At 39.2% G+C, this 69,728-nt stretch overlaps 5 protein-coding genes across 8 annotated transcripts; 2 read left to right on the top strand and 3 right to left on the bottom strand.

Moving 5' to 3' along the window:
- Positions 1-7,746: 7,746 nt before the first annotated feature.
- On the bottom strand, positions 7,747-8,724 carry LOC146607253 (chemokine XC receptor 1-like). Its single transcript, XM_085348196.1, has one exon. It carries the CDS (start codon positions 8,722-8,724, stop codon positions 7,747-7,749), a length of 978 nt encoding a protein of 325 aa, XP_085204322.1.
- Positions 8,725-21,564: 12,840 nt separating this feature from the next.
- On the bottom strand, positions 21,565-22,590 carry xcr1a.1 (chemokine (C motif) receptor 1a, duplicate 1). The gene has a single exon (XM_085348004.1). It carries the CDS (start codon positions 22,588-22,590, stop codon positions 21,565-21,567), a length of 1,026 nt encoding a protein of 341 aa, XP_085204130.1.
- A 6,369-nt stretch (positions 22,591-28,959) lies between these two features.
- Positions 28,960-46,639, top strand: fyco1a (FYVE and coiled-coil domain autophagy adaptor 1a). 4 transcript variants are annotated; one of them, XM_085347904.1, is made up of 19 exons: positions 28,960-29,025; positions 29,744-29,791; positions 30,714-30,825; positions 31,522-31,628; positions 33,634-33,759; positions 34,837-34,943; positions 35,596-35,739; positions 35,880-35,973; positions 36,087-38,540; positions 39,049-39,141; positions 39,763-39,881; positions 39,963-40,130; positions 40,764-40,916; positions 41,098-41,327; positions 41,698-41,845; positions 43,370-43,456; positions 43,677-43,887; positions 44,520-44,629; positions 44,777-46,639. In XM_085347904.1, the coding sequence occupies exons 3-19, from the start codon at positions 30,765-30,767 to the stop codon at positions 44,850-44,852; spliced, it is 4,488 nt and encodes a 1,495-aa protein (XP_085204030.1). In that variant the 5' UTR covers positions 28,960-29,025; positions 29,744-29,791; positions 30,714-30,764; the 3' UTR covers positions 44,853-46,639. The 4 variants fall into 4 exon arrangements, with proteins under 4 accessions (XP_085204030.1, XP_085204029.1, XP_085204032.1 ...); XM_085347903.1 differs by having other exon boundaries at positions 30,711-30,825; XM_085347906.1 differs by lacking the exon at positions 29,744-29,791.
- Positions 46,640-53,556: 6,917 nt separating this feature from the next.
- On the top strand, positions 53,557-56,370 carry LOC146607250 (uncharacterized). The gene is made up of 6 exons (XM_085347831.1): positions 53,557-53,827; positions 54,013-54,211; positions 54,460-54,505; positions 54,581-54,672; positions 55,861-55,971; positions 56,088-56,370. The coding sequence occupies exons 1-6, from the start codon at positions 53,557-53,559 to the stop codon at positions 56,368-56,370; spliced, it is 1,002 nt and encodes a 333-aa protein (XP_085203957.1).
- Positions 56,371-57,379: 1,009 nt separating this feature from the next.
- On the bottom strand, positions 57,380-58,432 carry LOC146607249 (syncytin-A-like). The gene has a single exon (XM_085347519.1). It carries the CDS (start codon positions 58,430-58,432, stop codon positions 57,380-57,382), a length of 1,053 nt encoding a protein of 350 aa, XP_085203645.1.
- Positions 58,433-69,728: the final 11,296 nt, after the last annotated feature.

The following is a 69,728-nucleotide window of genomic DNA, read 5'->3' as shown; positions in this document are numbered from 1 at the left end:
ACACAGACTGACAAAAACAACTGAGTAAGAACAGTTTCTTACCTTAAAGTAAATGTTTGCACACCACATCTAATAATGTGAATCAGAAAGCTAAGAGAATCAAAATAAACCTGAACATCTGAGTTGACAAAGAAAAATATCTCCTCTTTGAAAGTCCCTCTAAGAGAAATAGAAGAAACCCTGCAAATGTCTCAGAAGAAATGAGTCCACCCTCCAGGACAGTTACAGTTGTTGCAATGTGTGTTAGTGGGCGGTGCTACAGCTGTAATTGAGGAAGCTGGAACATTGTGATAAACAAAACACATTTCCCTTCACTTGTGAAATGAAAGACATATCCTGGATTATTTTCCTAGTCTCTTACTTCCTCTGTGTGTGTCACCATCCATATCACTAGTTCAATTAATCTGGCTCAGTGAGCAGATATACTGTGATGTGTAAGGCTTTGGATTGACGTTATTCAGTCCCATTGTCTTTAGTGGACCCTACTGGTCTAGGGTCCATATATATTGTGCTATTGTACTACAACCAATCAGAAAATTATGAAGGATCTGAGCTATGTAAATGTTGTCATTGTAGATGTGAGTCAGCCAGATTATGATTATCAGTGTGACTCATAGTTAATCATGAACAAAGACAGGACCATACAGGTTTCAATCTGAGGTACATGAAGCTTCTTGATCCACACCTCAGATCAAGCAGCCGTCCAGTTTAAAGTTAATCCACAAGAAGAAAGAACAAACAAAAAGAAACATCAAAAAATGTTTGGCATGAAATTTCCTTTATAACAACCCAAACATACACCGAAGCATTTTCAGGAATACAGCAGTGCTTTAAATCATAACCAATCTAAAGCAGCGGTCTCCAACCTTTTTTGCGCCACGGACCGGTTTATGCCCGACAATATTTTCACGGACCGGCCTTTAAGGTGTCGCGGATAAATACAACAAAATAAAGCTAGTACCGGTACCGAAAAAAAGAAAATTTATTCATAACACACGTGAAAAGACCCAGGAAAACCGAGTTAACGATAAAAACGATAACAAAATAACGCTGAAAACCGATAAAAACCCTGAAAACTATACATTTCACACCTGAGCCTCAACTCTCGCGGCCCGGTACCAAACGACTCACGGACCGGTACCGGTCCGAGGCCCGGGGGTTAGGGACCGCTGCTCTAAAGGTATTTTTCATGATGTGGTAAAACATGAACAAAGGGCAGAAAAACACACAGACTGCATTTTGTTTGTGATGTGGAAGCATAATAGTGGTCAATCAAAAGTGATTATTGTGCAGTCGAATTTCTTTGGAAAGGGTGTGTCGAGATCATAATGAACACTGAGCTGTGACTTGAGATGGTGCCTTCAAATGCTACAACATGCCTCGGTGTTCGCCTCGGTGTTTGGGGGTGACATCCCTTGGCATTGCTGACTGTGGATATGACATCCTCGACATTTTGTGGGTGATGCCTGTGGAGGTCATGCCGCTGCATTTGTAGATGATACCACGGGTGTTTAAAATGGTGCCATTATGTTTGGGGATGATCCCATTGCTCTTTAGGGTGATGCCACAACCTTCGAGGTGAAGCTATGAGCTGCGTCTTTAACGTGATGACACAACATACCATTGTTGTTGGTGCTGTGACTTTCCATGTCTGTTTGAGTTGATGTCACAATCTGCAGTTCTCTTACAAACAGAAGTGACCTCGTTTTCTCATATATGCTACAAATACTGCTAAATACTGTCACAGAGTGTCACAATCAAACCTCTGCCTGAAAAAGCCATTAATATTTTTTCTCTAAATAATTTAGTTGCAATGAATATTTAATTTTCAAGACAGCCAGATGCAGTGCCATGATTTGTGTTATTCCTGGCAATACTTTTATGCAGTTATAGTGTCTTTTAAACAGAAATCTAGATCCACTAGAGAACCTTTGTGAAGGTAAAAATGTTGTAAATGGTAAATGGCCTGTATTTATATAGCACTTTACTAGTCCCTAAGGACCCCAAAGCGCTTTACATATCCAGTCATCCACCCATTCACACACTGATGATGGCAGCTACATTGTAGCCACAGCCACCCTGGGGCGCACTGACAGAGGCGAGGCTGCCGGACACTGGCGCCACCGGGCCCTCTGACCACCACCAGTAGGCAACGGGTGAAGTGTCTTGCCCAAGGACACAACGACCAAGGCTGTCCAAGCCGGGGCTCGAACCGGCAACCTTCCGATTACAAGGTGAACTCCCAACTCTTGAGCCACGATCGCTGTAAATGTGAGAATTTATTTTTAAAATTTCACTTTCAATTTTCATCTTCACACACTTGTGTTTTAAATTTACAGTTACAGAAAAACATTCACAAATGTTTAGATTGATATCTAAATATACTCAGAGCTGCAAACTTGTAATTCAAATTTTACTCATTTATTTTTTGGGGGATGTGATGAAATGGGAGATTTAGATCACGACAAATGTGTAGCAACTGCGTGAGGCTATGATGTTAATATGAACCAAAGTCTCTGTTACACGCACCTTGTTCAGTCTGTTTCACAAAGAATTAAGACAGCAAGGAGTCTAATAAAGCATCCACTGGGTGTAACCTGTCCTTCTGTTTACTAAAAATTAAAGTCTCCAGCTGTGAAACGAGGACTTGACATCTATTCAGCACATAAGAAGTCAATCATTTACTAAGCAGGAGTTACGACTCACTTCTTAAGAAACCTGACAGTTCAAAAGTCCATTTCAAGATTATGTTTACAGACACTGTTTTGTATCAATAACATTAAAATTAGGTTTGACACCAAGTATGAATATTTCTTTACTTTTATTTAAATGTGTCCAAATGAAGATATACATTGTAGCTGCTAGAAGAGCATTAGTACGGCTCTAAAAACAGGAAGTTACAGCAAGTTTAATCATTTTCTAGGCAGTTGATAAATGCATCTCTGTAGCTTGGCAGAGTTTAACTGAGTTTCAGTTTGCAGCACATGCTGTAGTTTCATGTGGATGAAACTTGTGAGTGAGTGCTCCACTTCCTGTTTACACCATTTATTAATACTTGAGTTATAAGTGTTTGTCTAACCACACCGTGACTTTCAGAACATAGAGATGGGCTGGCTGTTATAGCTAGAAACTCCTTAAACATGTCATCTAGTGAAGACCCCTTCTTTTAACTAATTTGATATTCAGATGAAGAAGACTAATAGCACTAACCTTTTCTATCTGATATTAATCTATAGACCACTTGGATTAGCTAGGATTTTCTTTGTGGAGTTTGGGGACTTTTTATTGTCCACCATCAAGCTGGAAAGAATCCTGCTGCTAGGGGATTTTAATTTCCATATTATTAAATTTAATTTAGTGACAGAATCAGATTCACAGAATCATCTGATTATGTCACCGGCTCTGGATATCAGACCAGTCTGTCGTGAGGACATTTTTATAAGCGATCATAAACGTCTTTTATTTGATCTCTACTTTATCTGTGATCTGAAGAGAAAGAAGGAAAATAAAAATATATTTCTATTTCCTGTGTGCCCTTTGTTCATGTGAAGCATTTACAACTAATTACTGACTCTGTGGTGAAAGAATTTGGAATTATTTGATAATAATCTACCTGAAACTGATGATATGGAACAGCATGTGGCCTCCTTCAGTTCACAATGTCTAAAAATTCTTGAAATCAGGAAAGGTGGCACTGTTAAATCCCCACCCTGGTTCACAGAAACTATCCCCAGCTTTAGGTTAATTTGCTGTAAAACTGAGCACCAGTGGAAAGCCACAAAACTTGAGGTTTATAAGCTCCACTTGAAAGAACTATTATCTACCTTTAACGACATAGTGAAAGATGCAAGAGCCACTTATTTCTCTAAATAACCTGCAGTAGGAAAAAGAAACCCTAAGGTTCTCTTCGATACAGTGAAAAACATCATCTCTTCTCCAACTCGCAATGACTTTTTAAGCTTTTTTCAAGATAAGATCAGTAGCCTGACAGGACATTTTACTCCCTTAGATAGCCCCTTCAACTGTGATCTCCCAAACCCCACAATTATGGAATCTTTTCACCCAGTTTCTTTAAAGCATCTATTGAGTACTTACTCAAATGAAACTTTCAACGAGTCTGAAGAAGATGCTGAAACATTTTTCTAATTTTTAACCTTAGAGAGCTTTGTATCACATCTTGTGAGCATCTTAACAACGGAAAATGATGAAAACCAAAAATCCCACTGTTGACATTTAATCCTGATATTATATACTTTTCTTTTTCATTTTAGTTGTTAAGGGTTTGTGTTTTCCTTATAATCTCTCCCAAGTATTAGTTCATCAGTCTGTGGTTGTGGTTTCCACATCAATGGAAAATTGTCTTCTGTTCACCAAGCCATACACAAATCAGTCAAATCATATCAACCCGGATTCATACATATACACATTCAAAACAACAACAATAAAACCCATCACAGCATCTCATTATTCAGTATGTGGGGAAATGAAAGCTAAGTTAGGACTAAATAAACATGAAACCGATACTGATCTGCTGTTCATATTTTTAAAACTATATTAAAGCATTCCAGGGTCTCGACTATAACCTTTAAGGCTACTGTGAATATTTGAAATGAACTTTGACTGTACTGTTAGACTTTAGTGCAACCACTGCTTGAATTGTAAATGATGAGTCAGTCTTACTCGAATCAGGCAAAAATTCCTTTTAGACCAAAGTTCTGTGAGAAGGTTCTCATTGTCCTTCATGATCACCATCCCAGTTCTGTAGGCCCTTCAGAGTTTGTCCCTCTTTGTGATAGCATAACAAGATGTTGGTAATTTCCCCATTAAAACAGTTATTTTAGCGACAGCCACGCACACAAAATTTCCTATTATTTTGACTTACTATCTAATATTTAATATATAACAAGTTGTAACAAATCTCCTGTCAGAGCTCCAACAGTATATTCAAACTTCATGTGTCCCTTGAGTGCAACAAAGCTTTCATGTTTTCTATATTATCCTTTTTTACATTTCTGTATGTTTAACATGTTCTTTCACTTTGGCATTATTAATAATTAATTATACTTTACATGCAAGACATGCTTCTTGCAAAATAATCACTTAAAAAAAATCATGTAAGCTAGCCTCAAGGGTTACCATTTTATTTTAAAATGTCTTGTTTCTGCTCAACTTCCACCAGGTGTCACCTTTGAGCACGACAAATGAGCTCTGCAGCAACAACAACATTGCAGGTGTTGTGCGTGTCATTTTAACAATAAAAGTGAATATTTTTTTCATCAAAAGAGGTTATTTTTTTGTGTTGCAGAGAAAACATTAGTGTTTTTAGTGGGAGAAATGTTTTGTCACTCATTCAAGAGACTTATTCACTCTCAGCAGACTGCAGGTTTCCCCAACTTTATAAGCTTCAACTGTGGCTTCTTCCCAGAGTCTGAGACATGCGTGGGATTAGGTTAATTGATGATACTAATTTAAGGATGAATAGTTAAATTGGTGTCTAAGTCTAAACAGGAAAAGAAATAGTTTTTGAATCGTTTCTGATTTCTAAGAGAAGTCCAATGATCAGGCTCAGATGTGGGTTTAAAAAGTTTGTTATTTACAGTTTTCAGTTTTAAACAAGTTTTTTTGCTACAGATTTCTAAAATATTTGTGTTTTCTTGTTTTTATGACTGGTAGTCTATTGCATTAGTTAAACACGCTACTAAACTCTGTGTTTTTTGTGTTTATCAATGAATATTTCTGGAAAGTTAGATATCATTTGAGGGAAATCTGTGTAATTTTATTTATTATTCTAAAGTCATAGATATAATTGACTGACCTACACAGGATTTCAGGACTAACTCTAACCCCCGGCTTCATCACACTCATTTTAATTTACCTTTTGACTTTTTGATGAGCTGCCTCAGCGATGTACACTTGTAATAAAATTATGTCTGTAAAAACAAACAAAAGAACAAACTAAGGTATATGTAAACATTTGATGGTTACATTCACGTGTTCCTACATTTCTAGAGTCTGAACCGACACACGTATTGTCTGTCTCACACAAAAATATGTAGAATCACTTTATTTCTTCCATGTGTCACCAATAGGTTGGATGCCAGTTTATTTTCAGGGACAAGAAGTAAATGTGCTGAATGCTTTACCTCTCTATGGTGAAAATGAAAAGTATTTTTCGGATATCAAAAAATGTTCTGTGTGATGATGTGGCAAATGTATTTATTTTTTCTGTGGATGAAAATACAGTAAAATAACTGCAGTGCTACAACAACAACAGTCTTTTTAAGACTCTTTTTTTTCCCACACTCTTTCGAACAGGAAGTCTGCAAATCTTGAGATGCATCACCTTTCAAAGGTTAACTGTATACCACAGACTTCCTGGACCTGAGAAAGGGATGCGTACTTGACTCCACAAAGTGCTGAGATCACTTCCACTTCAGTGCTATTATATTGACTTTTCCTAGACTCTGAGATTCAGCTCATCAAGCTAAAGGATATTTTGGCCATGGTCTTACAATTTTGTAATACTGAGAAAATACAGATATTTGTGGATAGTGGTTTAGCAGATATAATAACAGAATATATTATGTATATATATATGATAAAAACAAATATATGATTAAAATAAAGAATTATATTGGTTAAACATGAAATAACGTAAACTGTTTCATGGTAAATTAGTATGAGATCACAAATTATAACAATACCAAATGAAAAGCTAATGTTGACTCAACCTAACTTTGTGTCATGGTCCTGAGTCTGTTGAATCAGTGTTTTTGTTTGGATTAAGAGTGTCTTATGTTATGGATAAATTCTTATTCGGAATTGCTATTACTTAGGTTCTGGTTTCTGTGCTCCCTCTGTTTAGTGTCTGTGTCTCTGTGCCTGCACTGAAGTTATCCCTGTCCTTGTGTTCCCTGTGTACTGTGTCAGTATCGGGTCTCTGAGTCTGTAAGTTCTGTTGGTGTGCTTCCTGTTTTACTTTGAAGGTACGTGTCTGTATTCTGTGTTGCTTCCCTTGTCTCATCCTGTGCAATTAGTCCCAGCTGTGTTTCCTTTCTGTGTCCTGTTTGATCACCCCACTGTGTATTTTAGTCCCGTCATGGCCTGAGATTCAGTTTCAAAGCTGCTACTACATCCCTTGAGTTTTTGCAGCCTCAATAAAGCTGCCTTCTTTAGTTCACTCCTTCATTGTCCATGAGTCCAGCATTTGGGTCCAATCTCCTGCCTGTCACACAGCGATTCATGTCCCTTTCTGTCCAATTGTTGTGTGCTTTTCATTGTATTCCAGCAGATTATTGTTTTTCACTTTATATAATGTCTATTCAAACGGTTTTTGTTTTTTGTTTTTTACAGAAAAGATGTTTCTACATGACCATCGGTCATATAAAAAGTTTCTGGGCAACTGCACCTCATTGTCTTAACTGGGGAGATATGAGTCGGAAATTTCACTAAGAAACAAAACACAAGGATACAAAATGCAATAACTAAGTTTACTAATAAACCCCACATCATAAAAACAACACAGGGTCAAATAATTACTTCACACTGTGTGACACACGCACACACACACACGATAAAAGCCTTGAAATTGATTGCCGGGTGCAACATATGACACATGGAGCAGTTCCTATTTTTTTTTGTAATTAGATAAATTTGATATGAGATATGCAATTTTACTAAAGGCACACTGGGAGAGAAAAACAATTAACAGGGCAAATAACATATGCAAGAAAATCAACTGAGTAGCTAGTACATTGTTCTACGTGATATGAGGTTTTCCATTCTAACCTGCAATAACTTTAAATGACTCCTAAACTTCACATCAACAAATGCATAACAGATGGGATTCAGGCAACAGTGGGAGAAAGCAATGAGCCTGCAAGCATAGAATGCATAGTCAAGCTGGGTGCTTGCTTCACATTCAACTAATGACGGGACCACATGAGCAGGCAAGACCCTCAAAAAGATTACAACATTGTACGGCACCCAGGCACTGAAGAATAGAGCAACTCTGCAGAAGACTAATTTGACTGCTTTGTTGCTCGTGAGAGATCTTGTTCTTGTGATTCTCACAATTATTATGAAGCAAAAAGTCATGACTGCAAAAGCAACTAGGAAGAAACCATTCTGTTGGATGACACCAATGGTTTCCCACAGTGGATCAATATATTCACAGCCCTGTGACTCTTTATCTTTGTGGTGGACCTTGGTGATTGAGCTGAAGAGGAGGGAGGGCATGGCTGCTCCAGTGCTGATTATCCAAATCAGGACAGACAGAAACACCCCGATGGAGTGTTTCGGTGTGCTGAGGTCAGACAGAGGATGGACCACAGCCAGGTATCTGTAGATGGTCATGATGGTCAGGAAGAGAATGCTGCTGTAAAACCCAGTGAAGAAGATAAAAGTCACAACTTTGCAGAGAATTTCAGAAAACACCCATCCCTGGATGTGGTAAATGGCCCAGAAAGGAAGACCGACGGTGAAGACGAGGTCAGAGATGGCCAAGTTGAGGATGAAAATGTTGGTCAGAGATTTAAGTTTTTCATACAAAGCCAGGATTATGAGGACAAGAATGTTTCCGACCAGGCTCAGTGTGATCACAACAGAGAAAATCGGAATGGCAAAGGATCCAAATATCACCACTCCACTCTTATCACAGATTTCATCCTCGTAGTAATAGTCATAGCTGAAGTTACCATAGGTTAAATTGGCTGGATTTGCCATTTCTGTCACACAGGAATCTAGGAGACAAGGGTATGACTTTAATGACACGTTGCAATGGATTTCTCTTTATAAATACAAAAGAGTATTGTAAAGACAATAAATAAATAACGTACCTCTTGCTTGATGAAATGCCAAACGTCTGTTGGTTGAAACGACTTCTGCGGTTATTTTATTATGTATTTATTTATTTTTTGCAGTAGTACGTTGGGATGAGACACTCGATGCTGACGTTTCTGCAGTGTGTCGAGCTACTTAAGCGCCGATGTTTCTAAACACTACTTCCAAGTGTGAGTCAAACACCCGCATCACGTGACCGTGTGGCGACGTGGTGCTAAACGCAGATTTTGGTGCGTTTAGCCAGGCTTTCAGCAGATGACTTACCTTGACATGAATGACTGAATTCACCTTTTAATACCATCTCAACTGTTTGCACACGCGCATGCATAAGGGTAAATAACTGTGTCGTTATCATTTTTGCCGTGTTGTGAAAACTAGTGTGGACTTTCCGCCCACTTAATTACACAAATTAGTACAAATGAGAAAAAGAGGCGAACTGCTGGGTGAGCGGAACGAATTCAGATCAGCGGAGAGAGCGAGAGCGGCACATTCATTAAGTTACTGTAATAGAAACCTGCTGTGCTTTCAAAGAGCAAAATAAAGCAGGAAATCATTTTCAGCTCTTTATCCCATCTATTCTCTTTTTCTCGACTTTCAACAGAAAATATAAAATATTTTGCTGCATTAAGCGACTTCATCTTGAGCCAGAAACTGTTGGAAAAAAGTGTGAAAGCCTAAAGACAATACAAGAAAAGACACATTAACCTTCACATACACCTCCTTTTTTAATTGTCACTGACACATGTGTTGTAAATATCTCACAAACAACGGTAGGTGAAATCAAAACCTGAAACTCAGACTGAGTCTGGTACAGCATCCGCGGCAACAGAAATGACAAATAAAGTGAGGGGAGGCTTCTTTATCCTCCGATGAGCCACTTCTGCACCATTCAGATTTAAAAAGGAATTGACCAGTGTGAAATGGACTGTTGTAATTGGTCAGAATAAGCATACCATAACATAATGAAACGGATCTTTTAGTTATTTAGAAGGAAAGCAAATGTAGTCTTGTCTATTTAAATATTTATCTTTGAAGAAACTGTGACCAAACCAATAAAACCAAAAAAATAAAACAACAGGGCAGCTTCTAGTTTTATTTAACAGTGTGAGGAACAAACCTAACGAAACTACCAGAAAGCTTCAGTTAACCATTTCTTTGAGGATTGCAAAGTTCGGGAGTTAACAGCTGAAATACTGTTTTTTTTTTTCTATCACAAAACATATAGCAGTGTTTGTGCAACTGAATTACTAAGCGACTGAAACAGCCTCTAATAGCGGGAGAAAATAGTATTTCTGATGCACATTGTCATTACAGTCACAGTTCGTTTTCTTTAACAGTCTCATTGTTTGGTGCTTCTCCAAAACATCTGTCAATCGTTATTATTTAAAGCCTGTTTTTTTTTGTTGGTTTTTTTTTTTTTTGGGGGGGGGGGGGGGGTTAGCCCTCTTTAGAATTATGCAACGCTTAAAAACCACACCTGTGTAAACTGAAAATTCTAATTGTAACTCTTAAGCGTATATTTATTACTTTCTTCTCTTTTTTTTTTATATCTAGCTTGTTTTGCACTGATGTAACCGGAGGCTCGTCATCTCGTCTCTCTGTATGCTGCACTGGATACAGCAGAGATGACAATAAAGTTTACTTTGACTTTGACTTAGCTTGTGTGTGTCATTGCTTCACACAGCAAAACTGGCCAGTAGGTGTCACTGTGGAAATTGATTTCAGATATTTGGGAAACCTGGATACAACTTTAGCTTTAAATGTTTCGTTGTTTCACAAAGTCTCTCTTTGCCCATCACTGCTAGTTTGATTCTCATGGCCACACCAGCTTTGCCTCCAATCCAAAACGATGATAAAATCAAATTTTCTTGTATGAAAAATTAGGCATATATGGTGGTGCTGCTTTGTCTTCCCATATGGAGTTTTTGGTAGTTTTTCGATTTATGAAATTAATCATCCTCAATTTGCAAACACTGAACACATTTTAATGACCACCAAATGACTTTTATTTTTAGCAATAATTAGTTAATACAACTAGTTTTTGTGTATTTTGAAACTGTTTTGTTATATTGTAAATAAGCCTGTTTCTAATGCAGTTTGGATCAACATTTGCCATTAAATGTGGTACAGGCTATAAATAAAAACAACAAAAAGGTTTTGACATTTTTCACAATGCATGTTTGAGGTATGCTTTATTATTTTCAAATAAATTATTTTACTTCACGCATACTTCAAATGCAAGTTGCTATGTACAATGAGATGGGAGGCCATTTCCATCTTCTTTTAATGTAAGAAATTTTTACTAAAGGCACATGTTGGGAAAAAACAAAAAACCAATACATGCAAGAAAACAAATGAGCAGGCAACACCCTGCTCATTTGGTCATTAAAATGTGTTCAATGCAGAGAGAACTATTAACTTATAGTGAGAAAGGTGACTGGAAAGGAAAAACGCAATGCATCATGGGAATCCCCGGCAGCCTACATCTATTGCAGCATAACTAAGGGAGGATTCAGGGTCACCTGGTCCAGCCCTAACTATATGCTTTAGCAAAAAGGAAAGTTTGAAGCCTAATCTTGAAAGTAGAGATAGTGTCTGTCTCCTGAATCCAAACTGGAAGCTGGTTCCACAGAAGAGGGGCCTGAAAACTGAAGGCTCTGCCTCCCATTCTACTTTTAAATACTCTAGGAACAACAAGTAGGCCTGCTCTAATAGGGTGATATGGTACTACAAGGTCATTAAGATAAGATGGGGCCTGATTATTTAAGACCTTGTATGTGAGGAGCAGGATTTTGAATTCAATTCTGGATTTAACAGGAAGCCAATGAAGGGAAGCCAAAACAGGAGAAATCTGCTCTCTTTCTAGTCCCTGTCAGGACTCTTGCTGCAGCATTTTGGATTAACTGAAGACTTTTCAGTGAGTTTTTTGGACATCCTGATAATAATGAATTACAGTCGTCCAGCCTGGAAGTAATAAATGCATGAACTAGTTTTTCAGCGTCACTCTGAGACAGGATATTTCTAACTTTAGAGATGTTGTGCAAATGGAAGAAAGCAGTCTTACATATTTGTTTAATATGTGCGTTGAAGGACATGTCCTGGTCAAAAATGACTCTAAGGTTCCTCACAGTGTTACTGGAGGCCAAGGTAATGCCATCCAGAGTAAGAATCTGCTTAGATACCATATTTCTAAGATTTTCAGGGCCGAGTACAATAACCTCAGTTTGATCTGAATTAAGAAGCAGAAAGTTAGCGGCCATCCAGGTCTTTATGTCTTTAAGACATTCCTGCAGTTTAACTAATTGGTGTGTGTTATCTGGCTTCATGGACAGATAGAGCTGGGTGTCATCTGCATAGCAGTGAAAATGTATGCTATGTCTTCTAATGATGCTGCCTAAGGGAAGCATGTATAATGTAAACAGAATTGGTCCTAGCACTGAACCCTGTGGAACTCCATAATTAACCTCAGTGTGTGAAGAGGACTCTCCATTTACATGCACAAACTGGAGTCTATTAGATAGATATGATACAAACCACTGCAGTGCAGTACCTGTAATACCTACAGCATGTTCTAATCGCTCTAATAGGATATTATGGTCGACAGTATCGAACGCTGCACTGAGGTCTAGCAGGACAAGCACAGAGATGAGTCCACTGTCAGAGGCCATAAGAAGATCATTTGTAACCTTCACTAAAGCTGTTTCTGTGCTGTGATGAGCTCTGAAACCTGACTGAAACTCTTCCAATAAACCATTCCTCTGCAGATGATCTGTTAGCTGTTTGACAACTACTCTTTCAAGGATGTTTGATATGAAAGGAAGGTTGGAGATTGGCCTATAATTAGCTAAGACTGCTGGGTCTAGAGATGCTTTTTGAGTAAAGGTTTAACTACAGCCAGCTTGAAGGCCTGTGGTACATAGCCGATCATTAGAGATAGGTTGATCATATTTAAGATTGAAGCATTAATTAATGGCAGGACTTCTTTGAGCAGTTTTGTAGGAATGGGGTCTAAAAGACACGTTGATGGTTTGGAGGAAGAAATTATTGAAGTTAACTCAGAAAGATCAATTAGAGAAAAAGAGTCTAACTTAACATCAATGGTACTAAGAGTAGCTGTAGATAATATTACATCTGTGGGATGATTACTGGTAATTTTTTCTCTAATGATAAGAATTTTATTAGTGAAGAAGTTCATGAAGTCATTACTAGTTAACGTTAAAGGGATGGTTGGCTCAACAGAGCTCTGACTTTTTTCAGCCTGGCTACAGTGCTGAAGAGAAACCTGGGGTTGTTCTTATTTTCTTCAATCAGTGATGAATAGTAAGATGTTCTGGCTTTGCGGAGGGCTTTCTTATAAAGCAGCAAACTTTTTCTCCAGGCTAAATGATGATCCTCTAAATTTGTGACACGCCATTTCCTCTCCAGATTACGAGTCATCTGCTTTAGGGTACGTGTTTGAGAATTATACCACGGAGTCAGGTACTTCTGATTTGAGACCTTAGTTTTCACAGGAGCTACAGTATCCAGAGTCGTACGTAGTGAGGAGGTGAAATTATTAACAAGATGATCGACCTCTGTTGGAGCAGCGTTCAGATAGCTGCTCGCTCTATGTTGGTACAGGGCATTGAAGATGATAACAGTGGGTGGATTATATTCTTAAACTTAGTTACAGCGCTTTCAGAAAGACATCTACTGTGATAAAGTCTACTCTCCACCGCTGTGTAATCAATTATTGTAAATGTAAATGTTATCAGGAAATGATCAGACAGGAGAGGGTTTTCAGGAAACACTGTTAAATGTTCAGTTTCTATGCCATATGTTAAAACAAGGTCTAGAGTGTGATTAAAGTGGTGGGTGGGTTCTTTTACATTTTGAGAGAAGCCAATTGAGTCTAATAACAGATTAAATGCCATGTTGAGGCTGTCATTCTTAGCATCTACATGGATGTTAAAATCACCCACAACAATTATTTTATCTGAGCTGAGAACTAAATCAGATAAAAAGTCTGAGAAATCAGACAGAAACTCTGTGTAAGGCCCAGGTGGACGATAGATGATAACAAGTAAGACTGGTTTCTGAGTTTCACAGCTGGGGTGGACGAGGCTAAGCATCAGGCTTTCAAATGAATTAAAAGTCTGTCTGGGTCTTTGGTTAATAGGCTGGTGTGAAAAATTGCTGCCACACCACCCTCTCGGCCTGTGCTTCGTGATTTCTGGTAGTTAGAATGACTCGGGGGTGTTGATTCATTTAAACTAACATAATCATCCTGCTGCAACCAGGTTTCTGTAAGGCAGAGTAAATCAATTTGTTGATCAATTATTAAGTCATGTACTAACAGAGACTTGGAGGAGAGAGACCTAATATTTAATAATCCACATTTCACTGTTTTACTCTTTGGTTCAGATGTGGATACTGTATTGTTCTTTCTTTGTAATTGTTTATGTTTAAGTTATTTATTGCTGGTTTTTAGTTTGTTTTTTGTCTGCTTGGGAGCTCTTTTCAGGAAGAGAATGCTGCTGTAAAACCCAGTGAAGAAGATAAAAGTCACAACTTTGCAGAGAATTTCAGAAAACACCCATCCCTTGACGTGGTAAATGGCCCAGAAGGGAAGACCGATGGTGAAGACGAGGTAAGAGATGGCCAAGTTGAGGATGAAAATGTTGGTCAGAGATTTAAGTTTTTCATACAAAGCCAGGATTATGAGGACAAGAATGTTTCCTGTCAGGCTCAGTGTGATCACAACAGAGAAGAAAATCGGAATGGCAATGGATCCAAAATTCATCACTTCACTCATATTACAGATTTCATCCTCATGGTAATCGTAATAGCTGAAGTTAGATGGATCATAGCTGAAATTGACTGGTTTTGCCATTTCTGTCACACAGGAACCTAGAAAATAAACACAAGTGTTTGTTTAAGTGACATGTTACAACAGATTTCTGTTTATGAGTACAAAACGTTACTGTAGAGATGAAACATGAACGTACCTCCTACTAGATGAAATGGATAGGCTGCTGGATGAGACTGTAACTTAAAGCATGTCCTTATTTAAAATCTTTTCTAATTTGTCTGTTGTAAGTTTTCCCAAAGTCATCTAAAAATATAAGAACATTGTGTTGAGAAACAATTACATGTAAACTGCTTTGGTGTTGGAAAGGCTGTATGTATTCCACATAATCTGGAAATATACACAGAAAAGGGTAAAACAAATGTAAATTAGGGTGTACCCCGCCTCTCGCCCTATGACAGCTGGGATAGGCTCCAGCGACCCTGAAAAGGATAAGCGGAAGCGAATGGATGGATGGACGATACTGAGACTGAGTTTATGTTTTCATTTATTTATTGCAAAGTAATAGGTTTATAGGTTATATAGCTTTATGAAACCTGAAAATAGGCCAATGCTCCCACATCTAAAACAGCTGGTCCTCTGATTACATCAAACAGAAAACAGACAACCGGGGTTTAGAAAAAAAAAATGTCAGAGCACGCAAACCAGAGGCAGCCACATAACTTGATCAAGAACCCCAGGGCATGTGTAATAAGTATATTCATTTATTTCTTGATCATAGTGACTGTTTTTTATGCAGTTATATCCACATACCTAATTATGATTATCTAGATATCACAACTTGAACTAACTCATCTCATGATTACAAAACGTTTCATTAACAATTTTAAATTAGTCTTTTTCCATAAATGCATTTTGAAGAAGAATGTGATGTAGTAAAACTGTCACAAAGCGTCCTGGGTCCTTGATGTTAATCAAACCTGTTGTGGAATTGGGTGATTAAAATTTTGAGTTGTTTTGATACAGATTTTAGCAATTATATAAAACAGCATCAAAAATAACAAGAATATGACATCTGTGTTTATATCAACAGAAGACTCCATTGATCTAATTAAATATCCTTTGTTCTTTTGCTGTTGGTGTCTCTAATGAGGAAAAGAAATAAATAAAAAAGCTCTTAAAGAAAATGAAATAAGACTGCCTCATTCTGCTGAGACCGTGGAAAGAGTCCCTTCACAGGCCGGTGGCAGTTGAGAAACCAAATCCCACAACTTCAGAGTCCTAGCTTACGCATTAATTTTTAACCATAATGGACACTGGGTGCCGTCATTTTGCCACGGCCCTGCTTCAGCTCCTCTGACCTTTCACCTTCTTGCACGAATGACGTGTCACTCCTCCACGTCACCTCCTGACAGCACTAAGTATGACGACACTTCCACAGTTCTGATTAAAATCCTCACCCAACCTTGGTCATACCAGCCATGACCATTGTTAGTGCTGTGGATGGCATGACCTAACAACCCAGGTTTAGGTGACCATTATATTAGGTGTGCTGGATGGAGGGTGTTTGTTTTTGTTTTTTAAAAGCTATGAGAAGTTGTTTGATAAAATTATGTTTTAAAATTAAGTAAACATGTTTGTTCAGTTGCTTTCCTTCACCTATTTTAATTAAATAAAATATTTTTATGTTATTATTTTTTTTTTTTTTACCAGAAATGCAGACACAAATGGAAACAATCCTACATTACATCATTCTGTGATCAAACAAGACCTGATGTCCACTACATGCTTCATGTTTCTTTCAATCCCAATATTTATAAATCTATAGCAATAAAAAAAAATCAAAAAAGACAAAAAAATCTTCTGTTTTTTTAGAGACTATACCTTACTATACAACAGAGAAGATGTCAAAAACAAAGAGAGAATAACAATGCACGCTCAATCATCCAGGTAAAAAACAAAATCCCATAAGTTGATCCAGTTCATCTGGACGTTGTGTTTTCAGTTGGAGAAATGTTTTGTCTCTCATCCAAATGACCTGCTGTCGAAGAGAGGATAAAAGAACTGAGAGACACAAGAAAACAACCAAAAAATCTTCCAGGTGAATTAAATAACTTCTTCAATGAATTGAACACACAGAGAAAAAAATACTTCCTACTTCTTTGGCCTTGAAAGAACATGGCAAGAGAAAAATAGCATAAATGCTTTAACTATTGATAACCACGAATGTTTTGATCCACAATGAATCTCTGAATATGCTTTCAATTTCTTTTCTAAATTATTTTAACATCTTACTCACATGGGAAGACTTTTTACTTGATAGCTTTTAAACAACACATCTCTCAAATTACCAAAGAGTTTAAAGACAGATGGAAACCTGAGTTTTGCATGAAAGAACTGGAAATCAAACTCATGCCAGAATCTTTCAGCATGAATGGACAGCAGAGGGCAGCAACACCAGAGAGGGAAGAGGAAGAGGCGACAGATCCAGAGAGAGGAGAGGTGGCAGCCACTTTGGAAAAAAGAGAGTAAAGTGCTGTAGCTCTAAAGAGGAGGATGGTGCAGCTGCAATGTCAGGAGTCATAGCTTGTGAATGAGCTAAAACACTTTTTAGTATTGCTTAATGTTAAATTGCTTTAATGGCTGTTAAAGTGCAATTATTTGAACATATAGACATAGAGCACTTTTATTTAGATGTTTCCAATTCAGACAAAGACTTTGTTATGGCACTGATGAAATGGGCCACATCATGTGGTATTTCTATGAGTAAGACAGATTTGACAGTATCTGTCGTAGTCTAGTGCCTCAGGTTCATTGTTATGCTAAAAAATGAAGCCGTTGCCAATCATTCTTCGCTGCATACGAGCTGTCGCCACTGATTTCCAGTCCAGCTTCCTTGTTGAGTTGTTTGTTATGTGTAGATAAAGCGCTGATTTACCCCCAGAGGTGCTGTTTTTATGCTTGGATGACTCATAGGTCAGAGTTAAGTGGCTTAACAGACAAAAAAGACAAAGTCTGGCTCCTTGAAATAAAATATAAAGAAATGAGGGGTTTCTGGAGAGTTTTGCACAGTTTTGACTTTATAATGCAAGTCAAGCATTGGAAAAACTAACAAACAACCTCAAATCCAAAAAATAAGATGGAGGCCACATCAGCAAAAGTAGGAAAACCAGCTGACAGTTGATATTAATTCCACCAACTAGACATGAAAATCAGTGATCTATCTTTTTTTCTATTCTGTTTAGAACACAAAGTGTTTGATAAAAAAGAATGCATAACCAATGTCTGTTTTAACTTAATACACCCAAAGCTGAACACTGAATATTTGTGGCTTTGGTTTTATTTTTGCTTCGGTATATTTCGATGTCACGTACAAAAAACAAAGAGGCATAATGTTGCCATGGATACGGTGAGACATACTACTCAACCCCTGTTTTGTATCTTTTAATTAATTAATTAACATTTTGAAAATGTCAAAGATAACACAGTTTGAGAGGCATTAGTAAGAAACACGAGAAAATTCAAGACTTCAGGATTTGTACTGCCTTTTTAGATTTACTTAAATGAAGCGTTCAATGAATGATCATCATATAAGCCACATTGCTAATAATCCTTAGTTTACATGATGGGCAAACCAACAATTTTTAGGTTAATTACGCAAGTAAAATACAAGGCTATTACATTAACAGAATTGGAAAATGATCCTTAAACTTTGTATGGTGTTTAAGGCCATTGTATTATTGTAGGCTCTACCTACGATATCAGAATCAGAATCAGAATCAGAATACTTTATTGATCCCTGGGGGAAATTATTTTTTGTTACAGTGCTCCATTTTAAACCAACATTAAGACAAGACAGACAATACGCTAACTAAGAATAGTACAATATATACATATATATACATACATACATACATAAGTCACTTTTATATATATATATATATATATATATATATATATATATATATAAAGCGCATTAAGACAACTGTTTTTGTGATTTGACACTGTATAAATAAAATTGAACATTCAGTGTATAAATAATTAGAGATTATAAAATAAGATATTAAATACATAAAGTAAAAAAAATCCGTCTGTTTAAAGTTAATAGGAACCCTTCGTAGATGATATAAAATACTGTGTGGTAAAAATACCCCAAACATTGTTTTTAGCAATATAACAGTGTTTTCTATTACAATACATGTAAACGTAGTGTTGCTCTTTATTTTGCAGTAAAACTTGAGCACAGGGCCATAGCAAAAAAATATTCATTTTTTTATTTTGAAAGCATGACTGTGACTTGTTTTGATCTTGATATTGATTCGGCTCTATAACAGTCATTAATGGACAGTCCAGTTTCTTTGCAAGTTCAGATTTGCAATCTGAATGTTCTAATGTGATGCATCTTCCCACCTGAAGATCCACAACCTGCAAATTAACGAATCACACATTACATCACACTGCATATTATGGAGTACTATTTAATAGGTTATTTAAAAAAATACTTTAATCTGACATTCAGTCCATGTCTTGTTATTTAAATATCTATGTCATGGTCCTGGGTATTTTGACCCAGTGTTTGAGTTTTGCTGTGTTTCTTGTAATTTTATATTATGTTTAAGTCCACTCGTTGTTCTAAAGGTTAATTCTTTAGAGTCTAGGTTATTCTGTTTAGATTTTGTTTATTAGATTTCCCCCTGTGTTGCTGCCCTCTGTGTGTCTGTGTTTATATAGAAGTGTAAGTCCTTGTGCCCTGTTCCCCCTCCTTGTTTTATTCCACCCATGTTTCCCTCGCTCTCTCCCTCTCATCAGCCTCTTCTCCACTCCCGCATCATGTTTCCTGTTTTATTGTGAAGGTCCCGTGTTTTCATGTTCATTCTGTTCAGTCTGGTTTCCCCGGTCTTGTTATGGTTACTAGTGTCAGCTGTTTTTGTCGCGCGTTCTCACTCCCTCATTATCTTTCTGTGTATTTATATCCGCATCTCCCTCAGTTCCGTGGCGCGTCCTCCCTCTTAGCTGTGTGACACTCCCTGTTTTCTTACCATTAGTATTTTCCCAGTTTAGTTTTTGTAGCATTTTGCCTTTTTCCCAGCAATAAAACTGTGTTTTTGAGTTCACGTACGGTTTCCATGAGTTTTGCATTTGGGTCCTTCTCCTGCCTGCACACAGCTAGTTCATGACAATCTATAGAAGTTTATGTGACATAACTAAAGTTTTATCTGTCAAGTAGAAAGAAGAGTCTCACAAACATGCATTTTGTTTGTCTTTAATAGATACACATTAAAAAAATTAACAAAAAATATACTTTGGCTGTTAATACTTAATACACACAGAACTGTCCAAATGTTCAGCTGATCAACTCTTTGACAAAAGTATTATTATTATTAAAAAACAACAACAACAACAAAAAAACAACAACAGCTAACTAACAACTATGTACAACAGCTTTTATTTGCTCCTTTGCCCCAGGTGGTCACCACAGCTGGTAGGTCCATTTGTTTGATTTGGCAGAGTTTTACACCAGAAGCTTTCTTGACACAGTCCCAGAGGGATTTGTGAATCTGAATTTTTATGGCTGCTAAGCAAAGGTGTTAACCACTAAAACACTAGAGGTGCTAAATAAAAAATAAACAAACAAACACAAAAAAACCCCTAAAAATCCCACACAGAAAACTATTTGCTATTGTTAATATAGTGAAATGAATATATGAAGTGAAGTGAAATGAAACCATTTGATAGCAGTGTAGTAGTCGGGGGTTAGGTTTTGAAGAAGCCAAGTGAAAAACTAATCCTAGAATATGGGATTATACTCAGATCTTATTATACAGATACAATTTTTCTCATGCATATATGTGTGCATTTTTCATACTGTAGCATTGAAAAGGAGAGTAAACACTGAAGATGCCTTGCAGGATTTAGCTACATGTGTCAGAAGTAACAGTTTTTATGTGGTTGTTACTACACAGGAATAGAGCACAGCAGAGAAGCAATCATATGATAGCTGTTTAGACTGTGGTTGTTTGGAGCCTCTGCAAGATCTGTGCTGTTTTCAGTCTGTTGTGTTGGGACTAAACAGCTGATTTAGTTTTGAATGATAATGAAACATGAACAGGACTTTTGTATATCAGATAATTAAAACTGAGTTTGTGATTTAATACATGTAACTCAGAGGTCCTTAATGTTAGAAATGTAAAAATTCCCTGACTGTGTTAGAAATCTTTCTTTTTTTTATTCACTATGAGAGGGAGCACACTGTGTGACAGTGCATCAGTTAGATAACAACATACGTGTAGGTCTTGCTTGGCTTCCTCAAATTATCGCCCCAAAATAATATCGCACGACTCTACTGTTTGATAGAGACGTGTAAAGAAAGAAAAACAGCGTGGTTAATTAAAATGGTCACTGGTATTTGTATTAATTGCATAAAAACCCCTTAAAACACGAATCGACTGACTTTGTCTGTAGTTTCTATATGACATGATTTTCTGACATAATGATTATTGTAATTATGCACAAATTTGCATGTAAAATACCTGCTGATATTTACCTGCTGATCACTTTACTATTATTATATACAAGGATTTTTGCCAACATTACAGCACAAGGGTTTTAAACTAATCAACTGCATTAGCTTGTTCTATACAAAGAGTTATTGCATGCATTCAGTATTGGAGTATTAAATGCAACATCTGTTTGACTAAATTTATTTTACATTAAAAAAAACACATTTAGGTAACTATCCAAGTACTGTATGCTATAATGAAATGTTACGAAATGTTAACACAGATGGACACACAAGTACAGCTTGCTATGTGCCGTGCTGTATAAAACAAAGTTCCTCTCTTCTGTAGATTCAATGAATTTTGTGAAATGCACACTGGACTTATAATTATATAATCAGTTATATTACAGTGAATGCAAGAAAATGAACTGGGCAGCTAGTACATTGATCCATGTGAGACTAAGTTTTGCATTCTAACCTGTTGTTCCTCGACTGGACTTTGTCGTCGGATGAATCGATGTAGCATTAACTTTAAATGACTCCTAAACTTCACACCAACAAATGCATAAAAAACGGGGTTGAGGCAACAGTGGGAGAAAGCAATGAGCCTGCACACGTAAAATGCATAGTCAAGCTGGGTGCTTGCTTTACATTCAATTAGTGATGGGACCACATGAGCAGGCAAGGCCCTCAAAAAGATTACAACATTGTACGGCACCCAGCCAATGAAGAACACAGTAACTATACAGAATACCAACTTGACTGCTCTGTTCTTCGTGTGAGATCTTGTTCTTGTGATTCTTTCTAGTATTTGAATGTAGCAAAAAGCCATGACTACAAAAGCAACTAGGAAGAAACCATTCTGTTGGATGACACCAACAGTTTCCCACATGGGATGATTATATTCACAGCCCTGTGACTCTTTATCTTTGTGGTGGACCTTGGTGATCGAGCTGAAGAGGAGGGAGGGCATGGCTGCTCCAGTGCTGATTATCCAAATCAGGACAGACAGAAACACCCCGGTGGAGTGTTTCGGTGTGCTGAGATCAGACAGAGGATGGACCACAGCCAGGTATCTGTAGATGGTCATGATGGTCAGGAAGAGAATGCTGCTGTAAAACCCAGTGAAGAAGATAAAAGTCACAACTTTGCAGAGAATTTCAGAAAACACCCATCCCTGGACGTGGTAAATGGCCCAGAAAGGAAGACCGACGGTGAAGACGAGGTCAGAGATGGCCAAGTTGAGGATGAAAATGTTGGTCAGAGATTTAAGATTTTCATACAAAGCCAGGATTATGAGGACAAGAATGTTTCCTGTCAGGCTCAGTGTGATCACAACAGAGAAGAAAATCGGAATGGCAAAGGATCCAAATGTCACCACTCCACTCTTATCACAGATTTCATCCTCGTAGTAATAGTCATAAGTGCTGTTTAATGGATCTTGGCTGGAATTAGTTGACATATTCTTTTCTGTCAGACCACTACCTACAAAATAAAAATAAGTAGATGACTTTAGTGACATGTTACAATAGATTTTTCTTCATGAGTAAAAAACAGCATGGAAAAGATTTGAAATAAAGTACCTTCTGCTTGATGAAATCAATAGCTTCCCAGATGAGACACCTTCTGTGGCAGCTTAAAAAGAGAATCATTTATAAACTCGTGACATTTTCAGTTTCTGCTTCTGTTTTTGTGGCCACACCTGTTTTCGCATATAGTTTTTTTTATTTTTTATTTTGCGTTTACTTTTTTTTTTTTTCTCATATAGTAAATAGGTGACCTGTGTGCTTTTTTGGTTGTAGCATGATCCACATATTTGTGAAATGAAATTTGCTGACTTTATAACGATGGAGCTCAAAATTCTGCAATTGTTTCTTCTGTGTCTATTTTCCCCCAGAATATATCATTAGGTAAAACAAGGAAATACACAACTCCAGGATACATTTGTTTTTTAGATTTTACAACCCCAATTCTAAAGAAGTTGGAACTGAAATGTTCAGTTCATTTTTATTTCAAACATGTGCGTTCACAATCATTACAAAATATCATTCTTTTGTTTGAAAAGGAGTAGGCAGACGTATACACCTCTGTTCTAGGATGCCCTCTGGACCCAGTGGAGGTGGTGAGTGACAGGAGAACGGCGGCTAAGCTGTCATCCCTGATGGACAACATCTCCCACCCCATGCAGCAGACTGTGACAGCACTGAGCAGCTCCTTCAGTGGGAGACTGCGGCACCCACGGTGTGGGACGGAGAGATTTCGCAGGTCTTTCCTCCCCACTGCTGTCAGACTCCATAATAAAGACTTTAACTGATCAAGCACACACATCCATACATATGCAATAATATTAAGTGCAATAATCCTTTCTGTCATCGTTGTATTTTTACTCAGTTGTATATAGTATTTGTATTTGTATTCTATTTTTATCTTATTGTATATTTATTTTATTTTATTCTACTGTATATAGTATTTTATTTTATTCTATTCTGTACAGTTGTGTACTGTATTTATTCTTATTGTATTCTAATTTTTGCCTCATAACTTTTGCACTGTCCACTTCCTGCTGTGACAAAACAAATTTCCCACGTGTGGGACTAATAAAGGTTATCTTATCTTATCTTATCTTATCTTATCTTACACCTATTAGTCCCTACCACCTCAGATTTGACCTCTCATTGATTTAATTTTCTTTTAGCCTTAAATTAAACAAACAACATATGAAGCAAATGTAAAGCAAAGACAAAACAAACAAATAAACAAACAAATAAATAAAACAAATAAACAAGCCCCACCACAATAATGTCAATAAAAGAGAATGCAGTTATTTGCATTCACAAATATATCTGAAGTGAATCAGGGGAACCAGGAAACACTGTTGGAACACTTTATTTTATTTATTTTTTTGTCTATCCTGTTACCTATTTAATATTACCTTATTGTTAGGGCTGTTTTTTGTTGTGCATCTGCACTTTATTGTTGTCAATGTCTACGCATGGGACAGTGTGAAACGTAATTTCAATTCCTTTGTATGGAAGTACATTTGAAGAAATTGACAAATAAAGTTTTCTATTCTATTCTATTCTATTCTATATCAAAGGTTTCAGACTGAGAAAATGTATGGTTCTAAGAAGAAAAAAAGGTCCCTTTGAATTTGATGGCAGCAATACATTTAACAAAAAGTTGGGATAGGACCATGTTTATCACTCTGTAGCACCCCTTCTTGTAACAGCAGTCAGTAAATAAGTGAACACTATGGAGACTAATTTCTGGACTTTTATGAGAGGAATGTTGTCCCATTCTTTTCTGATATAAGATTCTAGCTGCTTAACAATTCTGGGTTGTTTTTGTGTCATGATTGGTCAGATGTTTGGTGAAGGACCTGAACTGCAGGCAGTGTAGTTCAGCACCTGGAATATACGTAGATGTGGTTCATTTAGCATTGCCTCGCTAAACTTTTCCAAAACCTTCCCTGAGAAAAGATGTCAATTGTCTATGTCTTTTCCTTTCCTATCCCCCAGTCATGTCTGTTCCAGTTATAATAACTTAAAAGTTAAGAATGAATGAAGGAATAAATAAATATTTTTTAAATAAATAATAATAAACATCAATCAAGTGGACCAGTATGGTAAAGCCATACTTTTCAACTTGGAAAAATGAATCTGCTGGGCATTTTTCTTGGCCTGCAGATAATAATTCTGATTGCTCCAAGGCTGCCCGCTGGAATCGCAATGGAACGAGGCGCAACCTCTCACAACGAACGTAATATGGTCAACACCTTGGAGACGCTTACAGCTGCTGTGAAGGCTCAAAACAACACCATTGAGCGCATGGGGGGATACATCAGAGAGAGGCCTGCTCAAAATGAGACCCTTGAGCGACAGTTGGAATACATCGCGGAACGGATCACTGCAGTTGTGAGGTCTCAGAATCAAAAGAATGACAACACCATGGAACAGAAGTTTGATACCATCATGGGGAGGCTCGCGACTCTCCAACGGGAGATTGAGAGACCAGCGTCGGAGTGTTAAAGAGCAGCCTGAAAATTCCCCTGGGCTGCTCGCATGGAAATTAACAAAATCAACATGAACATTGCGGATCCCCATCACGGCGCCAGCTGCAGGCCCAAGGCTGGAGCCGAACAATCACTCCCTGATAACGACTGTGTTACGGCTATTCTTCCCATCCCATGCAAGGACACCTGGATTGGCTGGAGGACTGTTTACTTAGCCTGATAGGCCGAAGGACACTGTCTCAGCTGAACTATGGACACGCGCACACACATACACTTACACTGATAGGCACTCACTCATCCCCCCTCCCTTTCCAACACCTTCGATGCTTGTTTCCTGCGAGGGAACACGGCGGGTCTGTGTGCCGCGCTGGAATGGTAGCGCTGTGCAGGGCGGCTGCTGTGTTCGCTTCGGATTACTCCTCACCCCCCACCCACCCCTGTGGCTTGTCATGTCTTCACAATGTTGTGCTGTGGACATTTATGTGCTTTTTTGTGCAGAGGAGTTTTTTTGTTTCCTGTTCTCATGCTGTCCTACCATGGAAGCACAGCATGAGTAGGGGTCTCTTTTTTTCCTCTTGTACTTTCCCCATTGTAGTGTACATTTCAATGTTTTTTCTCTGATTCTACCAATCTCCGACCTGTGTCCCCATGTAATGTTTGTGCTATATGTGTAAGGTCGGGGGGGTCCCATTTCACTGCAGGGCAACCTGCATGTGACGAATAAAGCTTTGATTGATTGAGGAGGTTCAAATAGGGATGGGTATCGTTTAGGTTTTATCCGATACCAGTACCAAACCGGTACTTTTGAAACGGTGCTGGTGCTTAAACGGTGCATTCTGGGGCAGCAGGTTCAGGGTCACAGATGCCGACAGACTTAACAAACTGATCCACGAGCTCAGTAATATTGTGGGGTTGGAGCTGGACTCCCTTAAGATGGTGTCGGAGAGGCAGATATTGTCCAAGATAAAGTCAATGCTGGACGATACCTCCAACCTACTCCATGACGTGCTGGCCAATCACAGGAGCACGTTCAGTGAGAGACTGAGATTACCCAAATGCACCACTGAACGACACAGGAAATCATTCCTGCCTGTGGTCATCTCTCTTTACAGCTCCTTGTGAAATAAGACCTTTTTCCATTGGTGCTTACTCAGATTGACTCAGCACAGTTCGCCATGGTTTTCAATTAGGTCATAGTACCTGGTACCAGGTACTTTTTTAGTAGCTGCTCACCCGGGTTCCAGGCGATCTAAGCAGGCACTTAAATGTGGTGTTGTCAGACTGCATGCCACCGACTGACTGGTCAGTGGTGTCACTCAACGAGTTATGAGAGCGTCTCATTCAGGAAAATCAAATCCGCCATTTTTGAAACCTGCACATGAGGGAAATGCCTACAAAAAACAACACAGTTTTCCCCCGAAAAGCCGCAGACTGAGCAGCCGGTATATTCTTGCCTCAATGTCCACATTTTTTGTAGTATTTCTGTCACATATGAATTAAATCGTGGGACGAGTCGTGGAGATCCATGGCGAGTCAATCCAAGTAGGTACTAATGGAAAAGAGTCTATAGTTACATACTTTTGCGCATGCTCTACAGTGAAAATAGCAAATAACAATGACAGGACCACATGAGCAGGATTTTGATTGGTTGGCGTTTCTCCCTTTGTCATCCTGTGAATTCTCCCTTCAAGTTACCCTCACTCGTGTTCAGGTTTTGTTGTTTAAGTTTTAGTTTTACCAGTTTAGGTTTAACTCAGTTCTGTTTTTGCCACCCCCGCCTTTGTTGTTTTACCACGTCCCTTAAATAAAGCTTCCTCACCTCAGTTGTGCCGCATCTTGGGTCCTTTAATAAATCCATACGGCTCGCCTCGCGAACTGTGACAAAACGACACTTTTAGAAATGAGAATTGATACTCACTAAACTTTCACTTCAATGTTCAGGCACTTCTTGAAAGTAGTAAAATTAAAGCAAGTTCTCTGGCTTCTCAAAGAACAGAAAATCCAAATTTTGCATTCACAGCCATAAATAGGGAGACAAACCAGAATCTTCAGGGTTTTTTTGTTTGTTTTTTGTTTTAAGATAAGATAAGATAAGATAACCTTTATTAGTCCCACACGTGGGAAATTTGTTTTGTCACAGCAGGAAGTGGACAGTGCAAAAGTTATGAGGCAAAAATTAGAATACAATAAGAATAAATACAGTACACAACTGTACAGAATAGAATAAAATAAAATACTATATACAGTAGAATAAAATAAAATAAATATACAATAAGATAAAAATAGAATACAAATACAAATACTATATACAACTGAGTAAAAATACAACGATGACAGAAAGGATTATTGCACTTAGTATTATTGCATATGTATGGATGTGTGTGCTTGATCAGTTAAAGTCTTTATTATGGAGTCTGACAGCAGTGGGGAGGAAAGACCTGCGAAATCTCTCCGTCCCACACCGTGGGTGCCGCAGTCTCCCACTGAAGGAGCTGCTCAGTGCTGTCACAGTCTGCTGCATGGGGTGGGAGATGTTGTCCATCAGGGATGACAGCTTAGCCGCCGTTCTCCTGTCACTCACCACCTCCACTGGGTCCAGAGGGCATCCTAGAACAGAGCTGGCCCTTCGGATCACCCTGTTCAGTCTCTTCCTGTCCCCAGCAGAGATGCTGCCGCCCCAGCAGACCACGCCATAAAAGATAGCAGAAGCCACAACAGAGTCATAGAAGGTCTTCAGGAGTGGGCCCTCCACCCCAAATGACCTGAGTCTCCGCAGCAGGTACAGCCTGCTCTGCCCTTTCCTGTAGAGGGCGTCTGAATTATGAGTCCAGTCCAGTCTGTTGTTCAGATGAACACCAAGGTACCTGTAGCTGTCCACAGCCTCAATGTCCATACCTTGGATGTTCAGTGGTTGCAGTGGAGAATGCTTGTGCCTGCGGAAGTCTACCACCAGTTCCTTGGTTTTACTGGCGTTGATCTGGAGGTAGTTCAGCTGGCACCAGTCCACAAAGTCTTGGGTCAGACCTCTGTACTCCTCAACTTTTTTTACCTCAACTATAGTGATATCACCAAAATGTGTTTCTAATTATTTGTGCTCCTGTGGAAGCTGTAAAGGTTTAAAAAAAAATAGGGTGTAAATGCTAGAAACAGAAATCCACATTAGATGTCACAATATCTGTTCTGTGGCACACCAAATTATTAACAAATAATGGCTTTCCAATTTTTGAAAATTTATTTCAGAAATCACTCATGAATTAGAATGAAATGTATATTAAAAAATTACAAGCTTTCTGAAGGACATTCATATTGATTCATGCTATTATATTCAAGAGTCATTTCATTGTCATTCAGCACAACCTCAAGGACGCAATGCAGGATGAAATTACGATGCACAAGCTCAGACTAAAACATATAGAAAAAAACTCAGTGCAAGGTTTAAATAGAAGTAATAAATATATAAATATAAAATATAAAAACAATGGTACATATTTAAAAACAAATAAAAATGAATCAAACATTGATCGAGAGATGTTGCAGTGCTGATTGCAAAGATTATTATTTTTCTGGGCAGATTTGTAGAGTATAATAATCTACCAAACTTTTTCTAATCACAAAGCTGCTCTGCTGACAAGTAAAGGACAAGTAAAGTGGGACACTCGTGGAAATAGGGACACTAGGTCACATGACCACACTGTTTGCTAGGCAAACAAACTATCCAGCGCTTATCTAGAGCCCGCCTACAAGCCCCGCAGTGATTGGTGGGGAGACCGAATGTCGCTTTCTCAATGGGGTGACTTCCTGTCAATCAGGACACTCCTAACAAGTTTGTGTGGACGCATTAAACGCTCTGTGTTGGTTGTTATGGGTTGAGTTGAACCACTAAAAGTATGTTAAAGTTGTTGTTCTTTTGTTATTTTTATTAAGCAGCTATGTAGAAACATGTCAGATTATTTAAGTTAGCTTTTCCCGCTGATGTCAGGGTTATTTTTAAAATACCCGTTAAATGTGTCGAAGCGAAAGTAACGTCACCGTGACAAAAACACAAAGGAACGTGATTAAGAGTTTCATATATCAGCTGTGTGTCCTACGGTATGGTTATAAGGGGTTTGGAGAAGCGATAGTGAAGAGTTAGTTACAGCTGTTACCAGCGTTTTGAACGTTGTTACCAGGAGACTCACATTACCTGGTCAGGTAGCATACAAATGTAACGTTAAACCAAAACGTACGTTGACGCCACCACAAATGCTCGTCGTGCTATCATAATGGGTGTTATCTTACATTCCCAAGTTTTAGACACATACAATACTAATTACAAACCAATTAAGAAATGCCTGCTGTAACTAATACCCCCGACAGGATTATCACGTTATGTATTAACTTCCTTTGGTTGTGGTTTTCATGTATTTATGTACAGCTCAACAATTTTAATAAATACTATAAGCCGATATGCGTCGTTTTCCAGCATACCACCCCAACGAGGTTTACTCTGTGTGTGAGCAACAATCTTGCCTTTACAGTTGATCCTTCAAATGTTTGTGCCTTTTTACTGTTTCAATTATCTGAGGCCTGCAGTATAAAATAGGATTATTTTTTTTTTATTCAGGTAACTTCACTACTGCTGGACGGTTCCTCTGACCTCTGTCCTCCGATTGTAAGAGGCTCTGAAGTTTGTTTATAGCTTATAAAGTTTTTGTGTTTGATTTTTTTAACCTGATGGCTTCAAACAATTTGAAAAAAACAATTTTATTTTTCTGTAAGCCTTAATGTATGATCCTAAAACAGAGCAGCTGTTTGAACTTGCTGACCAAATTTGCAGATAGCCTGAACATATGCTTGAATTTTTTAAAATATATTTATTTTTTACTCTCAGACTGTTAAACACCACCGAGGCTGTAGGTTAAAGAATAAGAACTAAAACTGTACTTTGAAAATTAATTTAATAAAATACTCAGTTATGATCCATCAGATTCTCCTGTCTGTAATGACAGAAACCTGATTTTGATAAGACTGTTAACTTACACAGTCAACAATCTTTCCTGACTTCAACTAGGTTAAATGTTATTAATATAGCACCTCTTTTCTTTTATTCTTTCAGTCTGTGCTGTGTGTTAACCACAATGTATTTTCTCATAGTACAGTTTCATCTTACTTTTAATAATCAGCAGCTCTGTTGCCAGTACACTTATCAGCAGTTGTAACTGATTAGATGAGCTAACTTAGTGAATTAATAACCTGCTTATCCTGATTGATAATGTTAGGAGAAGTGAATCCAGATAACAGAAAGATACCGTCCGCGCATTAAACTTTCTTTGTAGTAGAGACCTATGAGGATGTATTTATGTTTAGCCTTTTGTTGAAATCTGATATCCACAGTAAATACTGTGCTCTGTCACAAACTATTGTACCTCTGTTAGATTGAATTTCTGGCCTAAACTGCATTTGCCGCAAAGATGTTGAGAAGTGTTCTCATCCTCACACACGTTTGTGTGGATCATATGTGGCCATAAGAGAATAAAGAGGGAGCTGTGATCCTCCTTTTGTTCCTAACTGGTTCTGATTTTCTGATTCAGCAGACTTTATACGACCCTGTGACCCCTGGTTGCCAGGGAGCGAGAGGTGGGGCCATGGCTGCGGGGACTAGGGTCGAGGAGAACCAGCTCCAGAGGATTATCCGAGATTTGCATGGTTTGTCAGCTTTGTGTGTGTGTGTGTGTTTGAATGTGTGTGTGTGTGTGTGTGTGCGTGTGTGTGCGTGTGTGTGTGTGTGTGTGTGTGTGTGTGTTTGTTTGAATGTGTGTGTGTGTGCAATTACACTGGCAGACGTCAGTTGTTAACTGACATGGCCTCACTGAGAAGAAGAGAAAGAGAGTTAGCAAGCTGTGATTTCAGGATGTCTGCCATAGAGTCAAGTCTGAGTACAGTTTAGCAGAGGGAGACTGACTGACCCTTGCCAACAAACCATTTGGAAGCACAGGCATCTGACCTCATGTTTGTGTTGTAAGGGTGTGGTGGCAGCCTCTGTCAGCATGCAGCGAGACAGAGAATGCGTGCTCAGAGTGCATCCATCACGGGTGTCTTTCCAGTTTTTACGATGGATAAGAGGCAAGTTTTTATGTAAAAATCAGCTTTACTGGAAGAGCGTGACAGTGGAAGTGGTTAGAGTTATAGGTACCAGGACTATTTGAGTTTGTGTGTTACCGAAATGTACACTTTGCATTCACTCAGTTTCCTGTCTTAATAAATTAGCTGAATGAAGACATGCTGCTTCTTTCTGTTTTTAAGTTTACTTTATATAAAATGTATGAACAGTTCCCAGTTTTCCAACATAATCTACCTGCTTTGCCAGTGATCGGTTTGGAATTATTTTTGTGTCTATTTCAGAGTCTGTTGCAGAGCTTGCAAAGGAATACAGAGAAACTGGGGAGCCAATCACAGATGACAGCACCAATCTCCAGAAATTTGCCAACAAACTGGAGTACCTGCTGCAGGTGAGGTTACACAGCTAGCTAAGGAACAACACGTAGTTTCTTAGATGAAACAAAATTAAGAAAATGGACAGGAAGCTAATTAACTGGAGAAACACAGCATTTTACATGACACATTACTCAATGATCTTATTTGTCCTTAACTAGTGTCTGTAAATACTTACCTTCCTGTTTGACTTCTCCAGGCACTAAATTGAATCAAGAGTCAAAAACGCTTAAAAAAATTCTGCTGCCTTGATATAAAATATATCTATATATTAAAGAAAAAGTCTTCTTCAACAGGAAGTTTAGGTCCAAAGGGTTTTTTGACAGTGACAACTTTTTGTAATTTTCCATCTCTTTATTTCTTGAAGTGCAACCTTTCACCTTTAATTTATGGGATTTAACATAAAATTTGCATTAACTGTTTATCATAAATCATAGACCCCATTTTCAGAAGCTTAAAATTAACTGGACAGACTAACATAATTTTAAATATAAGGATTGTTTGTATTCTGATGAAATGCTTTCCCTGCCTAAAGTCTAGAACTCATGGACATCACTAAAAGCTGTGATTCCTCCCTTCAGAAGCTCTTCTAAGCTTTTATTGCAGCTATCCTACAGTTGTTGACGTTTGTGGATTTCTCTGCCTTCAGTTTTGTCTTCAGTTGGATATTGCATGCTCTATTTCAGGGGTTGGGAACTCCAGGCCTCAAAGGCCGGTGTCCTGCAGGTTTTAGATCTCACCCTGGGTCAACACACCTGAATCAAATGATTAGTTCATTGCCAGGCCTCTGGAGAACTTCATGACATGCCGAGGAGGTCATTTAGCCATTTAAATTAGCTGTGTTGGATCAAGAACACATCTAAAACCTGCAGGACACCGGCCCTTGGGTTCCCCCACCCCTGATCTATTGGGTTGAGATCAGATGACTTGACTTGACCTTTGAAGAGTATTTCCCAACCTTGAGGAAACCCTTGGGTTTCTTTTGCAGTGTCCTTTTGGTTATTATCCATTTGTACTGTGAAGCTCTGATCAGTTTTGGAGCATTTGGCTGAATCTGAGCATAGAGCATGGCCTTGTACACTTTCCTTCATTCTGCTCCTTCTGTCAGCCTTCACATCAACAAACATCAGTATCCTGGTTCCACTGGCAACCATACAAAGCCATGCCATAACTCTGCCTCCTCCATGTTTGACATGTGATGTTGTATGCTCTGGATGGTGAGCTATTCGTTTCTTTCTCCATTCTCCATCTTGCCATTATTCTGGTATAAGTTAAATGTTTCATCTGACCAAAGACTTTTTTCCTGTTCCCTAGAACTGGACAGACCGTTTCAGATGTTTTCTGTTAAAGTCCAATCTAGCTGTTCTGTTCTTGAGTGCAACTAGTGGTTTGCTCCTTGTTGTGAACGGTCTGTATTATTAACATTTATAAAGGCATCTTCTGATTGCAGACTTTGACAGGGATACACCTACCTGTTCGAGATTGCTCTTGACTTACTTAGATGCTATGAAGGTGTTTATCTTATTTGTAATTCATTCATCATCCGCTTTAGTCGTCTTCTGTGGCCGTTCAGGCCTTTTGGTGTTATTGAGCTGGTAAATGCATTCGCATGTATTGGCAACTGTTTGGACTTCAAAGTTGAACAATTTGAATCAACTCCAGAACTTTTATGTCTAATACAGGCTTCATCTGGCTGTAAAACTATTTATCAGTCAGGCGCTCAATTACTTTTGAGCCTTGGAAACTATACACACAATACATAAAAGTGGCTTTAATTTGTTAATAGTTAATAAAATGCTTTTAAATTAAAGCTGAAAGTCTGCACTTTAATCATATCTTGATTGTTTGATTTAAAATTCCAGGATTTTACAGTCAAAACCACAAAAGATGTCTTACAGCCTGTGGACCTAACTTTATACTTCTTTCACCATTTTTGCTGCTGTGGAAATCTCATATAGACTTCAATTCAGGATAGTTTGGGTGCCATGTCGCTTTCTTACAGTTTCTGATACCTTCTTTCAGTTTGACCAGAAGGAGAAGACCACATTTCTTGGCACAAAGAAAGACTACTGGGATTACTTCAGTGAATGCCTGGCTAAGATCAAAGGAGCCAATGACGGTATCCGCTTTGTCAAATCCATCACTGAGGTGAGATTTGTTAATAATGACACCACTAAAGCCACTTTCCACAAATGCACTGCAGCTCTGAACTTTCCTAGACATCACCAGATTGAGGTGTCCAGCACTGTCGGGTCAGACCTTAAACCCCTATAACCCTTACAGTGCACCTGAGTGAGAATAGAGCAGGTAATAGTCATGAAAATGAGTGGGCGTCATGTGTCCTCAGGCGGCACATTAATCTCAACCATCTGAAGCTGACTATTTACGATTTTGTGCCAGGTGTGAGAAACAGTAATGAGATATGTGGAAACAGAGTAACATAGTTCTGGTTGCATGGTGACAATATCAGACAGACCTTTAAACATTCATGCTAGTTACATACTTCAATTTTTGCCTTGTTACTTAGAATCTGAAAAATCTAAAAACTGTGTTTATCCCGAGGGAAATTATTTTGTCATAGACATGTTCACTGCGGCAAGAGAGGAAAAAATGATTATACAAGAATAGAATAAAATAAAATAACTATGAATGCAAGTGACATAATGTCGGTGCAATGAATAAAAATAGAGTACCAGCATATAATGGGGGAATGGGAAAAACATTCAATAACATACAGATGAATAACGATAATAATAATAATGCACAATCTGAGTAAAAAGACATAAATTACATTAATATCAATCCTAAAAAAGTCGTCTACAGAGCGAGAAAGAGTTGTACAGTCTTATTGCAACAGGTAAGACGGATTTCCTGTGGGGGTCAGTTCTGCATTTAACGGCGATCAGTCTTTTGCTGTGTGTACTCTGTATATATATAAATATATAAAACTCAGGACGCATTTTAGTAGTTTAAGTGGCTTTAATTAACAACATATTGTGAATTTTTTTGTTTGCTTTTTAATGTGTTTCTTGTTGTCAGTTTTATATTATTTGTGCCTGTCTTTCAGTTAGATTTTGTATGGTTATTTAGAGACTAGAGTTGTTCATTTTGTTTTCGGAAAGGCTAAACAGAAAGATATTTTTCTTTGTAGTCTTTGACTCCCGGCAATGTCAGTACATGTTTTTTTAAGGACCATGTGTAATAATCTCTGATTTGCTTTAATAGCTAAAAACATCTCTGGGGAAAGGAAGAGCATTTATTCGCTACTCCCTCGTACATCAGCGACTGGCTGACACGCTGCAGCAGTGCCTAATGAACCAGAGAGTCACCAGGTAAGCCTGTCACAGCCCGATTATTTCTATGCTGACATTAAAAAATAAAAGAACACACATATTTGATTTAAATCGACAAGACTGTTAAATTTGAATAAAGCCCATGAAACACTGGCAGAAGTGAGCCAGCTGTTTATGGCTGACAATCATGGAAACTGAATCAGATGTTGATTTTTCTGTTTGATGTAGCGTTTGACGTCATTGTTTTCTGTTCTCTTAATGAACGTCCTAGAAGTAGCTCTCCTACGAAATAATAGTAGAGTATGTATAACAGTCTAGTTATTATGAAGTCGCTTTCAGTTCAGTCACTTACTTGAGTGAAATGAGTGTGTTTAGTGCGGTAGACTTATTTTAATGAATAGAAAAATGCAAAATTCTCAATCTTAATTTTAAAGAGAAATATGGTTGATTTTTGATGCTACAGACTATTTACTACAGCCTAAGAAGCTTAATGTGTGTGTGTGTGTGTGTGTGTGTGTGTGTGTGTGTGTGTGTGTGTGTGTGTGTGTGTGTGATTTTTCTAGGTGACATTTCCTTTCTTTAGTGTTTACTTTCAAAAGTATATTATTAAAGTTCAAATTTTAAACTTAATTTGTTTTTTGTGGTTTTGCTGTGTGCTGTCACGTTGTCTTTCTCACCTCTGTCCTCACAGTGACTGGTACTATGCAAGAAGTCCCTTCTTGAAGCCTCACCTTAGTGTGGACATCATCAGTCACCTGTACGAGCTCAACGAAGTCCAGTTTGACGTAGCATCAAGAGGTTATGACCTTGATGCCTCCTGGCCGACTTTTGCAAGGTAACAAAATAACTAATGAAAATAATGTAAAATTAAAAGAACATTAAAAGGTGATATATCTCTGCCTTTGAACCCACTTAGTCAGGTTGTCTGACATTAATCCATATTTCTCATTATCTGAATTGTTTTATAATTAACAGGAGGACACTGGGAAGTGCAAACTCACCTGGCCATATGTGGAAACCACCCAGTCGCAGTTCCAGTATTAACAGTCTGGCCAGCTCTTACTCCCAGGTAACTGATGTCTGTCTCTAATAACATCATTTAATTTTTTATTAACTTTCAAATGATTGCAAGATTTTCATTATTCCTTTTCTTCTTCCTTTGTTTCCCTTGAAATCATAAAGCAAGCATCTGAGTTCCTTTCCAGCCCTGACTATGGTCAGGGTCTGCTGAATGACCTGAATGAGTCGCTGCCTGCCTGCAGAGAAGATGTCAGTGAAGTTGAAGAACTTCGACTTGAGCTTGACCGTTCAGAATTGAAGCACCGAGAACTCCAAGATAAGATGCAGCAGCTTGGCGAGGAGAGTGAAGAGCTGAGAGGAGTTGTTGTAGATCTGCAGAGACAGCTGGATGCATCGCTTACACTTAATGAGCAACAAAAAGGCTTGCAAGAAAACTTTTATGCTCTGCAGCAGAGAGAGACGGCTTTATCCAGAGAGGTAGAAGCACTCAGAACTGGGGAACAAGCCAAGCAGGCTGAGCAGCTGCTGCTTCAGGAAAAGCTGGCTGTTGCTGAGGGGAAGAACATGGAGCTCATGGCCAAGATGGGCGGGTTTCTGAATGAGAAGGACCAGCAGACGGCCAAGTCCTTTGATTCTGCACAAAAGATACACGAGTTGCTGGACAGGTTGAAAGAAGCAGAGAAAGGGAAGTTAGAAGCAGTAGCTGAGGTTGAGAAGAAGAGGAGGCAAACAGAAAGGCTAGAGGAAGAGCTTAGAGTCAAAGAGACATCTGCAAAGGATGCTGAAACAAAACTCGGAGCATTACTTTCGTCTGTGTCTGAGGAGAAAGTCAAGTTGGAGGAAAAAGTGGAGGAGCAGTGCTTTACAGTTGACAAGTTGCAGGGGGCCTTGGTAGTGAAAGAGAAGGAGGCTAGCAACCTACAGAGGCAACTGCAAGACCTCCAACGATCTCTAGAGGAGAAAGAGAAAGAGGTAGTAGAGGTGAAGAAGAGGGCACAAGAAGATAAAGATGAGATGCAGAAAAATATTGGTGACTTGAAAGAGTCTTTAGAAGCAGAAGTTGCTTCCCTTATAGAACAGCTTAAAAGAAAAGAGGTGGAGCTAGCCTGCAGCGTTGAGACACTACAACAGCTGCAAAGCAAGAACCAGGGTCTGATCACAGAGAGAGACAAACTGAATACTAGGATTGCTGAGCTGGAGGAGAATGTCAAAGAACAAGCTACGAAGATAGAAAACGGCAAGACAGAGTACTCCGAGCTAGAAAAGGAGATGGCAGAAAACAGATCGGTGCTTGAGGCTGAATTAGCAGCTTTAAGAGCTTCTGAGAAACAACTTAGAAGCCAGCTGGATGACACCAAGGTGACAGTAGATGAAAAAGAAAAGCGACTGCGTGAAGAGAACTGTAAGCTGGATGAAAGTCTGCAGCGAGCCACCATGGCTGCAAAGCTCTCAGAGACCACATTGAAGCGTCTGGAGCAGGAGAATCAGAGTCTGAGGGAGGAGCAGAACACTGGGAAAGCAGCTCTTAACCTCATCCAGGCAGACTTGAAGAATGCTCATGAACAAATTGGAGAATTGGAAAAAAACTTAGGAGCTTCACGCAATAATGAAGCCAGTCTTCAGGAACAGCTCCAAGTCAAAGAGGCCCAGCTCGAGAGTAAAGAGACTGACCTTGTTAAGTTGCAGTCCAGGCTAAAAGATTTGGAGACCAAGGAGAAGGAACTTGAGATTGCCAAAGCTGATGCTGAAGCCACCTGTGCTAAACAGAGTGAAATGCTTAAAAGTGTGACCTCTGAGAAGCAGGTGATGGAGATGGCGCAGTTGGAGAGGAGTGCTGTCGAAGCCAAGGAAAATCAGGAAATAATCGGAAAACTAGCTGTGGTTGAAGTCCAGTTGGAAGTCAGGATGAAAGAAGTGTCCAGACTCCAGGCAGAAGTGCTGGACCTTAGGGTGCAGGTGCAGAGATCTGAGGAAGAAAACTTAAAGTTAAAAGCACAGCTGGAGGTGACAGAAGCCCAAAGAAATGAGCTCAGGACCCTGACTGAGCAACTTAAATCCCAGACAGAGGCACTGAATCAGAAGCATGTTGCAGAGCTCGTGGAGTGCAAAAAGAAGGAAGAGGCGCTCATTGAAAAGCATGATCACGAAGTCGCTGCTCATGCCGAGCTAGCCATAGCTGCAGCCGCCATGCGAGAAGAGTTGTCTACCCTGAAGGCAGACAATAGAAAGCTAGCTTTAGAGAACAACGAGATCCGCGAGGGTTTGCACAGGGCAAACACCGAGATGGCAGAGCTGGGGATGACCATCTGTAAACTGAGTGCAGAAAAAGAGGAGGTCAGAGGGCACTGGGAAGGCGATTCTGGGAAGATTATAGAGCTGGAGAAAGGGGTTGAGCGACTAGAGAAGTGTATGGAAGAACTACAACTGGAGAATAACAGTTTAAGACAGGAGCTTACACAGAAAGAGGCACTTCCGCAGACTATCGTGGAGCTCCAAGAAGAACTGGAAAAGACTAAAAACCAAGTGCAAACCATTAAGGACTCAAACAAAGAGGAGATGGAGGCCATCAAGTTCCAGATGAGCTCAGAGAGCATGAACTATCAAGTGCAGATAAAGGTGAGAGGAATAAATGTGTTAATCACGACTTGTCTTAAACCAGCAGTAATTAATTTTAATAACTGAACTCGGGGATAGACATCTCAGTCAGTTCATTGCTTTCACCAGAATATCTCAGAAAACCGTTCACGTGCACCAGTGGATTGAACCCCGGACTTTGTCTTCAGCAGCACCTGTTGTCATTGTTAATTCAGATGAAACAACTTCAGAATATTTGGTGTACATGTTTCCTTCTGGCGTCCTCTGGCTTTTTCATCTAGAGCCATGACTAGATAAAATTTCAGTTGGTCTCAGAGCTTTTGATTTATGATCAAAAACATTCAGCTCCAGCTGTACTTTGCGTTTAGCACTAATGAGCACATTAAACTTTTTTTAGGTAACACCCTAGAATAAAATGACGATCAGTAACAGCATGTTGACATTGTTATTATAATCTGTTAGCTCATTATCGTTTAGTTCAAAGACACGAGCATGGCTGTGAAACCCTTCTCTTACGCCCACATTTCAGAGTTTGAACGAACAGTTGGACAAGGTGACAGCCGAGCTGCAGGAGGAGCAGAGGAACAAGTCCAGCTTGCAGGCTAAAGTTTCTGAACTACAGGTTTGTATTTTTCAAATGCAGTCTAATCCAGCCATTTATGGCAACAACACAAGTAGATACAAAGTCATGTTGGAAAAATACTAGTTAGATCACCAAGAATTCTAATATTTAATATATAGCCTGGAGCAGACATCAACATTTTAATTATTTGCATAATGATTGGAGCAAAGGAAGCTAAACATTACATAAAATATGACAAATTCTATTATTTGTTTTGTTCCTCAGCAGATTTCCTTTAAGTCTCTTTTACTTTTATTCTTTTCACAGGTAATGACATGTTTATTGTAAGACCAATTTGTCTTTAGTTGTAAAAGTGGAGTAGATACACAAGCTCTGTGATCGTCATCAGATACATGGCTTACCTAAGTGTGCTTGAGGTCATATGTTTGTGCATGAGGTTAGGTGTTTTAATGCAGTTGTGGCCTTATATCATCAAATACTGGTTTAACACAGGTTTCTGTTGTTGCTCCCATTTATTTTTCTATACCCTCCTATAGAGCAAGAGGGCTTTGAAAAACAAACAATTATAAATAGGGTTGTTTTTTTTTTTATATGGAAAAACCTTCTATAAATAACACAAAAATTGCTAATGGATACACTGCATGCATTTGTTTTACGAAGGCTGAGAATGAGGAATGCTTGCACCTAACGAGAGAGAAAGATGCTCACATCACCAAGACAGAAGCAACCATTCGTGAAAATGAAAGCGAGATTGAGCAACTCAAAGACGCAGCAACCAGGTACATTCATAATCAGTAATACTTGTGAATTCCAACTTTTAATGGAAAAAGGGATCTCTACTAATTTTCTCGTGTCTAAAGGGCTGAAGAAGCACTCCTGGCCGCACAAAAGACCTGCGAGGAATTAAAGGAGAAATTGAAGACGGCGGAAGCTGACAAACAAAGCAGTCATCTGAAGATGACCGCAGAGATCGATGACCTCAACAGAACCAAGACGAACCTTGAAGAGCGGCTCATCGAACTCTTAAAGTATGGCCATTGTCTCTTGTAGTTCTTTGCAAGACTGTCAACAAGGAGAGAAAATTTTAGTGAGGAAAGGTGTCATTAGGTCTGAGGAGCAGGTGAGGGGAGGCTTCTCTAAATGCTGAGCTAAATTACTGAGATTGGATTTGACAGAAAGACTTTGATGGAGACAAGAGCAGAAAATGTTGGTGAGAGACTCTACTGACATAAACAACAGCTTTTTGTGTACCATTATTCACTGTATTCAGAAACCTCAAACGCTTTCATACTCTGCATAGAATGAAACACAAAAACAGTGATTCATGCAACTCCAGTGGGATGTGCCCACGTTAGTTCTTCCATTTGTGCTCTTTTATTATGCACGTCTTCATTATTTGTCTTAGTTGCATCGTTTCAGAAATGGAGAGATATTCCATGTTTCAGTTTGTATGCGTTCTTTTGCATTAAAGCAGTTTATGAAGTCCAACTAAATGACAAATTTTGTTCAGCGAGTAATTGTTCACGATACTTCAACTGCTTTGAATATTGAGTTGATATTGAGAATTGAGCCAAATCCATCCCACGCAAAAAAATTTAAAGGCTAGACTGAAGACAAGACTGAAATCTGACGTTTCATTGTCATTTTTGTGCTTGAATCAGGGACAAAGATGCTCTGTGGCAGAAGTCTGATGCTCTGGAATTTGAGCAGAAACTGCGAGCAGAGGAGCGTTGGTGGCTGGTGGATCAGGAGGCCACCAACTGTCTCGATTGCAAAGGCCAGTTCACCTGGTGGCTGCGCAGACATCATTGCAGGTTTGGTTCTGCACCAAGGCCTACTCTCCTTTTCATGTTTGTGCATACCCTGATGTGATTTTCACACTGCATGTAACGTAGAATCAAATCCACTTTCACACTCGAGTGATGATAAAAATGTGGATTATGGGTAAAATATTTCTATGCATGTATGTTTAGTTATTTATTTGTAATGTTGTAGGCTCTGTGGCCGCATCTTCTGCTACTACTGCAGCAACAACTATGTTGTGACCAAGCAAAGTGGGAAAAAGGAGCGCTGCTGCAGGCACTGCTACACCCAACATAGTGCAGTGGTGGAGAGGTTCACGGCAGCAGAGTTAAGCCCCTCGGATGTGCAGCCTCCTCCACCTGGAGCTGGACCTCAACCACCTCCTGAACCAGCTTCATACATACCAACTCCCAGGGTCACAGGTGAGAAGAAGAAACATGTTTACTCACTAATTTCACAAATGTCCACATGCACCGATAGTTTATTGGTGTACGTATCTGACCCTCACTCTTCATGTAAGCAGAAGTGAAAGTTTAGTTGAGGAAGGAGGACAGAAACCTTTACTGTGAATTCCTGTGCAATAGACAAATGGGGAAGATGATGACATTTTCATTCAGAGAAAAACGCAGTTTGGCTCAAATTCAGAAAAAAAAAACCCAAACTGCGTCATTCGTCTCAATTCAGTCCTGTTACATTTTTACTTTTTAATGCTTGCATGATTTTTTATTTACTCCAGACTGCACATTGTTCTTTGTTGCATTTAATCTGCTTTATTTACCTGTTCGCTCTCAGTGTCAGATCCTAGTAACACATCTGAAGCTTTTGACATCATCACAGAAGAGGAGGTAAATGGTGTGTACGACAGTGATACCACCTCTCAGACCACTGCAGGGTCCCTGGAGGGAGAACAAGACCGCAGGCATCCAGGAGCGCTGGATTTGTGAGTGCAGCGTCTATGGGCAGACAAAGCGGAGCGGATGCCGATGAGTCATTGCTCCGCGTGTTGTTTTCAGAGTCAGCGTGTCACTCTGTCATTAACTGCTCAGGGTCCTCAGGTGAAACTCAGCTGGAGAGATCAATCAGAAAAAACACAAGATACCACAGTGCTGAGCACCAGTAATTAAGCAGCTCTTAACTTATATTATTAACAGTAACATTATCGTTATCTGTTTAAAACACGTAACTGTTGTGAGTGTCTCGCTTTGCTCTTAGAAAAGACCATAAACGTGGCACCAGCCGGCTTGTTAATGTCGAGTTGATACAAAACTCTTCACAGACTTCAAAGCAAACATTTCAGTGTTGAATAACCATCGGATGGCGTTTTTGTCAAGGTCCAGTCCTGGTTTAAAAAAACCCACTGACATCACTTTGAGAGGCCTCGTGAGAAAGAGGCATTCAATAATTATCTTCTAGTAATCTTAGTTGATTAGAATAAAACAAAATAAAACATTGTCCACAGCAAGAATAAAAAGAACAAACATTTACCTCAGTGGTGATGAACAAGCCCAGTTCTTATACTACTGAGCTAATTGAGTTGTTGCTCAACTAGGTTATGTTCCCTGGATTTATTATGCTGACATCACAGATAGAAAAGTTAAATCCAACAGCAACAAATGAAACAGCAGATGGCTGCAAACATGAATGACCTAAAACTGTTTTGTTTTTTTTAAAGAGGAGACTCTGGTAATGCTTGTTTTTGTGCACAGAGACATGTGGCCATCTGTTCACAATCCTGCAATAAACAAATTAGCTGTCAGTTTCTAAAAAACAAAGAAAGACAGTTGCATTTAATTCCTTCGTTGCAATAATCTGAATAGATGTATCACTTTGTTAAAAACACTCTGTTCTACATGGAAACAGCGACAACATGTCTGTGGTTCGGTGTTTGCAGGCCTACCGCGACCGGTTGTGACCAGGGATGTTATGTTGGGGTTTCGATCGTGTTTGCTGGGTTGTGTTTACAGATAAGAGAAAAGAAATAAAGGAAGCGGTACCACCAGATTACTTTCATTTTCTGGAGAACACATGTTTGTGTACTGCTCTTAATAGTTCTTAAAATAAAGAAACTTTTATAACAAAAAAGTGCTTTATTAGTGTGAAACAGGTTACTTAACCAGCATCATCATAACATTTATGCAGCAAAGATGTGAGGTTGCTGAAAATCAATGTAATTGGCGTTTTTAACATTAAGCATTTGTGTTTGGGTGAAATGAGGTAAAACATGCATTAAATTGCAAAAGTACTGACCCGTGGGTACAAATCTGAGTCCACTTCAAATGCATATGATGTTTGAGCATGTCCCAGCAAAATTTAAAATACAGATTAAAATTAGCTGCACTCTGTGTAGATGCTGTGGAGTTTTATGTTGATGTGAGTTATTTTGTTTAATAGGTCTTTGCCACTGAAGTGTTGCACAACAGTTTTCATAACGATTGTTCTCTGCGTCTCGTTTCGGATTTTGTAGAAGCACAGGAGAAGTGACCCCTGATGACGAGCAAGTTCCCACTGTTCAGGATTCAGAGATCAACCTTCTCAAATCAGGAGAAGTCACGTGAGTTTTCATGTGGTCTAAATATATATCATGCTTAAACTTAGCACAAAACATAAGGAAATTTGATTATTTCTTTGCTGTAACAATCCTTCTTGGCAATAAATCTTATATGGCTGGAAAACCTGAAGTCAGAAGTTTGCTATTAAAAGGTATCCTTTAAATATCTATGGGTTCTGGTTCTGGTCTCATCCCTAATCATAAACCTTCATTATCATTACAGGGTGGCTGTCCCTCTCAGTATTGATGATATCGCTAAGTTTGGTGAGAGTTCCCGGGAGCTCTTCATTAAGTCCAGTAGCTACAGTGTTATTACTGTTGCTGTGATTGATTCTGGGCCAACTATAAGCTGGATGTTTTCCTCCGAGCCCAAGAGCATCTTCTTCAGCGTGGTTTACCGGGAGTCCACTGACACTCCGGTGCAACAGTCAAAGGTACAGTTAACTTACTGTGAGCTCAGGAAATCTCTGTCTACCTTTTTTTTATATAGCCTCTTGTGTAGAGGCCTAAACACTGTGAGCATGTGTTGATGTGCACATCTTGTAAGTCTGCCACTGGCAGCGTCCATAAAAGCAACTGTTGCAGATTACATCATTTTAAATGGAAGGAAATCGCAAACCTGCATGAAAGGCTTTCCGGTTGTTGCCAAACTCAAATACCCCACACTCACAGGTGATGATTTCAAAGCAGAAGTTATCACCAGACCCAGTGTGTGCTTTCATGGTCACCCCTACAGACTGCACGGTCTTTTTGCTTTATTTTTCAAACATTATTGACTGAAGAAAACCACTGCAGGAAGCCATTGTTGCTCAGCAGGGTGAGCTGCACATTCTTTACTTAAAATGTCAGAGGTTTTAAATGAGTTGTGACCTTTCATCTGGCGTTCTATCAACTCCCTCCCTTGTCGGTATATCCTGATGTTTGTTTGTTTGTTTTTTTAATTTGATTTGGTTCAGTTTTGATGACCGTCGTATTCTTTATTTATATTTGTTATGAAAACCTGCGGCAAATCTTTCACCTGTGCACTGAGATTATTTTTAAAGGCCTGTTTCTGTTCTGTTCTCAGGTCCTGATTCCTCTCACTCGCTGCGTTTCCCATAAAGAAACCATTCAAGGACAGCTGAAAGTTCGGCATCCTGGTCTCTACACCCTTATCTTTGACAACTCTTTCTCTCGGTAGGTCACGATAGTTTAGAACAGTTTGTTCCTCTTTTTTTGCAGAAGTGTGTAAATTACAGAAATGCCATTATGTTTGCCAGCATTTGTGTTTGGCTTTTATGTAAATTTTTAAATTTCTTTTCAACCAAAACTATTCTTCAACAGGTTTATCTCCAAGAAGGTTTTCTACCATCTGACCATGGAGAAGTCCATAATCTACGATGGCAGCGACTGCCCATGAAACTCTCTCTCACTCTGCCCCCAGAGACGTCATCCTGATGCCACTGTCAAACCTAAAGGAGAACTGACATTATGGCTTATCACTGACCACTTCCACTTTTGTTTCCAAAACCAAGTATATTATTCCAAAAAATGCTCTTTACCACTTTAACAGTGCGGTGTTGGTGTTTTGAGGTATGTTTATTGGTAAACTGTGGCCTATGCAATATTGTCAAGAAAGGTTTTAGAAGGAAAAATATCTATGCAACTTTTAGGGTATTTAAAAAAAATACATGCACTAAGTAATATTCATGGCTTTAGTTCAAGTATATTTAGTTAATTAAGCTGGATTTTTTGGGGGGGGTTTGCCAAGTTTGGTAGTTTTAGTTTTGCTTCTGTTTTAGCAAAAATGTTGTTGTGTTAAGGAACGAAGGTCACCACAAGTAACACTAATATGACATTTGATAAGATTGTTCAGAAGCAACAAATACTTTACTATAAAAGTTGTCTATGAAGACAGAATGATTTTCTTTTCTTTTTTTAAAAATACAATTTGTGGTTATTTTTAAATGTTTCGTGCAATCTTTATGGTGCAAACCATTGGTTCACTTTGTCACTTTTTTGAACACTGTGGCAAGAAAGAAGCGAAGCAGAAATGTGTTTAAGGGGCCTGGAAAAAGCAGTTACTGCTCCACAACATGCCATAAGCACTTTGTGCAAATCTCAGGAGTTAGAAATGCAATTGTCCTTTAGGGGATGCGTGCCCCATTTTATGTTTTTGAAAAATGTATTTTTAAAAAATAGAAGACTGCCATTTTGCTCTCTTTGTATCCAGGTTATGGAATAAGATGAAGTATATCTTCCTAATTAGTTTGTTTTATAAATTACTTGCAAATTTTTATTTTAATTGTGTTGCTTTTATGAGTGAACTGCAGCATGGGGACGGGTAAGTCTTATGAGGTACAAAAGAAAAAAAAAGATTGAACTAAATTTATGCTGTTTCTTCTTTGTATCAGTATCCAGACTGAGTCTTTGCATGACTCTAACTTTAAATATGTTGCTGAGTAGTAACAGGCTACTGTACTTTCTAAGTGCCTTGTAATTCTAACTGTCAGGGATGTTTGATGTTCAAATTACACATTTTTAGTTGTGTTGTCAACTTAGAACACATCATCTGGTATGAATTGATATCACTCTGTTAACTGATACTTAACTAACTTTCTGTGTGAAATGGCATCTAAGTCATGTTCTGCACATTATACTATATTTTTTATTTTATCGGTGTGAATGTCTTTTTGCTTTTTTCCCCCTTATGAATCTCTGGAATCCTTTCATCTTTGCTCTGGATGATACATTTTTTCTTGTGATGAAGTAGGATGTTCATTTCTGGTTTTTGTTTGTTTGTTTGTTTGTTTCTGAGCAAGGCAATAAGAAAAAGCAACTTTGGTCACTTTTGAACACAGCCCTACGGTCTGGGTCAAGCAAGTATGCTGCTTTTTGTAGAGGCCTGTTTCCACTATAGTCAGGTCTCTTTTTATCAGCTTTGATGGGTGTAATTGATGCAAAAACTATGCAAAGGTGTTTTCTTTACAAAGCTGCACTTTGTGAAAAATATATTTAATTTGTTACAAATTAAATGAAAATCTGTTTTTATTATCTTTTTCAACAGTGCACACAGGGACAGATTTTTCTACTAGCTGGTTTTGAATGATTACTCTGGGGGAATAAATTGTGTGGTAACCAATGCTACAGAGACTTGAGTGTAACTAAGAGACCTGTCAGACAGCCTACAAACATGAATAAAATGAGAGAAATGATGTCTCTGCACTAATCTGTGTCTGATTTAGTATTTCAAGGGAACAAGATGAGCTCTTTAACGTGTTTCTTAACATTACATCCATGTACATTTGCTTTCTGTTGTATGACCTCCAAAAACAAGAAAGTTTTTTTTCTGTGTTTGATGAGTAACTGAGTTCAAAAGCTGCTAGTTGGTTCCTCTGTTGTAAATCCTATATCCTCTATTCTGATATGGCTTTGCAAAACAAAGAAACCACAGAGTGTTTTTCTCTGTTAAAGATGAAATACATAGCTCAAAAAAATTAAAGGAACTCTGAGTCACCACAGTTTTAATTCAATTCAATTTTATTTATACAGCGCCAAATCACAACAGCAGTCGCCTCAAGGCGCTTTATATTGTACAGTAGATCGTACAATAATAGATGTTAGGAAGCAGAGACCTATGCAGCCTAATCCTTATCTCTCTTGACTGTTTTTTTCTCTATTTTTGTCTTTGATAATGTCACAGTGTAATTACTGGCTGCGTGAAATGGTACAGGCAGCCCATTCAGATTGCACAGGTGTTTCAGATCCCACAGGATGGCCCGTCAATATCTGCCATCACAAGAAGCTTTGCTGAGTCTTCTAGCAGAGCCTCAAGAGTGTGGAGGAGATATGAGGAGACAGGCTGTTACACTAGGAAAGCTGGGCAGGATAGTAGAAGGACATCAGCTAAGGAGTACAACCAATATCGACTCCTTTGTTAGAGAAGGAACATGAAGGGCAATGCCAGAGCCCTGCAAAGTTATTTCCAGCAGACTACACATGTCCATATTTCTGACCAAACTGTCAGAAATGGACTCCGCGGTATGACTTCCCATCCTTTACTGGGACCTGTATTACAGATGACAGCGAGTTCACACTGAGCATATGTGACAGGCATGAAATAGTCTTGTGAAACGATGGCATCTCAAGACTCCCTGTAGAGGACCTTGGGCCCTCATACCTCCCTCAGAGATTCTGCGTCTGACAGTTTAGCCAGAAACATGTACAAGTGTCCCACTGGCAAACTCCTGTGCTAGTAGTCAGAGAAAGCCTTGCAATGGCACGTATGGATGTGCTATACTGGAGAAGTTGGATTTCCTGTGCAATGTAAATGGGCTGCAAGTATCTCATGCTAAATCTAGAGAAAAGATCAGGAGGGATGAGGAGAGATTGTCTTCTCGTTTCTTTTCTTTTCTTTTTTGCAAGAAAACGTGATACAAATTATCAAGAAAACTTGAATAGAATAACCTTGAAGTTTAACTGACTTTGTGTTTATACTGTAAATATTAGAGCTTCCCTTGATTTTTTTAAAATTTATTTTATTTTTTAGCAATGTACAATTGCAATGTACTAAGTTTTTTCTCTCTCAAAACAAAAAACCTTAAGACAGCTTGATATGAGACACGCTGTCCAACTACAGTACGCAAGTGATATTATCAAAGCACACATTTATGCGTATTTGGCGACCCAGCCTGGCTCTGGAAGGCAGAGGAGCACAGCTCTAACTGCATCTGAGCTGTGAAGCTTGCAGCTGAAGCTGGGAACTGATGCTGCTTTTCAAAATAAAAGACAAGAACGATATGGTCCAAATTCGCCACACGTACCTGATACAGGTCAGTCTCCCCTATTCCTGCGTTATTGGCGTTGTTGTTGTTTTCATGGAGATGTGTGAAAAGTTGTTTATCCACAAGCATTACATACGAGAAGCCCAGGGGCGAGGCTTTTATTGTGAAAATGCATCCCGGAATCCCTACATTTATATTGTTGCCATATTGATAAAAGTATTTACACCTGGAAAGAGCGCAGCATCCCGTCCTCTTGCTGGAGAGTGTCTCAGGAAAGCAGTTTGGACTCAGCGGAGAGAAACCTACTGAGCGGACGACATGTACAGTGTCCGAGGGATTTTCCTCACTCTGTGTTTGGCTCCAGCTGTGAGTGTCTTTACTTTGACTGCATGTTTGTTGGGTTGTTTTTTTTTTTTAAAGAAAAGTCATGATGAACTATTTTTATTAAGTAATAATCAGCTGAAAAGCTTATAAGTCGCCGAAATTCCAGAGATAATTCTATTATTAAATAAATGTGTCTGAAGCAAAGCAGCAAGAAAACAGTGTAATTACACGGCTGAAGCGCATCAGCTCCAGGTCATGTTTTTAAACATTTTCTCTGACTGTGCAGATTGCATGATTTGGACTGCATTACTTAAAAGAAAAGCACATCGGTAACAAATCAATCCGCCTTTTTGAGCTTCTGTGTCTGTTTCCAGACAATTGTTCTTCACAGAGGTTTAAAGTATTTATTTTTCTGACGTGAATGTACACACTGATATACTGCGTTTCAGCTGCACACTGAAGGAGTTGAAATATTGTCACAATGTTAATGTACTGCTGTTGCTTTAAGACTATAGATTACAGAGAGCATCGCGGATTACAGTCAGGTACAGTTTTAGGTGCCTGATGCAAATATCATAGCAATTCATTGTATTTAGGCATGTAGACATGGTCAGGATGACCTGCTGAAGTTAAAGCCCAGCTTTAGAATGAGGAGCAAAGGTAATTTAAGTGTCTGAGGAAGCAGGGTTGTTGGTGCCTGATGGCTGGGTATGTCAGAAGCTGCTGATCTGCTGGTATTTTCTCACATATCAGTCTCTAGGGTTTACAGAAAATGGTCCAAAAATGAGAAAATATCCAGTGAGCAGCAGCTCCCTGGGTGAAAGATTCTTGTCAATACCAAAGGTCAGAGGAGAATGGTCAGTTGAAGAAGAGGAAACTGAGGCTACAATTCGACAGCCTCTTTAAAATTGGACAACGGAAGATTGGAAAAACATTGGCTGGTCTGATGATTCTCGATTTCTGCGGCAGCATTTGGCATAAACGACATGAGAGCATCCAGCCTTGTATCAAACACTTGGGGCCCCTACATAGCCTACCTGAGTATTGTTGCTGACCATGTCCATCCCGTTCTTGTTGCTTCCAGCAGGATAAAGCACTGTGTCACAAAGCTCAACTCAGAATGTTCTCCTGAACATGACAGTGAGTTCATTGCACTCAAATGGTCTCCACAGTCACCAGATCTCAATGCAGTAGAGAACCTTTGGGATATGGTGGAATGGGAGATTGTCATTGTAGATGTGCAGCTAACAAATCTGCAGCATATGTGCGATGCTATCATGACATCACACATTTTTGCCTCAACACAGAACTAGCAAGGTGTAACTACTGAAGTGGCCAGTGAGTTTATATGTGCTTATGTGCGATTATGGGTTTAATATGGATAAGATGGAGGATTTCTGTGTATCTCTGTATATGAGTGGATGTTGTACATGTATTTATGGGCGAGAAAGTCAAACCTTTTCTTTTTCCAAATGTGAATATTTGCCAGTTTTCTTAGTTTTCTCTGTCTTTGGTCTGCCACAAAATGCCACATTCTAGACTTGCTCAGCATTTCCAAACTACAGGGTGGGCCATTTATATGGATACACCGTAATAACATGGGAATGGTTGGTGATATTAAAGTCCTGTTTGTGGCACATTAGTATATGTGAGGGGGCAAACTCCTCAAGACGGGTGGTGACCATGGTGGCCATTTAGAAGTCGGCCATCTTGGATACAACTTTTGTTTTTTCAATAGGAAGAGGGCCATGTGACACATCAAACTTATTGGTAATGTCACAAGAAAAACAATGGTGTGCTTGGTTTCAACGTAACTTTATTCTTTCATGAGTTATTTACAAGTTTCTGACCACTTATAAAATGTGTTCAATGTGCTGCCCATTGTGTTGGATTGTCAATGCAACCCTATTCTCCCACTCTTCACACACTGATAGCAACACCGCAGGAGAAATGCCAGCACAGGCATCCAGCATCCGTAGTTTCAGGTGCTGCACATCTCGTATCTTCACACCATAGACAATTGCCTTCTGGATCCATCCAATGTGGGTTAGTGTCAGACCAGTAGCGGTGGTTTTGTTTGTTAACTTCACCATTCACATAAAAGTTTGCCTCATCACTGAACAAAATCTTCTGCGTGAACTGAGGGTCCTGTTCCAATTTTTGTTTTGCCCATTCTGCAAATTCTGTGCGCCGATCTGGGTCATCCTCGTTGAGATGGTGCAGTAGCTGGAGTTTGTAAGGGTGCCATTTGTGAGTAGCTAATATCCGCCGAAGGGATGTTCGACTATATGGGCTCAAAATGTGGTCATAAATATTTTGTACTTGTAAAAAAGATTTGTACTTGTAAAAAAAATTTGTATGTGTAAAAAAAATTTGTGCGTGCGTAAAAAAGATTTGTATGTGTAAAAAAGATTTGTGCGTGCGTAAAAAAGATTTGTATGTGTAAAAAAGATTTGTGCGTGCGTAAAAAAGATTTGTATGTGTAAAAAAGATTTGTGCGTGTGTAAAAAAGATTTGTATGTGTAAAAAAGATTTGTGCGTGCGTAAAAAAGATTTGTATGTGTGAAAAAGATTTGTGCGTGTGTGAAAAAGATTTGTGTGTGGACTTAGAAAAAAAACCCCTGCAAGTTACAAGTACGAATTTTGACCCTATTTTTCTTCCTTTAAGCTGATTGGTCAATGTCATGTCAATCACAAATTAAACAATCCAATCAGAGAACAGATGGGTTTGGCTGTCGGGGGGATGCTTTACGGACCTTCAGGTCCTGGAAGGGTTGCAGATTGAAGATGGAGGACAGCGGTGCCGCTTCTGCGGCGCAGGTAAGCTTTAGTTTATGGTTTACTGGAACAAGCTAATTGTCCAGACATATATTTTTGAATATCATGTTCGTTTACTACACTGTAATTTTTCACGGTGCCAAAAGATAGCTTAAAAAGGGCTCTCAACATTAGCCCTAGTGTTGCATGTGTTTAAATAGTCTCCTGTGTGGCACGGTCTGTCTGCTTAAACATCAGCATCGTGGAGAATTATGTGTTTGGATTTAAGTGTAATCCCGATGAGATGTCGTTTTGGTAATAATTGGAACTGAAATGCTCTGACTTGACCTTAGCACTGGTCCCAGGTCACCCCCGAGTTTGTGTTAGAGTAATACTACAGTAATTACAGTATACAACAACTTTCAGCAGCTACTGAAAGTTAGGGGACCTAGCTTAACTTTCAGTAGCTGCTAACGCATTAACGAGCAAACCGCGCTAACGTGTTATGCTGCGCTAACGGAAAATCGGTTAATGTCATTTTAAGGAGATTACTGCTGACAGCACAAATATATGTGTGTGTATAAAGTATCTGATTTCAGTTTTCTTCTACTACTGTAATTATGGCTTAACAAGCTTCCTCAGTGAGCGTTTTGGGATTTATGACAGCTTATAGGCAGTGACATTGAGAAGTACTCTGTTATACAGTACCAGATTGACCAAGAATGCTTCTGTAGTTAACTGTAGTGCAGTGTCTGTCTGGTGTCAGTAAGCTAATGTCTGTTGATATTTGCTTTGCTGGATGTGTCCTGTTCAAAAATTTAAGAAGGAATTCAGGAGAAAATGATTTAAAAAGATTGGATTTGCTTCAGCAGTTGAAATTACAAGTTTATAGTGCCAGCCTTTTGTGTGAACCAGCTTCCCAAAAAGGATAATGCTGAAACGGGCTTTACAGCTTATATACTGTGACAATAAAAACATATGCTGATTCTAAGGCCCAGTTCACGGCATCTTGTTCAGCCTCCCTAATCCAGAGACTAATCTAACCATTATCGTGTGTTTGTAAGCATACTGCAAAAAACCCCTCTGCACTCTATGTGTACCTGCAATATTTCGAATACAGCGCTGAATGACATTCTCAACCTTCAAACATGGAGTGCCAACATGCTTATGAGCACATTTGCGTTGTGTACATCTTTAAAAAAAAAAATGAAACAGCCTTACTTAATAATTTTGTAAAGTAAATTTTCAACCCTAACAGATGTCACATGTGTTTAGGGACTTTTAAAGTCTTTCTGCATCGGGTTATGTGTTTTGAAGTGTGCTATACTAAATTTGTGGGTCATCTGTGTCATCATGGGAACATCCACAGGGTACTTCAGAGAGAGAAATAGTAGAGTGTATGATACATCCATAGAGAAACGTGTAAATCTTTGAAAATTGCCTGATTGTTTTACTTAACAGGTGACTGTAAATCAAGTGGACCTTGGTCGATCTCCCTCCAGAACAGAGAACCTGGGATGTTCCTGTGACTCTTTGGTGGGTTCATTTTTTTCATTATTAAAGTAAAGTTGTTTGAATTTTTTGAATACAGCAAGGTGGCACAGGATAAAACATATTTAAAAATAATTTTTAATGCAATTCAGTTTCTTTACTGTATTACAAAGTTAATCAAAATAAAAAGATTTCATGAGAATATTATTTGGTTTTATTGAGTTTTACGCAGTTTGACATTTCATTGTTCCTTCAATGCACTTCATATGATATTAGTAATTGAATAATTTTTTTCTTCTTTCAGGTGGCTTTAGGAAGACATGTTTTCCAAAACCTTCAAAATAGGCTGGTGCAGTCCTACCAACAGCAGCCCTTGGACCTTGATCATATTGAGTTCCTCTGCGTGAACGCATCAACTCTAGTCTGTTCTCTTTCTGCTCATATTAATGTTCCATCAGTGGTAGGTTTATTTGATTTAGTTTTGGTTATCTTTAAAAATCGTTTCAATATATGCCATTCTTATGTATCTTATAATGTTAATTTTACAGTGTAGTAATTATGCTATACAAATGCACCTGTCATCCATTGCCTTGTTAAATCCAAGATGAAATTTTGTTCTGTGTTTCAATATAAAGATTGGGTATAAGAATAATGATAGTAAGATGGTAAAACTGAATTCCAGGATTTCATCCAACTAAATATTTTAATGCAACCATTTTTTAGGTGGTTGAAGCTCTTCACCACCTCATCTGCCTCATCCATTCCGATATGGATACAAGAAGGTCTGCCATTGTTGTTGACAGCTCAGCTGGTGAACGGGGGAGGCCAAAGCTCTATGTTTCCAAAGACCACCTCAAAGATCTAATAAAGATGGACCTCTCCGTTCCTTGTATCTCCAAGCTTTTGGGCATATCGCAGAAAACAGTCCGACGAAGAATGGAAGAGTGGGGCCTCTCAATAACGGCAACCTACAGCTCACTATCAGATGATGAAATTGACAACTTAATTGCAGCCATAAAACAGGAATCAAAAAATCTGGGTTAGTTATTCATGTGAAAAATAATGCTTGTAATAAGGCTATTTTATTTTTCTTGCTAGCAACCGTTCATATTTACATGAATAACACTAGCTGAATGTCATGATTAGTTAGTAGTTTGATTTACTGTACTATAAGTGCCTTCCAATGTGCAGTTGTGATTCTTTCACTATGGAATGTCTTTTTAGGCTACAGAATGGTTAAAGGATGCCTCAGGGCACTGGGCCACAGGGTGCAGTGGAACAGAGTATGGGATTCCATGCGTCGTGTTGACAGCGCTGGAATCCTTGAAAGGATGGCAAATCTTGGATGTGTTGTCAGAAGGACATACAGTGTTCCTGGTCCTCTGTCACTGCTCCACATTGACACCAACCATAAGTTAATTAGGTAAGTTTAACATAACTCAATAGTCATAGGGCACATTTGGGCCCATTACTATTTAACTCATTCATGCATATGCAAACACTGTATTTTACATTACGCCATCACTTTACCGCCAAGTTAGCAGTTTTATATATATATATATATATATATTTAGTGTTTATATATCATATTTGATTATTGGTGAAAAATGCAATTAATTAATTATACTCAGTGGCTGAAGTCTTAGGGGCTGTGTCTTTGTCTCTTTACAGATATGGACTTGTGATGTTTGGTGGTGTTGATGGCTTCTCAAGGAAGGTTTGCATTCTTCACTAAAATAGCAGAAAATGTGATGCTAGTACTAGTACTTCCATAATGTCTCTTTATTTTCAGATCTTGTACTTGAAAGCAGCTAACAACAACAAGGCTTCTACAGCACTGACGTTCTTCCTTGAGGCTGTACAGAAGCATGGATTTCCATTGAGGTATAATGCAAAAACTTGCTGTTCACATTAGAGCATAGAGGCTTAAATCAGTCTCACTTATATTTTGAATACACATTCGTGCCTGACACACATGCTTGCTGTCTGGAAATGATTGAATTTTCCTATCATTTGTATTATATTTTCAGAGAAATACTACAATAATAATAATAATAATAATAACACGTTTTATAACACCTTAAGGTTATCTTACAATAGCAACAATACAATATATTGAAACATTGCAAATAAAATGTAGACATAAGTTAAAGAAGAGAAAAGCAAGCATGACAGTATAAAAGCTAATCAAGTTAAAATGGACTAATACAGAATCAGGTGTATGCAATTCTGAATAGATGGGTTTTGAGACGTGACTTAAAAGTGGTGAAAGTGTTTGTTGTCCGGAGATCTGGTGGAGGTACATCCAAAGTCTTGGGGCAGAACAACTAAAGGCTCTGAGTCCCATTGTAGTTAGGCAAGCATGTGGAACAGACAGAAGGGAAGCTGAAAAAGAGCGAAGTGTATGAGGGGGCGAGTACCAATGTAGTACAAATGTAGAAGATCAGATAAATATGGACGAATATGTCAAATCAGTGTCAGCTGTTTCCCATGTGTTTTCATTTTCTCTAATCACACTTGTGTGTATTTAGTCTGTGTGTTTCTGTTCATTCTTTGTCATGTTGTCTGTTGTCGTTTGTGCCATGTTTCCATGCGTCTCTGCTTCTACGCTCCAGGTTTCAGGTATCTTTGTATCCACGGCGAGTTTCATGTTTTTGTTTTTATGTTTATCTTTAGTCTGCCCAGTTTAGCTTCATCTCTGCCTTTTGTTTTGTATAGTTTTTACCAGCCTTAAGAAACGGCTTGCTTTCTGTTAACATTCAAGTTTTGTACCACATTCCATTTTTGTCTGCACTTGGGTCAAATATTAATACTTCACATAGTCAGCTGCTCAGCCAGACTGTGATAGAACAACCATTTCACTGACTTTGCAAGTTAACATTGCTAGTTGTGTATTGTACTTTTGGGGAAAATATTTACAAATATAGCTCTGCATAAGAGCTCAAAGAGCCCTAAAAATATTATACAGTTGAATGTAAAACATTCACATTTTTCTTTAAATGATTAACTTTAAAATATTGCTAAACTGTGATACTCTGCAATTTCTGTGTCCTTTGTTTTTCATATTTCTAGAGTGAGGGGAGACCAAGGAGTTGAGAATGTTGACATTGCTCGATACATGTTTGAAGTTCGGGGCTGTGGTAGAGGAAGCTTTATGTCTGGCAAAAGCGTGCATAACCAAAGGTATTCCTAATTTACAACAAAAACATATTTTTGATTGCCAGGTGTAGTATTCTGGCGTTAATTATTGAATGTGTTATTAACAAAATTACGTTTAAAATTTTTGTTTTGTTTTAAAGGATAGAGCGCCTGTGGCGAGACGTTTGGAATGTTGTCACCAACATCTACTACGATCTTCTTCACAGACTTGAGGAAGACAGACTGTTGGATCCAACAAACTGTACTGACCTTTTTTGTGCACAGTATGTGTTTTTGCCACGAATCCAAGCAGATTTGGAGACGTTTATTGAAGGCTGGAACAATCACTCTCTTAGGACAGAGCGGAACTACACCCCAAACCAACTATGGGAGATTGGAAAGACTCAGAATCCAGTCAATCCTCCTGAAAGTATTGTGGTATGATTACACATCTCTAAATTATTCAAATTGCTTTTTTGAAAAAAATATATATGTATGTTGGGGGAAAACTCTGTAAAAGACCCAGGAGAAATAAAGACACAATGAGACAAGATCACTTTTTATGCTTTAACGTGCACACGGGTAAGCTGTTCAGAACAACTCACACCGTGTACAGAGGCTGGGCACTTTTTATAGGAAAGACAGTGAGAACAGGATAAGAAAATACAAAACAGATAAAATAAACAACTCCATATGTGGCGCTAGTCTCGTCAGCAGAGAGCTGTGAGAGATAAAACAATCTAAAACAATATGTCCCAAAACAGTATGTCTTTGCTGAGAAAGTCTAAAAAGATAATTCTAAACTAATCTAACCATAGACAAAAGGGCATGCTTGCACATTTAAAAGAAGGTAAAGAAACATAGAATCATTTTTCCTGTAACATTCCCTCCTGTTTTAACTTATTTTAAATGTATACAACAATTGTCTGTGAAGGTTATTTATTAAGTATCTTAAGCAATTTTTTAATTTTCAAAATGTCAGCATAGCAGAAATGGAAATCATTTGGTTTAAAGAATAAAACAAAATAAAATAATAAAAAAACAAAGAAAATCATAGTAATTGAAATAACAAGTGGAATAAACAAGAAAAAATAATAAAACTAAACTACAAAAAAAATAAAGGATAAAAACCTTATATTTTAAAACGAAAACTACAAAAAATACAAGGATGAAAACCTTATATTTAAAATGATGCAAACCTTAAATTGAAAACTTTATATGTAAAATGATGAAAACTTCATATTTAAAATGAAAACTTCAAAAAACAAAAGGATGAGAACTTCAAAAAAATAAAAGGATGAAAACTTTATATTTAAAATGAAAAACTTTATGTTTAAAACTGAAAACTTCAAAAAATAGAAGGATGAAAACCTGCATAACCTACTAATGTTTTAATCAGTGCGTGATCACTTGACAAGTCATTTTTAATCACCACGTCATTCATTAGCAGTTATTACAAGTTCTCCTCTAACAGAATTGCAACGGGATGCTGGTCTTCTTCAGGCACGGCAACATAAGCAGTCATTGTAGTTGTTATCATCTTTGAAATCATTACTCTTAGGCATGGCAACACACACAACACTAATATGAGCAGTGCTATCATGATGAGACCTAGAAGGAAAAATGGCTTTGCTACAGCAGCCAGCCATGAACCGCTGAACAGCCAGTCCAGCCAGCCTTGTGCTGTAGCTGCTCCAGGTGTGTGGTCAGTGACATATTTTTGCAGAGCGGTCAAATTCTGCAAAGCTTCATAAATGTCTCCTCCAGTTTCGTATCCATCAGGGATAAAAGTGCAACATGTTTCCCCGATCAGCTTGCAAACTCCTCCTTGTGATGCTGTTAGCAGGTCTAGTGTCAGTCTGTTCTGCCGCACCATCGTTCTGATGGCCTGCTGTTCTCCTGCTAAGGTGGTTCCCAGGGTCTTAGTCAAGTTGATGTGTCGTAGCAGAGCATATCGGTTGATCTCCACATGATCCCGCACCTCGGCAACTCCAATGCCGGGGATCAAGCTCTGTAAGAATTTCACTCCTCCTCCCCAGATGCGAAACTCTCCCGGCACTCCAGTGTCCACAGTAATGCCGAAAGAATTGGGTGAGGTGAAGTCCACTTCACGTCTCTGTCGGCGGCTTGGGTGATGTGCAACACGTTGCATGAAGAAAACGTGATCTGATAATTCCACTAGGGCGCACAGACCTCCCCAACCTTCAGGGAGTGACAGATAAGCCTTGTTGCCACATAGGAAGTACCAGTCAGCCAAAACTCTGGTTCCTCTACTGCTGGGTGCCGTCCGTGCACATCCTGTCTGGTACTGAGTCTTTGTTTGTAGTGGCATTCGGTAGCTGTAGTTTGAGCGACAGTTGAGGCTCATCAGCGTCGCGTTACTGGCACAGGTTTTGTTGAGTGAACAGTCCATACACTTCCTCTCGTTCCTCGGTGGGCAGAAAGTGTATATGTATTTGCATAGGTAAGTAGGCAGCTCCCCCACTGCCCGCGATCCATTGTTCATCACACATACTGGAAGTTGTGCTGCGTCCAGCTTGTTCAGTAGAATTACATCAGGCAGTGGGTCTGAGACTTGGGGCCAGGTCAGTAGGTAGGTCTGTCCGGAACAGTGCACATTCGTGAGTGATGATGACCTCCAGGTTGCTTTTGCTGGGATGCTGTAGTTGGCCTTGGACCAAAGAGTACCGTAGCCTGGATGTGTTGCCAGGCCCAACAGACACCAACTGCGATCTTCAGGTATGCTGTACGGCCACAGGCCAGACGTCTGTGAGGATAGAGGCATATGGGTACATGCATAGCAGTCAGTTTTGTTATTCAAGTGAGCTGTAGTGTTCATAAACTGCCACCAAAAGTTAGTGGCGTATCCATGGGGAAACTCGGTGTACTGTCCTTTGTCATACAGTGTCTGCCTTTTCTTCATATTGCGTGACTTGTTGTCCCTCACGGAAACAAAGATGAGGAGCCCGGCCATGGTCAGGGCCGCTGCAGTTACTAAAAGCCACCACCGCATGACGACGGGACACACCCTCCTGTCGTGAATAGTTCCCCCCGGCCAGGAAAGCTGACCCCTCCACCGGGCGAGATCACAACAAGTGGGCACGCCTGCTGTCAGCTGTGTTTAGATGGCTTCACTTACTCGCCTGCAGTGACTCTGATGGATCCAGGATGGTCGTTCCGCAATTTTGCAAGCGGTCGGTGTAGTGAGGAGGACTTGGTATGGCCCCTCCCACCTGGGTGTGCTCCAGTTTTTCCTTTGGAGCACCTTGATCAGAACCCAGTCACCGGGCTGTGATCTGCAAGACACTTGATAGACATCATTACATTCTTCGTCATTTACAATCATCTCTTTATTTTCCTACAACTTAGACATACATTTTGCTACTGAAATTGTATCTGCCTTTTTCACTGGGTAGATTTCTGGCCACTTTGAGAATACATCTATAACCACTAGGGTGTATTTTTACCCTTGGCATTCATTTAGCTCAATAAAGTCCATATGGATTGTGTGGTCTCAGGTTTCCCTGAGCATTATATTTTTGACACGTCATGCACGTTCTGACAAATTGTTTTGCTGAGGTTTCAAAATTTACAGTGTAGAATTTACAGTGTAGAAATGAGAGTTGACAATACTGGTCAGTCCCCCCGTTGACAAATGCGTACAGCCATGAGTCACTAATGCCGCCATTTTGTGGAGGAATTTTGGCAACACCAGCTTGCCATAACACATCATTAAGTCGTTTGTCAGAACTGCACCGTGTTTTAACCATTTTGCCTGCTCGGCTGTGCTTGCTGCTTTATGTTCATTTTTCAACACATCCAGTGGAATCTGATGTGTGTTTACTGCCATCAATGTGATGTTTGTCTTTTGTGCCGCCTGTTTTGCTGCTCTGTCAGCAAAGTTATTGCCTGTAGCAATGAAAGAGGCGTTGTAAGAGTTTGGCATGCTGAACTGGTTTTCCAGTTGGCGTAATCATTCCTCTGTTGTGCCAAATTTTTTGCAGAATGATGCACAGCAGAGAAAACATACTGGCTGTCTGTATGTATGTTTATTAGTTTGTCTTTGTGTATTTAGCTTTCGCGTATCACAGCTATCAGCTCAGCGCTCTGTGCAGAACATGAAGAAGAAAATGGTTTTGCTTCTATTATTTTACTATCTGTGGTTACTGCGTAACCTACACAATTTCGGCCTGTGCTGTAAGGTCAAATGCTAATACCAGAAAAGAATGGCATGACTGCTATCTTAAGTTTTGTCAGAGCGTCTCTACCTAGCAAAGTTACTGGACACGACGGGTCATATGCATTTAATAAAGCACCTGCGGCCACTTGCTGTATGTACTAGTTCTAAAGGGGCAGTTAATTGTTGTACAGTTGTGTGGCCTGAAGCTGACTGTACAACTAATTCGTCCTTTGAAAACTGTAAGTTTAAGTGGCTGCCTCAAAACTGTTTTGGATTATTTCTCTGTGGCCTACTCCTACGATCTCGTGGGAAGTGACCTTCCTCTCCACGGTTCTAGCAGGCGTTGTCTCTATGTTATCTGCTGTTTCTGCGTGGCTGTCTGCGGCCTTGGTGTTTGTGACTTTGCTCGCCTCTCTGTTCCTGATAGCCACCTGCGAATTTAGTGTTTTAGTCTGTTGTCAACACGTCAGCCTTATTTCTAAGTTACAGAATGCTTCTTCTCCTTTTTTTTTTTTTTTTTTTTTTTTTTGGTTTGGGAGAATAGATGCAACTCTACATTTTCACTTAAGGCATTTTTAGATAATTTCTAGTTCTTCAAACAATTCATGGATCTCACACATTTCAAACTTTCAAGTTAGGGTTGTTTCCCATTTATACAAATATATATATTTAACTTTGCATTGCTCACAGCTCATAGCTCACAGCTCTAAACCTAGGCATTTTTCAATCATATGCCTAATCACTATGTGTCACTGTGATTCTCAAGTATTGTCACAAGTTCGTTTAAATTCGTTTCCAAAACCAACAAAATAATCAAACAAAAACAAAAAACATAAACGTGTCAGGACACAAAAGAAAAAAGAAAAATGCTGCCACCCGAACAAGGCAGAAGTCTGCATATGTTGGCTTGTAATAGCATGCAGCTTGTAACATGGTAGACTAATGTGCCTGTGTTAATTCAGCTCCATATTATTGTGTGAAGTTGCACTGGGTTGGGAGTGGTTTTGTGTGTGTCACATTTTTGGTGAGCCAATGGCTGGAATGAGGTTGGACTAATTAGAGGCAGGTGTACTTGATTGCACTGATAGACTGGTCTACTTATAGCCCACACTACAAACACTGCTGTGTCGTTTTGTCTCTCTGTGCAGATATGTAATGTGATGAAATCAGATATGTTTGGGATGGACGGGTTTTGCCCTATGAATTTTATATTAAGTGTGTCGTTTTGTCTCTCTGTGCAGTCCAGGGCCTATTATATGCCACAGCCTAAAGGCAGCTGGGTTGCAGAGGCTTGAGTGACCACTGACTATATGCTTGCAGGGTGGTGGGTCTCCAAGGACAACTTCTAACCCTGTTAAAGGCAACATGTGGAGTGCAACTTGGCTACGTGGCATAGCTGGCTCTGGCCTTGGGACTGTGTGTTTTTATACGATTCTTAAGTGGGACACTGGACTGTTTTATCTTTTATCTCTTGATATATTTTTCGTCAATAAATTATCTTTTAGAATTTTATTGACTGACATCTTTTTGCCCACGACTGAGACGGTTGGTCAGACCTAGAGTCTTTCTTTGGGTGTGTTACAGCAGCTTCTGCTCTAAAAGAAACAAATAAATAAAAAGAAAAGAAAATGTGGAACATGCTCATCAGCTTAGCAGTGTCTACATATTTAATTCAGCTTCTCAATCCTGTAGTTGTAGCTGTTGTCTACAGGGTTTTGCTTATTGGTTGTTATTATAGGTGTGCTCTATATCTCAGCAATGTGTCATTCTAGGATGATAGGTTTCAAGCTGGTCAAGTGCCTCTATGCACTTCATTAGTTTAGTTATTCTCTGTATTGTCTTCATCTCACATGTCATTACACTGAGTTTCAGCAAACCTTAAGCTTGATGCAGACTACTGCTTAACAATTATCCACCTTACATCATAACCGATTAAGGTGCCTCTTCATATTAATATTATGTCATTGTTAATATTATCCTCTTTGTCTTATATAACAGCAATAGCATATTATAATATTTTATCAGTGTGTACCATTATACTACTCCTTAGCCAATTTGTTAGTTAGGATCATCTTATTCAGCAAACAGATAATTTAGAATTCATCCAATCTGCGGTCACATTTGTTCTCTCTGTTGCATGGCGGACCAGGCAGTTCTATTATAATATATTATTTATATTTTATTTTGTATCCATCAAGGGCTTCAGATGACCTGCAGAATCATCCTTTTCCCAGGGTGGAGACAGTTACCTTTTCACACACTGTCCTTGGCTGAACAGTGACACAGCCTTAATATACTTTATTTATGTTATTAAAATATTTTCGTGTGAATTATTTGCTTTATATTCATTTTATACATGCTGGGCATGGTCATCATGCCAACTGTGTTTCATTGTTAATATCACTTTACAGGTTGTTATCCTTGCTATTATTAATTTCAAATACTCTAAAGATAATTTCTACTGTAACTTTCCCTTTGTTCATCTTTATGTCGTACTTTTTATATTTATATCTACTCAGTGGGGTCTGTTTTCAACCCTTTTAAACTACTACAAAACTACTGTGATCTCTAGTTTTCACTTAATAAGGGATTATTATGTTCTTCCTGATATGGGTGTTGCTGCAGATGCGGCTGCAGGAGTGAGTGATGGTTTACTAAAAGGATTGTGGGGACTGCACAGTGTCTCGTCTTCTGGTTTTACTAAACTGGCAGTTGAGTTCTGTTCTTCTGACTGTTTATATTTTGTTTTCTTAAATCTCTCAGTTTACAGACACTGTTTTTGTCCGGCGTCTGGACTTTTCTTTTCTCACCACTGCTCGTCAGCAGGAGTGAGTTTTAATTTCACTTGCTTGATTACCCATCTTATTTATGTATTTACTTATTTTTGTTTAAGTAATATATACACAATACAGCTGCTATCACCTTCGCTGGTATTAGAGACGAGAGTGGTTGCTCACACGCCCTTCTACTTTCGGACTATTTCCAAAAGCGGTGTGAACTTTACGAGACGGAACTCGACCGTTCTCTCAACTCACCAGCACGTCAGTGAATAGCAGTAAAAGAAAAACACAGTAGGAGCAGCTCAGTCTCTTATTGGACCGTGAAAATTCAGCTTGCTCCGTTAATTAAAACAATACACACACACACATTCACATTCACACCTATTCGCGCGATCGGAACCCTTATCATAAGGGGAGCTGCCAGTCTTTCTGTAGACGAGCTACTTATTCCCTTGACCCAGCTGGGGGAGCTACCCAGAGCTCCAAACCTAACCCACAAGAGTGGGGAGCTTCCAGTCGACGAGCTCCAAGCTACCAGCCGACGAGCTACTTTAAACCTAACCCACAGAGGTGGGGAGCTTCCAGTCGACGAGCTCCAATGCTACCAGTCGACGAGCTACTTTCGCTATTTTAAATTCCCTGAATTCAAAACTCCCTGAATTTAAAATTCCCTGAATTTAAAATACGCTTTTACGCAAAATTGTGTCAGTGTGTCTGTATCTACCTGGTCAGTGTCGCCGGGTCTGGTCCACCTCGATCGGGCCCCACCACCTCCCACAGCTTTATTTTGGTGCTCCAGTTTTCCACTCCCATTTTAATGCCACCTTATACCTTTCAAATGTACTTAGACTAGAACCTCTGTCTAAGGAGCTTTTAACCTTTATTTTTATTGCTGCAGCTACCAGTGTCTTCCAGTTGGGTGATTCTCAGCTTCTTTCTTCGACCTCCGGGGTTAGACCACCCTTTAGTCATTGCACAGTTCTGGGGATTATTCTGCCCCGATTTCAAACAAGGATCTGTGTGTTTTGGGTTCACCGGCGTGTCCCCCTTTTTGCCAAGAGCCTCTTGAACCTCGTTGGTCTGGTGTTCCTGGTTTTCGCCAACCCCTTCATGGTTATTGCTGTGTTTGTGGGATCCATCTTCTCCAGGAGCCCAAACGTCATGACACTTGACCCCAGTTGCTGTCTCGGCTGTCCCTACATCTGTCTCTGCTGTGAAGGGTCCTCACATCTCCGTGTCCCCGTCTGGTGTCTCTTCCTTTCTCTGCAAGAGACAGAAAACCAAAACACCTCTCTCCCTAGCCTTGATAATCTAATATTGTTATCCATTGTTGTTCTAATGATTCAAATTTGGTTTAAAATATTATGTTCAGGACCTATTCTAATCATAATCTATGTGTGTGTAAAAGAAATCAAAAATTAGTGAACCCTTTCTAAGTCTAACACATTATAAGCTTAAGTTTTACCATAGCTAAATTATTAAACACAGAAATAACGTCATAAGATGTTCATAAAACCATTGTTTGATGTTCGGACTCAACTTCCCCCTTTTTGACACACTCCCATGTGTCAATTCATTGGAGCTAGACAATTAAAAGAGAAGGTTGGTGACATCATATCTCAGAAAGTATCAGAAATTCTTCTCTCGAGTACCGTTGCTCCAGCCTTGTCATCCCTGAGGATCTTCGATCCCGAAAATGTCCCTTCTCCTCATGTAATAAAGTCTGTCATCCTTCCATGCCCTGGTAACTGGTCCATCCAGAGCTGTAACATTTTGAAATGTACATACAACAAGCCAAACCACACCTTGGTCACACCAACCCTTTTCTGCCCTGAAGATGTCCAACACCATCTTAGTCTGGACCAGGGTTGTAATAGTTTTGCAATTTTCATCAGTTTTAATCAGTTTTTACCAATTGTTTGCTAGTTTAGTTTAGTTTTTATTTTCTGAAAATCCTTAGTTTCAATTTAGTTTTATTTGTGTTTTGCAAAAATTAAGTGTAACAAAATCCCAGTTCCATCATATCAGTCATGCTCTTCTGGTTATCCTTGGGTGTTGAGACTAATAACTATTAACTCTTGCCGCACCGTGTGGTCCTAATTTTGGTTCAAGTGAATTGATAACCTTTTGAAGGCGATTGTTTCACACCTTTATTTAGATGTCCCAGTCCTGTTGTCTCGGGATACATCACGCTGCCTTATCTGGGGTTAGCTGTTTTCTGGGGATGCGGGTTGAGTGGGTGAGCTCTTCAAGGAGGGGGAGTGTGCTCCCCCTGATGAGGTCTTCTAGGTAAGCTAGGTTAGCCTTCTTGTGTGAGCTTTTCAAGTGCACTTTAAGGTTAGTGGGACTTTTAGTTTTATAAATGTCCCTCATGTCCCCCTGATGACCCAGTATTTCATTTTTGCACACTGTAGTACACATTTTAGTTTTTGCTTGTAGCTCGCATACTTTACTTGCCACTCCTCTAAGTCCTGATGTTTCTTAGAGAGGGCAACAGTACCTTTAAAATTATATCACACGTGTGGGGGTGTGGCCTTGCCAATTGTTTTGCCCACCTTTTCAAAATGGCTGGCGTGCCCACAAGCACATTTCATGGAAAAAGAAAGGTAAGCTTGATATTTACATTTAAAATGTTTTGTTAAACTCAGATTTTTATTTTATTCTTTTTGCAAGTACCCCTCCTCGGTGGCGAGAAACTGTTGGTGTGGTCAAGTGGGTGCTCTGGAAACAAACGCTCAGGACAGAACAGTTATCAGTCATGTACTTCCTACAAATTTTGCATATGTTTTATTCCATATTGATCCTCTGAGTGTAATGGTACATTTTAATTTGAATTTATCCAAACTAAACACAATATTTTCTTTATTTACTTTGCTCTTGTTCTTTTTCAGTACCACATCCTATCAAATGTCCCTGTCGATTATATTCTACATTTAATAACTTACTATTTCAAGTGAGAACCTAAATCATGTGGACCAATGTTTATTATTGCATATCTCTATTCTGAATGTGGCCAGTCATTCATAGGTATTGTTAAATTTTGGCGATTTTCCTCTATAAAATTTAATTGACTTTTTTACAGTGGCCTGCTGTGGTTAATAGTAACATATTCCAGTCATGAGTGATATCAATAGTTATCTCCACTGTAGCATTTGGCATTCCCAATAATATAACATGATACCTTAATCAAACACAGCTAATATAGCACAGTTTTCTTAATGCAAACATCAGTAACTCAAAATCAGCAACCACAGTGTTAAGTCTGCAGTTCATACTTATGTGAAGCTAGAGTCTCCTCCTCCAGTCTCTCTTATCCTCCTGCTCCTGAAAAAACAAAACAAAACAAAGCGCAGCATCCACCCTTCTCTTGTCGGCTGGGTGAATTGTTTATTGGCATTTACTAATCCTAAAGTGGGTGCAGTCATTGTCTCAGTATCAAGTCAGTCAAAGCTTTTAGTCGTCAGTCCATCACAGTCCATTCACATGCATACCTCCATACACATTCATACCAGATGTTGCTGATAATGGAGTCTCACGCGCAACCTATTCGAGCATCCATCACCAGCAAGATGACGTCATCATTTTAAAGGAAAACAATTCCTTGTTGTTTTTTGGGCCGGATTAACTCGGTGCAATCCTTTTAGACTCAGAACTTCTCAGTGTTCCCTATAAGTGAATTTCTCCCAAGCCAATTACAATCATGGAGAAGCACACTTTGCAACTGTTTTTGTAAGAATATTTCATAGCGCTTTAAATTTCAATCTTTCAGGCCTGGTTTAAAGAGCTGATTGTTAAATCATAAACTCACAAAATATCAACATATCACCACCGGTGGATCACACCTCTCAGATTTTCTTATCTCAGTGCACTGTAACAAAACGAAAACAGACATAACCAACAAAACACTAACAACAATAACACAAACTAGGGCCCGTTGCAGACATGTCCAAGCATAAAACTATCCTCTCTCGCTTACGAGAAAGAACACGAGCCAAAGCTCACTGATAAAATCAAGCTAGCGCTAAACAAAACCAAACAATCAACCAGAAATTCACAGGAAAATTTTGCTTCCTGCCGGGACAATATTGTGTGGGAATGAGAACCTCAGGTGCCGTAACACCTTTTGTTCCTCCTTGAATTAAAACTCAATCACAGAAAATGCCGTACTCCAACCTAACCTTACACTATTAATTCATCAATTTCACTCTGTGCCACTGTTCCTCATCAGGGCTGTGTGAAGCACAGCAAAGAATTCAGTCAAGGCCTTGAGCCATAAACAGACATCACGCACAGACATTGTTTTCATAACCAAACCGTTTTAGAGCTTATTCCTAAAATCTACATAAATGCCTTCTAGGTGACATATAACACATTCTAAGTAATCAATGGCTCCTCATAAAAATTATGCATTGGGATGTTTGTGTGCAGCATTTTGCATATCAGCATAAGCAAAGCATTCTTCATTGCATCAGCGTGTGTGTGTGTGTGTGTATGTGGATCACTTCTCAGTGAATCAGCATTCCAATGTGTGTGTGTGTGTATGTGTGTGTGTGTCATTTCTCACTCACTCAACGAGTGCACGTGTTCATGTGTGTATTTCACTTCATTCTGAATCTGTGTGTTTGGAGACGTGTGTGTGTGTGTGTGTGTGTGTGTGTGTGTGTGTGTGTGTGTGTGTGTGTGTGTGTGTGTGTGTGTGTGTTTGTTTCTCTTCATTCTGAGTCAGTGCATGTAGATGTGTGTGTTTGTGTGGGTGTTTGTGTTCATCACTTTCCTGTTCTGGTGTTCTGGGTAAACCACGGCCTGAAGCATGCCCTGGGGTCCTGCCCCCCTCCTTTTTCAGTTTGTTTGCGACCATTGCTGCTGCTGCTGCTGCTCAAAATTCAGTCCGTCCTGGTTCTGACCCCAATTGGGGCAGTCCTTTCTCCAGTGTCGATGTTCACCGCAGGTGAAACCTGCATCTTCTTCTGTGTTTTTGTCCATTCTGAGGTGCCTTCTGTCCTCAGTTACTCCTCTTGTCTCGGTCACGCCCTTTTTCGCCACCCGATCATCCGTGTTGGTCCATCACTGTCCTGCACAGTGTGAATGCAAAGTTATCAAGGTCAGCATTCTTTCGCTCGGCCTTACTTTTCATTCGGGCTTGGCGGGCGTCTCGTCACAGCTCTGTCAGCTGACGCAGTCTGGGAATTTTCCTCCGTGTAGTGAAACGGGCCTTAGGTTTAGTGCTCTCCGTCTCGGCTGCCTGAGATCACATTCCTGCAGGTCTGTTGACATTCTCAGGTCGTTGTTGTGGGTCCAGCTGTTGCAGCATTTGGTCAGTGTCACGTATGGGGGAGAGCAGGAGTCCAGTCAGCCTCGGCTTTCAGGGCCGGCAAAGCAGCCTGTAATTAAATATGTATAGAAAAAACAAAAACAAAACAAAACACTAACAAACAAAAAACAAAAACAAACGAACAGGAAAATGTTGTTGTGTTGGCTGTGTTATTCAGAGGGGAGGCAATGGGGCCAGGCCCTGTGTCAGCCTTCTCTCCCCCTTTTTTTGTTTTTTGTCTCCCGATATAATCAACTCCTAACCCACCAAGTTGACAGGACAACACCGGTATATGTTAAAATTCTTAAGATCATGTTTAAAAGCCCAAAAAAGGAACTTTCTTTCATTCAGTAATCACTTTTATTAATCAATCAACAGAAAACATGTCACAATTTGAATCTTTTAACCACTAAATTTGTTGTGTCTTGCCTGGTTGGTTAGACCAGTGTTCCTTTTTTTTTTTTTTTTAGTTAAATTGTTGTCCTGCAACCCAGAGGGTTTCTTTGTCAGTAATGTATAGACTTCATCATTTAAGTATGTTAATTTTTCTTTAACCTTGCTGGAAAATCTTCACGTGTTCATGAGTGTAAGCTGTTTCTTCATTGCGTGTATGTGCATTTGTATAAAAGCAGGTTAATTTTATCTTTTCTCAAACTAGGCGTTACCTTAAAAGGAGCCTTTCTCTCAGATTTCTCTGCTTGTGTGTGTTTTTGTTTCACCTTTTTGTTGTGATGCTCCGGACGCCTTCCCAACCTCCACAAGTCCGTTGGCCCCAATTTTATGTGTTAAAACTTCTCTTAATTTCTCCTCTAATTCTCTCCTCGCTGCTGTCTTTTTCACAGCTGCTGATTCGTGCTGGGTGTGGTTCCCATTACCTATAATTTTGCTTCGGCCGCTGTGCTTGTGGGGGCAGTTGGTCCAGGTCCGCAGCTTCCTGTATTAACACACTAAGAGATTTATTTAATTTCATTTTCATCACTGTTAAACAGATAAGCAGGCAACCCGCCTACCTTGACAGCGTAAACTGTACGCCAGTCTCCCAACACATTCCTCTCTGTACTCCTCCATAATTCTCCACTGCACACCTCTTACTATCTCTCCTTTTTATTTTTATTACACCACAGAGTAATACACCCAATTATGCCCGTCTATCTCTATGTGGCTCCAAATTCCCTCTTTATTTTAATTTCACACTCGTCAGGGGACAGGCACACAACAATTTCAACCACTGAAACGAGGAATTCAACCTTTTTATTTCTTTACTAATCTAGACTCAACCTTTGTTCGCAAAATGTGTCTTGTTCTAGTCCGGAATAAATGTGAACCCGTGATTACACGGCCGTTCCAGTGTTATTTCCGTAGCTATGCGGGGGCCCTCACCTCCCCAAGTCACCACCTCGGCACCCGGACGACGCCGGTCCTGGCCACGCGTCCACGGACAGGAGGGTCGCCACTCCTAGGGCAAATGTTCCACAGGTACACTAGGCATCAACCTTTGATCCTAAAATGTGTATTTGCTCTAATGTCCTCC

This window comes from Diplotaxodon limnothrissa, linkage group LG23 (assembly GCF_057381915.1).
Source record: "Diplotaxodon limnothrissa isolate DT_005_m linkage group LG23, D_limnothrissa_male_GT1.1, whole genome shotgun sequence".
NCBI lineage: Eukaryota > Metazoa > Chordata > Actinopteri > Cichliformes > Cichlidae > Diplotaxodon > Diplotaxodon limnothrissa.
The sequence above is the reverse complement of the archived record's forward strand: the minus strand, read 5'-3'. Positions and strand labels throughout refer to the sequence as shown.

Excerpts from the sequence above, each read along its gene's own strand:
- LOC146607253 (XM_085348196.1), bottom strand. The coding sequence starts at position 8,724 with ATGGCAAATCCAGCCAATTTAACCTATGGTAACTTCAGCTATGACTAT.
- xcr1a.1 (XM_085348004.1), bottom strand. The coding sequence starts at position 22,590 with ATGTCAACTAATTCCAGCCAAGATCCATTAAACAGCACTTATGACTAT.
- fyco1a (XM_085347906.1), top strand. The coding sequence starts at position 30,765 with ATGGCTGCGGGGACTAGGGTCGAGGAGAACCAGCTCCAGAGGATTATC. Across the intron at positions 39,142-39,762 it reads CTAAAGTTTCTGAACTACAG|GCTGAGAATGAGGAATGCTT; the intron begins GTTTGTATTTTT and ends TGTTTTACGAAG. Across the intron at positions 41,846-43,369 it reads CATCCAGGAGCGCTGGATTT|AAGCACAGGAGAAGTGACCC; the intron begins GTGAGTGCAGCG and ends CGGATTTTGTAG.
- LOC146607250 (XM_085347831.1), top strand. The coding sequence starts at position 53,557 with ATGGATACAAGAAGGTCTGCCATTGTTGTTGACAGCTCAGCTGGTGAA. Across the intron at positions 53,828-54,012 it reads ACAGGAATCAAAAAATCTGG|GCTACAGAATGGTTAAAGGA; the intron begins GTTAGTTATTCA and ends ATGTCTTTTTAG. Across the intron at positions 54,506-54,580 it reads TTGATGGCTTCTCAAGGAAG|ATCTTGTACTTGAAAGCAGC; the intron begins GTTTGCATTCTT and ends CTTTATTTTCAG.
- LOC146607249 (XM_085347519.1), bottom strand. The coding sequence starts at position 58,432 with ATGAACAATGGATCGCGGGCAGTGGGGGAGCTGCCTACTTACCTATGC.